General features: G+C 41.1%; 1 protein-coding gene across 2 annotated transcripts; it reads left to right on the forward strand.

Annotated features, from left to right (window-relative positions):
• The first annotated feature begins 9297 nt into the window (after positions 1–9297).
• GYPA (glycophorin A (MNS blood group)) lies at positions 9298–38965 on the forward strand. 2 transcript variants are annotated; one of them, XM_047799661.1, is made up of 7 exons: positions 9298–9456; positions 13150–13233; positions 27541–27633; positions 29140–29187; positions 30985–31070; positions 32802–32925; positions 37582–38965. In XM_047799661.1, exons 1-7 carry the CDS (start codon positions 9420–9422, stop codon positions 37587–37589), a joined length of 480 nt encoding a protein of 159 aa, XP_047655617.1. In that variant the 5' UTR covers positions 9298–9419; the 3' UTR covers positions 37590–38965. The 2 variants fall into 2 exon arrangements, with proteins under 2 accessions (XP_047655617.1, XP_047655618.1); XM_047799662.1 differs by lacking the exon at positions 13150–13233.
• The last annotated feature ends 33124 nt before the right edge of the window (positions 38966–72089 follow it).

Here is a 72089-nt window from a genome sequence, read left to right on the forward strand (position 1 = left end):
GAAAATGTGACTTTTATTTACGGCTTAATAAATAACTCAATGATGTGAAGTCTTTTAAGTACAGCAACACGCTATTTTAAACAAAGTAGTGAAAATATATAACTGACTGTGTCTCGTTGTTTTCACTTCTTTTAAGCTTTAGATTTCCTTTGCCCGCCTGTCTGATTTAACTTAAAAAAAAAAAAAAACTTTTGGAAAGTGGGAACCTTGGATACTTCAAAGTTAACCAAGATCAAAGTCCAATGAGGTCCACTACATAAGGAACCAGCTTGCCTGCAAAATGTGTCACGTTGATATTGGCTTGAAGTCTCTTAGTTTATGGCTTGTACCAAAGCCTTGACCTTGGATTTGTCAGGTATCTAAGCAATAGACGTTCTAACGGAAAAAAAAAAAAAAAAATGATTTGCTTAGTTTTTCCAGGGGGATGGATTTCAACACAGACTCATCTGCATGATCAGGTAACTAATTTTCTCTCTTGGTAATTGCAACATTAGAAATGAGAGACTTATTGCATCTTTGTCTACGGTATACAACTCCTAACAAACACACACCTTCCACACACTACATCTTGTTTAATTACGGAAACCTCATCTTTTAGTATGAATTATGCCTTTCTGAAATGGGAACATGCTAAGACCATTGACATTCTTATCATATCTTCCTTTCTCTGCTTGATGAACCCCTTGGCATGAGACAGGTTCCTTGAGAGTTGGTAGGATTCCCGTGTAGTTTCCGAATCTTCCCTGCCCCTCCGTCATTTTAGGGGCTGGGGATTGGAGCTTCTCTTGAACTCAAAAAAAATGCAGAATTGTTAACATGCGAAAAGGTGGTCAGATCTGTTATTCAAAAGATGCCATGGGTGTTCTTGAGTGTTCCGCTTCATCGAAGCCCACCGACACCACACATGTTACCAGTAAAGGCACAACGTTTTTTCCTTGAAATGGTCCATGGTGTTTCATTTGAAACGATGTGTGCTGCCTCTGGGTGTTCTGTGGTCCTGTCTCAACAACATGGCTCAGAACTCACATTCAGCAGGTATCAGCCAATAAGCCCTTTGGTATCAGAGAAGAAAATAAATCACATTCTCCAGAAACACCCATCTGTTTTGAATAGTCCCGTAGATAGATGGCTGTCTGTTGCAGGGAATATTTAATGTTAGGGAAAAAAACCTAGTCCAAACAGTTTACTCTCCTTAAGTCTAAGCAGCAAGAGGTCTTCCAGTAAATGCTTCAGAACTGCTAAACAGGAGAGGCCAGAAACTTCCCTCTGTGACAGAATGAAAATGGAAAGAAAAAAATGACTAATAATCTTTATGACTTTGGTGCCCTCTAGTGATCAAAACAGAGAACAAACGAACCAGTCTTGTTTTCCTTTTAGAAAAAAGGGATCTTCCAAAGTCAAGAATTGCCTATTTGTTTTACAATTTTTCTACTCATTCTTTAGGTGAAATAACTAACTCTTTATTAGTACAGGGAAATGTTTTTTCTCATGGCAGCAAAAGGAGAAGAAAATCTCAGTACGTGAAGTGTATTCTTTTCAGTCTTATTTCTATTCACAGATATACAGATTCCTAGCAACACACAAAAGTAGGTAATTCTTCACAAAAATATCATACAGGACAACTATTTTATAATTTGTATTTTTTACAGTACACTAAACTGTTAATATACTCTTTCACAAGACATATTTTTTTAACAGTACATTATGAACATCTTTCCATGGCATTAAATATCCCTCCACACATTATTTTTGGTGATCACAGTATTTCATCATATTTTCTTTAGGCATTTGTCTATTACTGGCTATTTAGGTTGTTTTTTTTTTTTTCTATTATCCCTGGAGCTAAGTCTTTGAACTCTTGCAGCGTTAGGATAAAGTTTTAGAGAAGTTGCCATGTGGCACCGTGGGTTAAGGATCTAGCATTGCTGCAGCTGTGGTGCAGGTTGCACCTACAGCATGGGTTCAATCCCTGGCCCGGAAAATTCCTTGTGTCCTGCCAAATAGGAAAAAAAAAAAAAAGAGTTCCCATGTGGTTCACTGGGTTAAGGACCTGACATTGTCTCTGTGAGGATGTGGGTTCAATTCCTGGCCTTGCTAAATGGGTTAAGGATCAAGCATTGCTGTGAGTTGTGGTGTAGGTCACAGACGCAGCTTGGATCTGCCTTTGCTGTGGCTGTGGCCTCAGCTGCAGCTCCGATTCAAACCGTAGCCTGGGAACTTCCCTCTGTCACAGATGTGGCCCTGAAAATAAAAATTAAAAAAAAGTCTCAAGATGAAATTTCTTGTCTTTTTTTTTTTTTTTTTTGTCTTTATGCCATTTCTTGGGCCGCTTTCACGGCATATGGAGGTTCCCAGGCTAGGGGTCTAATCGGAGTTGTAGCCGCCAGCCTACACCACAGCCACAGCAACACAGGATCCGAGCCGCGTTTGCAACCTACACCACAGCTCATAGCAACGCCGGATCCTTACCCCACTGAGTGAGGCCAGAGATCGAATCCTCAACCCCATGGTTCCTAGTCGGATTCATTTCCACTGTGCCATGACGGGAATTCAGAGAATGGTTTTCAATACCTAGTATCCAACGGCCAGATGATTCTAAGAAGGAAACGGTCACCCAGACACAGCAGCCGTGCCATCCAAGAGGAGTATGTGGTGAACTTGGCAGGAGGTCTGTGTGGAGAGACGCCTGCTCAGCACTCCCCCAAGGGCCGCCTGTGGCTGACGACAGGACCAAGAATTACCCAAACCGCCCTCTGTGAGCTGTATGGTCGCCCTGGTCCATCCGGACAAGGTTATGCCCCTTGGAGAAGAGAAAGAAGCAGAGTGTTATCAGATTCTGAGGAACCATGTTTTGTAAACACCTAGAAACGGATGGTTCCCACATCATCAAAACCCTCAAATGTTACACAAGGAATCCATTCGCCATCTATCTGCTGAAGGCTATGCCTGGAAAATGTTTCCTGAGGCTTCATTTGTCTTAACGGCTTTTGCAATCACAGGGTAAAATACAAGTTCTCTTTTTTGTCTCTGTATCAAATACTATTCGGTGAATTTTGCAATCGAGGGACAAGCAGAAAGAAGAGACTTTCCAGGCATCTTTGTCACAATTATTGGAGGAAAGGTAGCACCTTGGGAAATACTTTCTAAACGTATGAATTAAGTTTCCTGCTTTGAGTTTAGCCCGGCAGAGACAGGTCCTTCCTGTTGGCAGCGAGCCCTTCACACATCCAGTCGGTCCCAGGACCATGTGGTAGGCGGTCATGGGGCTGGGTCGTTCTTAAGACATATATTCATGTTCTTTTTCTTTCTTTCCTTCTCCCTTCCTCCCTTCCTTCCTTCCTTGCTTTCTTTTCGTTCTTTTTTGCCTTGCCATGGCATGCAGAATTTCTACAGCCAGGGACTGAACCTGACGACACTGAGTCCTTAACTGCCAGGCCACCAGGGAACTCCCTCTTTGTGTCTTAATACCAATTAGCGGAAAGTAAAAGTCACGTAGGTGTTCTGGGTTGACTAAAACTGAGGAAAGCTGGACGGGATGAGTAGCATGAGCTAGAAAGACTGAAAGGCACTTCCCCAGAGCAATGGCTGTGTACCAAGTCCTTGTGGGAGAAGCTGAAGGATGTGTTACAGCCAACTTGCCCTTGCTCTCAAGCCACGCTCTCAAGGCACTGCTGGCCTCCCACTAGCGGCATATAGCCCCTCAGGCTTTTCCTCAAGATGAAATGACAAGAGCAGAAGCCCAGCTTCTACAGAGAAGAGTGGTGTCTCAGGCTGGATCCTCAGCCTTCTCCCAACACGAAGGTACAGATGCCACAAAGATACTGATGCTGTGCTTGGAAGATCCAGGCTGGGGAGTTCCCATCGTGGCTCAGCGGTAACGAACCTGATTAGTGTCCATGAGGACTCGGGTTCGATCCCTGGCCTCCATCAGTGAGTTCAGGATCCGGCATTGCTGTGAGCTGTGGTGTAGGTCACAGACAAGGCTCAGATCTGGTATTGCTATGGCTGTGGTATAGGCCGGCAGCTATAGCTCTGATTTAACCCCTAGCTTGGGAACTTCCGCATGCCTCACTCACGGAACTAAAAATAAAAAATAAAAAAGAGAGAGAGAGAGAGAGAGAGCGCTCTGGGCTGACTCTGTGGATCCTAGGTTCCAGACATGGCATCTCCTTTAATTCTGAATGTCAGGCTATTTTCCTCTCTGATAATGTGTGCCTTCTTCCATTCCAATAGCGTTATATGATCTCAAGCAAAATGAATCCATGGTTGCTAACGGAAGTCAAAAATATAAGTAAATAAATAAGCGGCTCAGGGGATCCAGAAAAAAAGGCACCAAAAGTAGACTCTTCGGGGCCTGGATGGAAAGAACCAGCTCAAACCAGGTTCTGTATTTGAGGGGTGGGGCGGGGGGGGGGGAAGAATCTGGCATTGCCCCTGCTTGGCTCAGGTCGCTGCTGTTCCACAGGGTCTACCAGCCATGGTCAAAATAAAATATCATCTACTGTGAGTCCAGCTCTGCAGGGGAGGAAGGTACTCCAGGAAAAGGGGTGAATTCTGGGCAGATGGTATCTTTTCTACGGCTCCAGCTGGATGCTACACAAACCGGGAACATAGCTGAGATGCCAGGGCCTAGGTCTCGACCAAGTTTCCAGTTCCCAAGGCCAGGCTCAGAGACATTCTGGGAACTGTCCATCCAGCCCGAAGACATTACACACTTGTCCTCGTCCTCTGTATCGAGACCACCATTCTCTCCGTGCACAGGCTGCTGACGACATTAGGTTGTAAACAGAGGGAGAAAAGACCGTCAGAGCTTTGGAGGGTTCGTCAGAGCTGGCATAACAGATTCGGACCTAGAGGAGCCCAACCACAAAGCCCCTTTTCTCCCACAAGGCATTTTCTGAGTGCTAGAATGGCACACGGGTCTATGGAGCTAAATTAGAAAAACAGAACAAAATCCTCCTGGAGGGAAGGGGCCTGCAATTAACCAAGATGCCTCTCCTCCTCATGGAGTTCCCATTGTGGAGAAGCAGAAACGAATCCGACCAGGAACCGTGAGGTTGCGGGTTCGATCCCTGACCTTGCTCAGTGAGTTAAGGATCTGGCATTGCCGTGAGCTCTGGCGTATGTTGCAGATGCAGCTCAGATCTGGCGTTGCTGTGGCTGTGGCGGAGGCCAGTGACAACAGCTCCAATTCGACCCCTAGCCTGGGACCCTCCACATGCCTCAGGTGCAGCCCTAAGAAGAAAAAGACAAAAAAAACCCACCTCCATCAAAGCTGTGTGGCTGGGAAGCTTCAACGTTAAGGCCAGGGAGTTCCCTGAAGGCCTCATAGTTAGGATTCAGAGCTTTCATCGCTGCAGCCTGAGTTCAATCCCTCGTCTGGGAACTGAGCTCCCCCATCAAGCCACTACCTCCATGGTCAAAAAAAAAAAAAAAAAAAAGAAGGCCAACATCCTGCACAAAAGGAAAAAAGTTATTAGGCATGCAAAGAGGCAGGAAAATGTGGCGAATATCATGATTTTAGAAAATAAGAGCTAATGGCTGTATAACAATGCTAATGCACCTAATTATGCCATTCAAATGTTAGACTTAAAAATTATCAAAATGGTACTTTTTATGCTTTGCATATTTTGTCATCGTAAAAATAAATAAATAAAATAAAGGCTGAACTAGAGATGGCCAGATACTGCAGTCAGCAGGTAAGGACATTGGAATTACTACGACTAGAAGGTCTGAGAAATCAGAGTAAAAGGTACACAGGACAAATGAAAATAAGTAGGATTACAACTGTGAATCAGCACCTATAAAAACGAATTAAATGTGCATTCTGAATTAAAAATGCAAAATCAGCATCAAAGAGTCATGAGGACTATATACAATATGAAATTTAATTTAACAGCAGAATAGACATAGTACATGAAGGATTGCGAAAGGTCAGTGGAATTGAAAATGAAGCACAGAAGGAAAGACGAAGGGGGGAAAAGCCCAGATGTGTGAGTAATAGTTTAAAAGTCCAATGCATACATAATCAAAATCCCATAGGAGAGAGAAAGAGACAACATTCGAAAGACAATGGTCAAGGTTTTCCAAAACGGATGCAAAGATCAACTCACGAATTTAAGAAGCTTGGATCCTTGAACAGGTCTCCCAACTCTTTGCAAACCCACATGCAGAAAGGAGCTCAGCAAAGAGGATAAATGAATGCGGGTGATTGCACCACGGTTCTCAGTCATTCACTGCCCTGCCTGGAAGTGCTTTTATATCCTCGCCATTGCCTCACGACTTACAGATTTTTCCTTTGGAGGAAGTGTACATCCCTGCCCCACTGATGTCAGCTTGGCCCGGGATTTGGTTTGGCCAATAGAATGTGAGCAAAAATGGCATATGCCCTGTCAGAGCTGAAACATGAAAAGCCATTGCCCCATTTGGTCATTTTTCCTTTCCATTAGCAACAAGAATTCCCGTGGGGGCTGCTCCTTCACCGTGGGTCTCAGAATCTGCTCCTTCACCGTGGGTCCTGCAACCACCACAGACAAAAAGGACTGCGAGCAGGAAATGAGCCAATGTAAGACACTGAGCTTTTGAGGGTTTTATCAGAGGACAGAGTAGCCTAAGCTGACTGTGGCAAGCAACAGGCAGAGGGCTTGGCTAACTCAAGAAAACCGACCTGTCCCAAGGAACAGCCAATTCCCAGCTCCTATAGGTCATTGCCATGTGGGAAGGCAAACCCACTCTTGACAGATCTTCTTATGCTTTCAGAGGGGCCAGATTTTTAATTAACCCCCCTCACGATGTTTAATTAAAATATACCCTCCTTTGTTCCCATCGTGGCTGAGTGGGTTAAGGATCCGACTAGTATCCATGAGGCTGCAGGTTTAATTCCTGCCCTCACTCCGTGGGATAAAGATCCAGAATTACGAAAAGCTGCAGTGAAGCTCGCAGAAGCAGCTTGGATCCAGTGTTTCTGTGGCTATGGTGCAGGCCGGCAGCTGTAGCTCTGATTCTACCCTTAGCCTCGAACTTCCACATGCTGCGAGGGCGGCTGTAACAAAGAAAATAAATAAATCAAATAAAACATACCTCCTTTTAAATATTGGCAACCTAAAGCAATATTAAAAAAAAAAAAAACTCTTAGGGTCAAATCAAATCAAGGAATACATGGGCAATTTCCTATTCACCGCTAAGCTTTCTCATATATGAGAATGATAATATCTGCTCTGCCTCTCTAACAGGGTTCTCTGCAGTGTCAGATTTGCCTAGAGTGGGCTTTCCTTTATTTCAATTTTGAAAGAGTGAGGTAACAAAAGAAGGCCAAGGAAAGAAATGAAACCATCCTGGCAAAGCAGGCTGGAGATGCCCAAGGTGACAAGACCCCAAGGGGGCCAAGACCACAAGCACTGTGTCTCAACACTCCTACGCCTCCAGACAAGACATAAAAAGCCTATTTCTCCACAGGCAGATCCGACTCTCCTGCAACCATCTTCAGGGGTGAAGACGGCTCCGAAAGAGTTGAGACATAAGTCATTGACACAAAGTAATGATTCCTTCCCCAGAAAGAAGGTGGACCTGGGATGAGAGATCCAAGTTGACTGTCCTAGTTTGCAACATGGTAATTCACTCTTCTCCTTGACGAATGACAATAAGGAAAAAATAGTCCCAGGACATGTAGTACCAAGAAGTGGGATGAGGTTTCCACATTTGAAGGTGTAAACTCAAAATTCTCAAAAGATACCTAGATTTATCTGACACATTTGCATGATGATATGTCTCCCTGGTAGGATGTTATGGTGTTCCTGAACATGCGTTTCAATCAGAATGCAAGCATGACTGGGGAAGTGCCTGAAAGGGAAAAGTATAACTCCATGTCCTGCGCTGTTTGTTTCTCCCCCAGGTTTCACATTTTTCCTTCCGTTGTGCGGACCCACCACTAGAGGGCACCATACAGTTCTGCCTTCACACAGCCGGTGCCTAATGCTGGGTCTGACCTGTTTCTACACTGAGAGCCTTACAGGTTTTGTCTGTCTTGAATGAGGTAACGGAGTGGCAACATATCTGCAAACGCGTCCTGGATCTGCCATTGCTGGGGCTGTGGCTGTGGCTGTGGTGTAGGCCAGCAGCTGCAGCTCTGATTCGACCCCTAGCCTGGGAACTTCCATATAGCGCAGGTGTGACCCTAACAAGAAGACAGGAAGAACGAGGATAGTAAAGCGCAGCTTCTTTTCTCCAAGAGAGAAGTTGCTTTCCTCTGCAATATTCATTTGTGATTTATTAATTTAACAAATATTTACTGTCAACTCTACCCCAAACACTCGGTGGTAAGTGAGATAGCCCTAGGCAGGGCCTGCCTGCATAAGCTTAGAGTCTGCTGGGGACACAAAAATCATTGCAATGCACTACGATGTCCTAGACACAGGGAGGAACTGGTATGAGCACAGAGCAGGGACCCCTGATGCAGATGTAGGAAAGCAGGGCCAACTTCCTGGAGGAGGCGGTATTAAATTGAGCTCCTAAGCAGAACAGAAGTAGGGCCTGTAAGGGGAGAATGAGCATGTCCCAGGCAGACGGGACATAACAGAGGAAAAAAGAATCGAACGGGATTTTGATGTTTGTCCACACAGTTTTTGAGCCTGCTTTTTCCCACTTACCTATTTTATCCCCAGTCTCCATACCAACTACTTTTGAAAACATGATTTTAATAGCTAACTAATAGTCCCTTGTGAGGAGAATACCTAATTTATTCACCTGTTTTCAAAGGGAAGTAGCATTTTTAAAGCTAATGCTAACTGGTCTCCCCTTAAAAACAGGAAGTCATGGGGTGGGGGAAATAAAGTAAAAAAATTAACCGACTTCTTGCGTCGCCTGTATTCTTACATGGCTGTATGACCTGCCTTGAGTTGGAGTTGTTTGAAACCTCAGCGCACGCCAGTGGGAATCCCCGGTCTCAAAGACACTCAATTCTCGCTTAAGAAGTCACTTCCACCCTGGCCCACAGGGTCTCCGCCTTACAAAGGAGGAGGCGCCCAGCTCCCCAAAGCGAAAGCGACCAGTGCCTGGCTCAGGCCCTTGCAGTCTGTCTCTTGTCTCTGGCTTGTCCAATCAGGCAGCTCCTGCTGCTCCTACCTTGCCACGCCCACTGAGTTCATGCTGGGATATTTCCCACGCAGCCCCCAGTTCCCTGGAGTGAGGGAAGAGCTGACTAAATACATTCATAATCCTGGCTCAGGAGATAGCCCCATATCTATATGGACACGCTGTTCACAACTTTGCGCAGTTTAAAAATGCCACCCGGCCTATCCTCTGGTGCCAGAGAGGGTGAGTCTGAAAGATAAGAGCAGGGAGGCTGAGGCCACAGACGACACTTCAGGTGTCTCTGGCAATTTTCTTGCACTGACCTTGGCCAGCCAGCTCATGATCTCAGGATGCACGGGAAAATGATCTTTGTATTACTATTGGCAGGTGAGTGGAATTTTTTTCAGTCCGATGCTGATATAGGGGATATAGGATTATAGATCAAAAGATTAACTCTCCCCTTCGTCCTAGTGTACTTAGGGGCACAAATGAAGGAGTGGTATCACGGATCCCAGTCTGGTGGGGGGACTGGGATTGGGATTCGTCTGGTAAGGCAGATGAAATGGCCCCAGGGGCCCAGGAACTGTGGCTAGATTATGATTTCCCATCTGAGCAATTCTCAGCCCAGTAGCAAGAAAAGAACTTTATTAACTACTATGAGCTACTATGAGAAACATTTCTGTGTGAAGGCCTGGGTTGCTTTATTGCTGTTTTCATGAGATTAACGTCTAAATTGAGGAATCCTTCGTGAAGGTGATGGTGGATGTATGGCCCTCAGTTTTCAAAGAGTTTTCCGAAAAATTGTAGTTCCCTCTTTCTCTTGCCAAAAGTCAGTGCAAGCTGCAAGCATGAGCTCTGAATCCATGAGGGAGTTGTTTCTCACTTTGTGGTCTATTTCTGAGGGATGAGGCAGGAAAACAAACAAACAAACAAACACACAAAACCAATTCTTATTGGCTTAGGTGTTATGTGGTTTGGAAGAACTCAAAATCAATTCATTAAAATAAAGATATAACACATGCGTATTATGAAGTGGTATCCAGTTAACATTATTTCTGGCCTTTTCCTGAGGGTGTTATGGTTCACATCTTCTCAGAGGCAGTGTTTTCTGTGTCAGAATTCTAGGGCCCAGCACAGAGATAAGGAGCAGTCAATTACTCGAAATGTGTTGAGCCCCTCAGATGTGACTCTAACGCAAGCTAGAGCACGTTTCAAGGATTTCCTGGCCGTTCTGTACGAGACGGGGAAGGGAATGGAGCATTTTCTAAGATACACAAAGGGGTGAAAGAGGGTGAGGGTTCAAGCACAGACATCAAAGACAGACAGAACGAGGTTCAAACCTGGCTCCACATCAGAAAGCCTGGGGACCGTGAAAGCAAGTGCCTTACTGGCTCTTTGCCTCAGTGTCTCCATCTGTGGAAGGCAGTGTTGCTACCTGCCTGCCAGGAATCGCGGAAGGATGAAACAAAGCAATGGCTGTAATGTCCTCACTCTGGGGCCTGGCACACAGGCAAATCATAAATAAGTATTCAGCTGTGATAATAATGATAAACGAGGAAACAAACCTGGGTGTGGGATGGCGATTTCTGAGAAGGGAGGGAAAATGGGAAAGTTACAGGAAAACAGACGACGAAGAAGACACTAGAAGACTAAGGGGCTCTCTCTCATCTTTTGTAAGCGGCCAAGGATGAAAACATTCAGTTGGGAGAAGGGAAAACACCTGGAAGGAATGTGGCGTAATATTTAAACATATCTAAGTATGTGTAGAGCTCTGACACTGAAGGGACAAGGGGTGTTCTTGTGTGGCTCCAGAGGGCAAGGTGTGGCGAGTCAATGGAATGAGACCCATTAGCCACTGGGAGCAGGGAGGGGCACAGGATTTGGAAAGAATTCCTGGAGAGGAAATCAGCTCCTGCTACAAGTGTTCAAGCAGCTAGTGGCCCACGACCTTAAAGGAGACTTCATGAGGTCAGCAAGGCCAGGTGACCAACACCAAAAGCAGTCAGCACATTTTTGCGTCTCCTGGATGCCACGAAAGGAACGCTCTGGATGGGACTCCTCTGTAGACAAAGGAAGACAAGATGTGGGAAAGAAAAGAAAAAAGACCAGAAAGAGAAGAAAGATGTGGGAAAAGATTTTCCCCCCTTACTCACCAGTTGAAGTGGAGAACCTGAAAAGTGTGAGTGAGGCAAGTTCAACATCCTTGGTTCTGGAAAAGAAAAGAAAGACAGAGAGAGCATTTGCTTTCTCCCGTAAGCCTAAAGCGAAAGCCAATATTTCTAAAATTGTTTCGGGTGTCATCCTCCAAATAGAGAGGGCGTTTTTTCGAAATGATCTGGGTCCCGATCCCTGAGCTCAGTCCCTCAGTTGTGCACTTGGTGTCAGGTGCCCAACAGCGAGGCCACACAGTGAGACAGAGCAGCTGCCCAGGGGACTGATGGTTCAGGGCGGGCAGGGCAGCCACTGGGAGGGAACCCAGGCACTGGACAGAACAGTAAATGACTAAGGTAAGAAGAGACAGTGGGCAGTTCCCATCGTGGTGCAGTGGAAACGAATCCAACTAGGAACCATGGGGTTGTGGGGTCGATGCCTGGCCTCACTGAGTGGGTTAAGGATCTGGCATTGCCCTGAGCTGTGATGTAGGTCGCAGATGTGGCTCGGATCCCGAGTTGCTGTGGCTGTGGTGTAGGCCCGCAGCCATAGCTCCGATTGCTCCCCTAGCCTGGGAACCTCCATATGCCGTGAGTGCAGCCCTAAAAAGAAAAAAAAAAAATAGAAGAAGAAGAAGAAGAGAGAGTGAACAATAGCACAAAGCGAATTAAACCAGGGAAGATGATGAACATACTGCAGAAGGCTGACACAAAGAAGGGAGGCAGGAAATTTTTCACCTTTTTGATGAGAGTTGAATAATGAGATGAGGGCAACCTTTGCAAAATTTGGCAAGAGGGAGAGGGCAGAGGAAGGGAGAAAGTTCTGAGCCAGAAGAGGTCGTGCGGTTAAGGAACAGCCGAAGCTTTGACTTGAAGACGGGATTCTGATGCGAAGACGCCCTTAGAGCGAGCTCTGGGAATACAGACCACAATGACCCTCTTTGCTGTGTGCCTGCAGGCACACCAGTTTGAACAGCACCTGCTCAGAATAAGCAAAGAAACTAGGCGTCTCCTTTCCCCTTCAGTGATCAAGAAGAGAACCTTCCTATCCATGTCCGTGTTACAGGAATGAGTTGAGCTTGGTTTCAGGGACCACAGCACCCTAAACTTCTTAACAGTCAAATCTGCATCGCCACGGGTGCATGCCTCACACTGCTAGACAGCTAGAAGGCACCTAGTAGCTGCAGAAATGGAAATGACCAGAATTTTGCTGCAATGACTTTAACTATGGAGCATCAGGTTTCTCCAGCCTATCAAATGAAACACAGACCAGCTGGCGTCTAAAATCCCTTTCATCTCTCGGCTGCATGGAATTGCTGCCTCATGTACGAGCTCTAGTTCAGTGATGCCGCAAAGGTCAGCCTGAGATGCTCTGTAGGCTAGTTTCCAATCCTATCAGTCTTTAGCTTGATGTGAAATTAGGTCTTTAGAAAGAAATGAACACGCCCCTAGGACATCCTAGAGAAGGATTTCTAAGACAGCAAGGAGGGACAGTATCTCAAAATTGACTTACACAGATTTCATTTTTTTTCTTCATCTTTTTGGCTTTTATAGGGCCACTCCTGTGGCACATGGAGGTTCCCAGGCTAGGGGTCTAATTGAAGCTGCAGCCACCAGCCTACCCCACAGCCACAGCAACACGAGATTCGAGCCGCATCTGCGACCTACACCACAGCTCAGGGCAATGCCAGATCCTAACCCACTGAGCGAAGCCAGGGATCAAACCCGCAACCTCATGGTTCCTAGTCGGATTTGTTTCCACTGTGCCATGACGGGAACTCCAACTTACACAGATTTCTAATCGGGAAGTTGAATTTAGCATTCTTGGGGTCAATTTCCGTTTACTTCAGCCTCTAGAGGATGACTAAAAATAATCTATAAATCTATTGGGGGCGCATTTTTGAAATAATTTCCCCAAATGTCTTTATAGTTTATATTTCTACACAAGCTGTCACCACCACTGAAACACCAGTCACTGGAGAACAAGGCTCTGCAACACCAGGGACTGTATCAAGTAAGTTACCAACAAAAAGAGATGGGTAATAGCTTTTCAGCCATTATTAAAATATGCATATATCTAGTAAGGACCCAAATGTGTGATTTTTCTGTGAACTAAATTGAAACTAAAGCAAAAAGGAGTTCCCTTTGTGGCTCAGCAGTTAATGAACCCAGCTAGCATCCATGAGGACTCAGGTGCGATCCCTGGCCTCGCTCAGTGGGTTAAGGATCAGGCGTTGTGGTGAGCTGTGGGGTAGGTCACAGACATGGCTCGGATCCTGCGTTGCTGTGGCTGTGGCACAGGCCGGCGGCTATAGCTCCCATTGGACCCCCAGCCTGGGAACCGCCATATGCTGTGGGTGCAGCCCTAAAAAGACCAAAAGTCTAAAAACCAAAACAAAAGCTAAAGCAAAAATACTGAAAGGAAACATCCCAGGATTATCCCTGAAGTTGGACTTGGGGATGATTTTTTTTTTTTTTTGCTTGCTAATACTTTCTCAATTCTCTGTAAAAAGAATCATAAACTATAATTAGGACAAGTTTTAAAATTTTTTTAAAGTAAAGTGAGCACCTGCTATCTCTGCTTTCTAAGATGTCTCTATCGTTAAGCAATAGCTGTTAGGTCGGTCCATGTTGCTGCCAATGGCATTATTTCCTTCCTCTTTATGGCTGAGAAATACTCGTGTGTGTGTGTGTGTGTGTGTGTGTGTGTGTGTGTGTGTGTGTGCCATGTCTTCTTTATCTATTCATCTGTTAATGGACACTTAGGTTGCTCCCATATCTTGGCAAGTGTAAATAATGCTGCTCTGAACACTGGGGTTCTTGTCGCTTTGGAATTAGCATTTTTATTTTCTTTGCATATGCACCCAGGAGTGGAATTGCTGGCTCATGTACGAGCTCTAGCTTTAGTTTTGGAGGAACCCCCATACCACTTTCCATAGCAGCCGCACCGGTTTACATTCCCACCAACGGTGTCGGATGGTTCCCTTTTCTCCACATCCTCGCCAACACTGTTATTTGCAGACTTTTGGAGGATAACTGTGCTGACCGATTTGAGGTGCTGTCTTGTTTTGCGGTTTCGATTTGCATTTCTCTGATGATCAGCGATACTGAGCATCTCCATACGAGCCTATTGGTCGTGTGCTTATCTTCTTTGGAAGAGGCCCATTTTCTGTTTTTTATAGGGCTTGATTCTGTTATGATGCCATAACATCCCCATGCCCCCAGCCACCACCCTCTAGTAGCTGAGAGAACTGCAACAGTGGAAGCAGATAGACCTTTAGGACGCTTTACTCACTGAGACACTTCTACCACATCTCGGGAGTCAGGCAGTGTTCTGGCCCAGGACTGTCACAGAAGAGTCCATGACTCCAAAATGTCCCAAGTCCCAAATCACGCATTCCTCTCTCAGTCCCCAGGCAGCATACCACCCCCCAGTGCAAAGTGTAGGAGGAGCATTCCGGCCTCATCTTGTCCAGAACCCCGTCTTGCTAGTGTGTTTTCGATCAGGCTCTTCTTTCCTCACGCCATGGTCTTGGCACCCTTGCTGAAAATCAATTCCTGTAGATACACACGGGCTTTTTTCTAGCCTCACCGTTCGAGTCCACTGATCCTTAGAGCAGCATCGCCCTACTTGGACTTCCAGGGCTGCCTGTGTAGTCCGTTTTGAAATTGTGAAATCGAAGTCATTCATCTTTGTGTCCTTTTTCAAGATGACTTGGCTCTTTGAGGTCCCGAGCAAGTCCATGTGAATTTTGACCTAAGATTCTCTGTTTGTGTGAACACTTTCACAAATGTGTATGTATGCATACATACAGATTGAAGTCATTTAACAGTCACTAACTCTATACAATAGGCAATCACTCTCCCCACTTTATCAATAAGGAAACAAAGCTACGGAGAGCTGAAGGCAGCACCCAAGGTCTCAGCTCTAGTTCGTGAACAAATTGACAGGCAGTCTGGCTCTAGAGTCTTTGCGTTTAGTTGATGCCTGATGTCGCCTCCTTTGTCATACACACCGATGTTCTGAGCTTGGCCCTCCCTTACTCTTGCAACACTGTCCCTCAGCACCCTCTTGGTTTTGCCGATGCAAAAGCCTGTAGTGAAGGCTGGCGGTCCGTCTTCCCCTTTTGGTGCAGTTAATGAACCCTCCTTTTGTGGCTATGATGCTACCCTTTTTATCTGGGCTAAATAACCTTTTTCTCTTGGTCGGGCTCTCCTTTTTTATTTCATTTTTTTTTAACAGCCACAGCTGCCGCATGTGGAGGTTCCCAGGCCAGGGGTCGAATCAGAGCTGCCGCTGGGGGCTATGCCACAGCCACGGCAATGTGGGATCCAAGCCACATCTGCGACCTGAGCCCCAGCCTGGGGCACTACTGGATCCTTAACCTACTGAGCAAGGCCAGAGAGCTCACCACATCCTCACAGAGACAGTGTCAGGTCCTTAACCCACCAAGCTGCAGGGGCAACTCCCCAGGACTCTCCTTTTGATACCGCCACTTATTGCTCAGTCATGATGCTACTGACAAATTAAAATCAAAGAAAATAAGCCCAAAGCACAGAATGCGAGCATCGTGCTTCTCCTGAAGACAATTGGGAAGATGGATCCAGGCAATGGCACCGTGTCTTGTCAGGACAAACACCACAAATTTGCCCCCTGGTGTCCTCCCTGTTCTGTCAGGTACAGATCTCAAAACACCCTGTCAAGAAATTCAACAATGTCACTTGAAAATGAGTGTATGGGGACGTGGGCACACGTGGTAAGGCTGGTCCCCTTAGATTTATTACCAAACGAAGCATACATCAATCCCTTGTGATTGCAAGGCAGATAATCTTCAGATTCCCTCAATGGTTGTTTTTCTTCTTTGATTTATCACAGTTGGAGAAAAGGGTGAAACTTTCTCATGGCTATTGTGATTCTGCCAATTTCTTTTGCTTTTTTTTTTTTTTTTTTTTTTTCTTTTTTCTAGGGCTGCACTCGGGGCATATGGAGGTTCCCAGGCTAGGGGTCTAATCGGCTCTGCAGCTGCTGGCCTACACCACAGCCACAGCAACGCGGGATCCGAGCCACACCTGTGACCTACACCACAACTCAGGGCAATGCTGGATCCTTAACCCACTGAGCGAGACCAGGGATCAAATTGCAACCTCATGGTTCCTAGTCAGATCTGTTAACCACCGCCCCACGACAGGAACTCCTTCTTTTGCTTTATAGTTCACGTTGCTCTGTTACTGGATATAATAGTTTGATCAGTTCCTGTTTATCTAAGAGTCATTGTGTAATGTATCCTTTAGCAACACGAATTCATTCTCCGGATTTTTTTTATTGTCTTTGCCTGTAATTCTACTTTGTTTAATATTAAATTGGTGATTTCTGCTTTTATTTATTTTTATTTTTCTAATATATTTTTGTACTTTTAAAACAAATATGTAATATGTATGTGTGTGTGTGTGTGTGTGTGTGTATGTATAGATACACATACATACATGTATATATAGTCTTTTTAGGGCTTAATCCATGGCATATGGAGTTTCCCAGGCTAGGAGGCAACTCAGTGTTGTAGCTGCCAGCCAGCACCCAGCCACCGCAACACAGGATGTAAGCTTCATCTGTGATCTACACCACAGCTCACGGCAATACCAGATCCTTACCGCACTGAGCAAGGCCAGGGGTCCAACCCTAGTCCTCATGGATACTAGTCATGATGGGAACTCCTATTTTGTTTTATTTTTATTCCTTGTGATATATCTGTTGGGTTTTTCCCCCCTGTTTTGACTCAATATAAATTTGTCTTTTAATACAGAAATTTAATCCATACGCATTTATAGAGTCACAACTAACATTATCTTTTTTGTTGTTTTTATTCCATACTTTATTTTTTATTTCCCTTTTATTTTTTAAAAATTTTACTACTCTATAGTTGACTTAAAAAGTTGTGCTCATTTCAGGAGTACAGAAAGTCAGTCAGTTATACATCCATCCATCCCTTTGCAGACTCTTTTCCCATATAGGTTATTACAAGGTATTGAGTATATTTCCCTGTGTTATACAGTAGGTCCTTATAGCCATCTATTTTATATATAGGAGTGTGTATTTATCAACTCCAACCCTCTAATTTATCCCTCCGCCCCCCATTTAAACATAAGTTTGGTAAACCTCATTGTGGTTTCAATATCTTTTGAGTTTGTTCCTGTTTTGTAAGTTCTATTGTATCATTTTTATTAGATTTCACATACTAGTGATCTCATAGGGTATTGGTCTTTCTGTCTGACTTACTTCACTTAGTCCATACTTTATTAAATGATATCCTTATTTCTGATCTTTTATATACGCAGTGGTTTATTTGTCCGTATCCTCTCAGAGATCTACCTGTAATTATCCCATTGGCCAACTTTATGCTTTTGAAAGCATTTGCTCCCAGAATCCCAAACTGTTTTAACAACACCGCATGCATAAAAACTCCGGCTGCTTTTATAGACGCTATACAAGCTGGGTAAGGATGTTAGAGTGTGAAGCTAACTGGCCATCTAGGTTCCTTGAATGGATGTCAGTTGCGTCATGGGCTCTTGATTCCCTCAGCCCCCCTGGAGGACAGGAATTCAGATAGGGTAGGTAGAGCCAGGTATATCAACCATCAGGACCTATTCAAGGATGGATAAGACATAGCGAATATACAATGCAACTCATCGGACATAGAGACACACACACACACGCACATAAAGCAAAATTACACAAAATAATTACCGTTCTTACTATGTGTGAGGACACTTGGATGTACTCTCTTCTATTTTATACAATTTAATTTTTTAGGGCCAGGGACAACTGAGTGAACTCATTTTATGGCCCATTAATGCAGGAATTCATTGTCTTGACTACATGTTGGAATCCTTTGAGGGACTCTAAAAAGTACTGATGACTGAGTTTCATCGTTTAATATGGAAAATTGTAAGTGTTATTCTTTCTCAAGCAAATCGGGCTAATACCCAGTTGTTCTACGAATCTGTTCCAACTCAAAGTATGGATGATGTAAGAACCTTTGAAAATGTAAGGAAAACCTTTAAAACTAGAAAAATGAAGTGTATACATGTTTATCTAGTCTTGAGCAATGATTGTTGCTGCTGGCAGCCCATTAGACTCCAATGCCTGAGTACAGCAGATGATTCTAATACACAGTCAACAGTGAGGATGCAGATCTAGTTCCCATTGCTCTTCTCCATCCCTGTCCAGCCAGCAATGGGGAATTTCAGTGGTCTGAGGACTTTGGGATAAAGTTTTCATTTTTAATTAGAATTTTTCTCATCCAGTCTAGCTTCCTTTAACCCTAAACTTAATATGTATAGGGAGTTTAGCTACAGAAATGCCAATATCTTAAAATAAAGCTGGCACACCTAAAAAATGCAAAATCTCCTTTTGCTCTGAGGATTTTTGATAAGAAGAAGTAACAGGACTGGAAGATGCTTGGCTAGAAAGGTGAGACTTTGGAGTCGCCATTGTGGCTGAGTGGGTTAAGAATCCTACTAGTATCCATGAGGAGGTGGGTTCCATCCCTGGCCTTGCTCAGTGGGCTAAAGGATCCGACAGTGCCCCAAGCTACAGTGTAGGTCATAGATGAGGCTCAGATCCTGCGTTGCTGTGGCTGTGGCGTAGGCTAGCAGCTGCAGTTCCCATTCAACTGCTAGCCTGGAAACTGCCATATGCCACAAGTGTGGCCCTAAAAAAAAAAAGAAAAAAAGAAAAGAAAAAGGAGATTTCTGTTAACAAATTGTTACTAACCAGGATTATCTGTCCTTCCCCATCTGGAGTTCACAATGCAGGTCACTCAGCCACTGCATACTAGAGGAATAACCCTCTTACCCCCAGGCTATACCCAAGGTGAAGTATTTGTGCATCTTTTCAGTTAGCCCTGATTTGCTGTAAGTGAAGTCTTGCTTAAGAGTTAGTTGCATAATTTGGTGAAAATTTCAACTTCTCTTAATGAAACACATTTGGTGCTCTCATTCTTTTTTATTTTGCAGATTAGGGTAGACCTTGGCAGGCAGTTTTGCAGTTAAATAGATGGGAATTCAAACTCCAGCTCTGCTGTTTATCAGCTGCATGATTGTAGGCAAGTTGGGCAATGTTTCCTATCCTTGTTTGTCTCCTAATATAACATATAATAATATGTAAAAATATGCTCTTAGATAATTATTTTGAAGAATGTCTAGAATATTAAGTAATACACAATATGTTAACTATGAATCTTATTATCTCAGACATAAGAATCTCTAGGATTTTAGAATAATAAAGTAGCTTGAAGCACATCTGTTCCTTTACTGTCATATTAGAAGTGAGAAACCAGAGTTCCCATTGTGGCAAAGTGTAAACAAATCCAACGAGTAACCATGAGGTTGCAGGTTCGATCCCCAGCCTTGCTCAGCGGCTTAGGGATCCAGCGTTACCATGAGCTGTGGTGTAGGTCACAGATGCGGCTTGGATCCTGCGTTGCTGTGGCTGTGGCATAGGCCGGCAGCTGTAGTGCCAATTCAGCCCCTAGCCTGGGAACCTCCATATGCCAGAAGTTCAGCCCTAAAAAGCAAAAAAAAAAAAAAAAAAAAAAGAAGAAGAAGAAGAAGTGAGAATGAGAAACCGAGGCCCCAGAAAAGTTCAATGACTCACTCAGATCCCTACCAATTAGTGGCCAAGCCAGGACTCAGATTCCAATCTCCTTTCTCACTGGAACAATGGACAGAAATATCCCTTGCTTTCTATCAGTCTATACTGAGGAAAGCACATGGCTGAGATTATGGGCTGGTTTTTCTCTCTCGTACTCATGGGGAGCAATGAGGCTGACTAGAAGCTGGGCGGAACAGAGCCGGGTGGTAAAGTTCAGGGTTCCGTGAGGAAAGCCACTGTCCTTCTAGGCCATGGCAGCTTCAGGTCGGACTCAGTAAGAAGCAGTTCTCTACCAGGTTAAGGAAGGCAGAGGTAGGTGTGACCAGTTGGCTGCTGGGAATTGTCAAAGCACTGGCATTGGTGGATGAGCAGAAACTGGGTCATTGCATTTGACATCTGGCCCACTAATTGCTCCAGGTCACATGCTGTGTCCTTCTTTAACCCCTCCCGAGTGGAGTTCACACAAAGTGTTGAGACCCGTTCGAAACATTCAGCTCCAATGTTAATCCCATTGACCACTTTATCCTTTAGAAAGTTCAATTCTTCTAAAGTGTAAACTGGCTATTTTGGCTTACTAAAACCTTTTCACTAAAGAAGAATGAATGACAACACACGACGTGGATGTCTGACTTTATGATTACAACTTGACCCAGATTGAGTTTGTCAAGCCTTTGGTTCAAGAGCAAATCGGAGTATTTCTTTTACAATATGGTTTCATGGCAATAGCCTTCTCCAAACATCTTACAGAATAGGCAAGAGCCCTGTTTGTACAAAACAATAAGGTCTGGCAGAAAAGACATTGAGTTGGAGGTCAGTAGATGTGAGTTTTGGGGTTTTTTTTCCCCCGTTTTACCACAAATTAGTGGTGCAAAACTTCCACAAATACATTTATCCACCAGTCATCATGGTCGTCACAAGGCCAAAAAAACTAGAACACTGAGAAAATTTAGTGTTCTGACTTGGAAACTATTGAAGGCATTTCATACATGGGGTGTATCCTTGTAAGGGTTTGCTTTTGCGAGATAAGACTTATCAGCTGCACGGAGGGAGGGAACCAAGCTAAAACCAACAGCTATGTGAGTTGACTTTATCACATCCTGACAGCAGCTCAGCTACTGGAATTTGTGGCGCAGAGCAAAACTGCAGGGTATTTGCCCAACGCTGCATTTTAATCCATTCTAGGGACACCCTATGTTAGAAATGTCAACCTTTGGGAGAGTTGTGTGGTTTAGAGGTTAGAACATAGAGCAGAGCACTGGGACACTGAACCTCCATCCCCAATCGTGTCCCTAGCGTGTCGTCACCCACAGGTCAGCGCACCTTCTCCATACACAGTGTCAGTCAGGCTCCCTCCCACAACACCCACCCAGACATCTCAGGCTGGTAGAGTTTTTGTGAGCAACTGTGCAGTCAGAATAGTCAGGATAAAAGACAAAAGAGGTGAATGTTCTTGAACAATTCCTATGTTACGCAACTCTGTGATGTGACCACTAATATAATATTCTGGGTGGTATACTCATTCATTCATTCATTCCCACCTTCCCAAATCTAAAATTAAGTGATTTGGAGTTCCCACAATGGCACAGCAGAAATGAATCTGACTAGTATCCATGAGGACGTGGGTTCCATCCCTGGCCTCTCTCAGTGGGTTAAGGGTCTGGTGTAGGTCTCAGACGTGGCTTGGATCCCAAGTTGCCATGGCTGTGGTGTGGGCCAGCACCTGCAGCTCCGATTCGACCCCTCGCCTGAGAACTTACATGTGCCACAGGTTGGCCCTAAAAAGCAAAAAATAAAATAAAGTAATTCAGCTTAAGTTTGTGTAAAATGAGTGATTCAGTTAAGTGTATGTGTATAATGTGCCCCAATGTTCACCAAATAATATGCTAAAACATCAAAGAAATCTTGCTGACAAGACCTCAACCAGGCAGAGATCTGGGAGGTGGGATATTTTGGGGACGCAGCAGAATTAGGTCTCCGTTCTGTTCCTAACCAGCTGCATTCAATTGAGTTAATAATTTAATGTTCATGATATCAACTTTCCCCTCTGTAAAGTAAAGAAGTTGGGTTAGATGTTCCAAGAAGCTTGGTAAGGTAAAATGTAAACAGTGCATTCTGAATTAATTGGGACGGTATTTCCATTGATCTTTACCCAGCTCACGAGGCAGACAGGCTGGTCGAGAGCTGAGTTAGCAACAGAAAGGGAAGGGCTTAGAGCCCAAGACAAGAGAAAACAGGAGAGAGACCCTGCCTCTAATCCTGTCCCCAAGAGGTTCAGGCAAACCACCTCTGGTGCTTAATGGTTACAGATTTGCTTGGATTCTGCCCACCTTGTCGGCCCAACCTCTGATCTCTTCTTGTAAAAAGCCCCGTTTGAAATGGGTTTATTCACAGTAAGTTTGCAACTGTGTGTAACTAAATATATCCCCAGACATCCATTAGGACCCCAGGAACCTGGGAGAGTCAGATAGACCTGCCAACTAACACTAGAGCCTTCCTGGTAGTTGCTGGACATACATTCTGTGGGCTTTGGGCTTCCTTACCTCGAACTTTGAAAGCAGCTGAAGCATCTGAGGTTGTATAAAGCGATTCTGCTTTGTTTTCTTCTAAGCAACATTGTACAACCAGGGGCTGGTTTATCCATGTGAGGTAATGGATAAAATTCTTTAAGTTGTTCCCTGTGAATCTGTTTTAGAATAACCAACAAGTTCTACATTTTAAAATTTAATTAAGTGCTAGAAAGTATAAAGGCTTAGCTGTAGGATCAGAGCCCATGTTCTTTCGAGCTGACGCTAATGGCGAACCCTGGACTTTGAGGTATCTCAACCCTTCTCGAACCACTAATCAAGCGTATAGATTAATACCTATTGGAATACTTATAAAGTTACCCAACTATGATGAAGGTCATTTCACAGATCAGCTATGGAAAAATGGTTTTGAAATATTTTTCTTATCAAGTTGTTCTTAGAGCATTGATTTACTTACTCTAGGTAAGTATTTATTTACTTACCATGCTGGTGGCTTTAGGTGACTGCAGTAAGAGATTGTCTCAGAGAGAATAAGCCTGGAGAATTAAAGCAGGTATTTCTAAGAACATAAGTGGAAGATTTCAACCTCAAATAAATTTGGCCCCCAATCAGTTTTTATAGAACATGGTGTCTACCAGGTGGACTTGAGAAAGTATGTGCAATTTTTGGAAATTGCCTCAATGACTTTCTTCCTCTAACCAACATGTGGCCTTCAATGTTTGATAGTCTTGAGTTCTGACTACAATGTAGGGCCACGGAATTTCAGGCTCTGCTTCTTCAGAACAAAATTTCCACTACATGCTCCTTTCTCCTGAAGAATAACTGCTGGAAAAGAAAGAAGTCTATCTCTTTGCTAGAGGTTAAAATAGTTTTGCTTGGAGTTCCCGTTGTGGCGCAGTGGAAACGAATCCGACTAGGAACCATGAGGTTGCGGGTTCGGTCCCTGCCCTTGCTCAGTGGGTTAACGATCCAGCGTTGCCGTGAGCTGTGGTGTAGGTTGCAGACGCAGCTCGGATCCCGCGTTGCTGTGGCTCTGGCGTAGGCCTGTGGCTACAGCTCCAATTCAACCCTTAGCCTGGGAACCTCCATATGCCGCGGGAGCGGCCCAAGAAATAGCAACAACAACAACAACAAAAAAGACCAAAAAAAAAAATAGTTTTGCTAAAGTTCAAAACTCATGTTAATGAGCTCTCTTTCCCTAAAGTTACGCAGACTTTGCTTATCCTTTGCAAATATTGCTTTCCCCTTCTCTGACTTTGTTGAAAATCAAGAGCATTAAAATGCCAGTTTTAAGAAATGTGAGAGCCTACCCTCCGATTGAGTCTTTACCATATTCTTTATACAGCTTGGTGTCACTTTCTGTTCCTTTATGCTCTTAACCTTAAGGCCTTCTCTACCAAAGGCAATGCAGACAAGTGATAAGGTCCATCTCTAAGGAGGAGTGTCTGGTTTGCAAAAGGACTGCTTATCTTGGCCACTACTGAACACAAGATGCGCTCCTCTTATGAAGAGTTCTGGGCGTGTGTTTCCCCCTCACCCCCACATCATCCTTCATCACTTCATTTGACAGTGACCGTCTCAAAATGAAAATCTGATTCAAACCCTTTACAGTCTTTCCACTGCCTTAGCGTCCAAATCCCAAGCCATGGCCCACAACACATGGCGTGTCACTGCTTCCTCTGCTTCTCACACCATAGGCTGCAGCCACAGCAATACAGTTTCCCCAACTTGCCAAGATGTCTCAAGTTCCAGGGCACTGCTGACACTGCTCTTTCAGTACGTAAATGTCCACATAGTCAGACAGGTGAAATCCTCTTCCTTCAAGATGAGTTCAGAGAACCCCTCCATGAGGTCTTTCCACCTCCTCCCTTTTCAGATAGAATTGACCACTGTCTCCTGTGCCCCCAGTTTCACCATCCCCCCAAATCACTTTATTACACTTAGATTAAATATTTGTCTCTCTTTACTAAGCTGGAATTTCCTTGATGGAAAGACCATAAATTATTAATTCACTGTATTCCTAGTACAAAGTAGACATGCCAAAACACTCTTGTAAATGAATGATCAAGACATTGTTGACAAACAAACAAACAAAAAAACCCACAGCCTAAAAGTTGAGAATTATTCAGCGGAATCTCAAGGAATTAAGCCAAGAAGACAGCCTCTCAGATCACTCTGAGGGACTGTTCCAAAGAAGTGAGGGAGGAGCCAGGATACACAGGAGTTTTACAACAAAAGCTAGGTTGTTAGAACATCAAAAGATTACTGTTGATTAAAGGAAACCGGCTATCTCAAGTTTACGAATTTAGCACTTATTCATATATGGGACGATGCAAGAGTCTGCGATCACTAAAACCATTCCTTTGATCTGTACCTCAATTATCCAGGGCCAGTAGCCTGCTTTTCTCCATCCTGAATCCCCTCAGGTTGCACCGTCTGGAGCAGCTGCAGTGGCTGATGGCTTGGTGGCTGCAATATCCTTTGTTTACTGACATGGCAGGCAACATTTTTCATTGACACCATCAAGGCCTACGGAACATATCTGGATTCTAAACAGTCGATCGTAAGATTTCATCATGTCTTTACTACACCATGCCAAGCCCTGGGAACTTCATGGAGTTTTCATTCTAAATCTAAGTAGGGAAGGTCAGAGGCCTTGAGGAGTTCCCATTGTGGCTCAGTGGTTAACGAACCCAACTAGCATCCACGAGGATATGGGTTTGACCCCTGGCCTTGCTCAGTGGGTTAAGGATCTGGCGTTGCCATGAGCTGTGGTGTAGGTCACAGATGCGGCTCAGATACCGCGTTGCTGTGGCTCTGGTGTAGGCTGCCAGCTACAGCTCCAACTGGACCCCTAGCCTGGGAACCTCCATATGCTGTGAGTCCTAAAAGGACAAAAGACAAAACAAAATAAAAAAAATAAAAACACCAATATACACTGCTATGTATAAAATAAACAACCGGACCTACTGGATAGGAAGCTATATTCAGTATCTTAAAATAGCCCATAATGGAAAACACCTGAAAAAGTATATCTATGTATGCATAAGTGCATTACTGTGCTATACACCTGAAACAATGTACATCAACTACACTTTGATCAAAAAAAAAAGACACTTGTTCTTATCTTTTATACCATTACACCTGAGTACTGAAGAACAACTTAAGTGATTCAAGTACAGGTTGTTTGTCACACTGTTTGCCTAATTTGTGTGGCAAGTGTTTACATACTTGTAATGAACTAGGCGGTAAGACAAGTCAAGGAACAAAGGGAAACAGGATTTATAAAAGGGGAGAAAATATTCCAGACAGTTTAGAGACTGAAAAAATTGAGGGTCAACTGAAAAACTTGAGGGTCAACTGAGTAGCTGACAGCCAGTAGAAAGACACAAGTCTTGGTACTCTTGTGTAGACTACTCCAAAGTGTCAAAGACATTTTCAGGTCTTTGTGTATTCTCCAGGAAACCTTGAACATTTAGCTGAGGAGCCAAGGTGATACTGTCTCTGAGAAGTGTCTGCAGGTGCCCTTCCATCCCCATGCCATCATTTTTGGGTATACCAATTCCTTCACTGTAATGTCTCAAAGAAATGAGCAAAGATACATCTACAGAGTTTGGTGCATTGATGTTTATCCCAGGAGATTTATAATTCTAAGAGTAAAAATAACACAAATGCTCAGAGATTGACAAATAAACTGGTATTTATACAATGGAATTTTTGCAGCCATTAAAATTCCTATAATACAAGAGTATTCAAAATATAGGGTACATGTTCATGGCATATATTTTTAAAACATTGTTTACATGTTTATACATATTTAAACACAGTGATTCCACATTTAGATGCAATAGCTAAAAGTTCAAAATGCTATGTACCAAAAACAAAATGTTTAAGGTATCTGTTGCTGGGTGGTAAAATGACAGATGATTTTTGTATTTTTCTTTGCCCTTTCTTGTATTTCCCAACTTTAATTTATTGACTCTGTATTGCTTTTGCAATAAAAAACTTAATTTATGAAACTCCATAAATTATCAATTTTAAATTTATAAAAATTATTTTAAAATAAATGTATGATGATTGTTCAATTATAAAAATCAATTTATTATGTATTTACTGATGTTTTAAAAGATATGTGAGAAGACACATCCTGTATTCATATTTGTGTGCATATGTGTTTGAGGTAAAGTTACCATGATCAAGAATTGTTTTTAGGAGTTCCCGTCGTGGCGCAGTGGTTAACGAATCTGAATAGGAACCATGAGGTTGCGGATTCGAGCCCTGCCCTTGCTCAGCGGGTTAATGATCGGTGTTGCCGTGAGCTGTGGTGTAGGTTGCAGACGCAGCTCGGATCCCGCGTTGCTGTGGCTCTGGCGTAGGCCGGCAGCTATGGCTCCGATTCGACCCCTAGCCAGGGAACCTCCATATGCCTTGGTAGCGGCCCAAGAAATGGCAAAAAGACAAAAAAAAAAATTTGTTTTTATCCCGTTTATCTGGATCCTCAGCCAGTAATTTTAAACCAGAGCCAGCATTTCCTAACGTTCTCTTACAACTCTGAAATTCTACTTTCGAAAGAGAGAAAAGAAATATGGGTGGGGAAGCTTGGAATTGACCCATCCTTTCTCAAGCTAGAAGAAAATGGAATTTAATAGTGTCATTGTTTTAATTTTTACTGGGGAAGCAGGGTGGTACTAGGAGGTGGAGCCAGGGAGGCACAGGGCGGTACTTCAGTCTTTGCATAATTGCCTTAAGTCTCCATCTCTCTAACAGGGACGATTTTCCAAAGTTATGTAAGGTGCTATGCAAACGTAGCTTCAAGTCTCCCCCTTTGTAAGAACAACAGTCATAGCCAACGTGAATGTTAACACTCATTACGTGCCAAGTACTGTACCAAATGATGTGAGTGTGTAGGATACAGACCCAAGTGTATATATTAAACCAAGGCCTCACCGTGACATTTTGAGGCAGGTATTATCATTTTCCAGATGAAGAAATCAAGACTCACCTTCCTCATCTGCAAGGCCCTGCAAGATAGAAATTCTGTTACTGTCCCTGGGAGAGATGTGGGTAACTGTGTCCTTTGTGATGTGCTCTATTGTCCACTCATCGCCTCATTCTCGATCTCTTTCTCATCTTCTCTTTTCTACAGATGCCACTGTCACTGCTGGCACACCCTCAGCCACTTCTTCCCCTGGCGTGATGACCGTCAAAACTACTACTGCTGTCACCCAAAAGAAAACTGGTTTGTTCCTATTTTAAGACAGTTGCTCCAGGGTCATCGTTATGATGCAACTCTTTTTTATGGGTCCTGCCACTGTGAGGAGAATGTGACAAGGACTGAGAAATGGAAGCAAAATAGACACAGTCCTTCCTCTAGGGGAATTCTCATTTTTTGGAATGTCTCATATAAATAATATTGTAGGTTAAAGAAATTAAAACAATCCAGCAAAGCACATAAACAATAAATGTGATTGAAATGGGGGTCAAGTTCAAAGGGATCTAGTAGTTGAGGGGTGAGGAGGCCCTGTGGTCCAGCCCAGTTGGATTCAGCCCAGAGCGTGGTCCTGTCCAGATGCTGACCCTGAGTGAGTTGAACCCTGTATTCCTCAAAGGGCCTGTGTCTTCTGAATTTTAAAACAAGGCTCATTATGGAGTTCTCATTGTGTCTTAAAGGTAATGAACCCGACGAGTATCCATGAGGATGCAGGTTTGATCCCTGGCCTCGCTCAGTGAGTTAAGGATCCAGCATTGTCTTTCGACACCAGCTGCAGCTCCGATTTGACCCCTAGCCTGAGAACTTCCATATGCCATGGGTTAAGCACCACTCCCCCCCACCAAAAAAAAAAATAAGTTTTCCAAAACCACACACCCTCTAAGAGGCATAGAGGTGGCTGAAACCCTATCCGTTTTATTCCAGAGGTCATACACTCCAGCAACTATCAACTGCCACAAAGACAGAGAAGACAAGCCTCAATTAGCCTTTATGCATAACTGCTAAAGAATAACCAATATAACCAAGCCCTTGTCTGTGTCATACAATATAAGTGTAATACGTTATTTGTAATTATTAAATTCCAGAAAATTGTATGGCTATAGTTAAGGGACTTCCTGACATAAGGTGGTACTTAGAGACAGCAGCAGAAGAAATGGTGGCTGTAGACCAATAAGGGGGAGGTTAATTCTAGCAAAGCATTAAGACAACCATACTAGAAACTTCTGCAGAAGAGGACTCCAGGGGGACTGCTGGCAAAAACTCAGCTGAGATGCAGCAAGGGTTTGGATTGTGAGAGTGGCTGTGGCATAAACCTGGAAAATTGACAGCAACATGGCTTCTTTGGGGGTTGGACTGATATCCATAGGGGGTGACGGCTCAATGTATCTCCTCTCTGCTCTCACCATTTTTACATTTATGTTTTTTTTTAAGAATGCTCTGCATCTTGTGGAAGCCAATAGGTGGTTCTTCCAGCATTTTCTCACACCTTTCCCTTCAGCTCATGAGGTGGTTTGCTAATTTCTGATCCATGAAAACTTGCTGGATCTTGAAAGTCAATACTGGAAAGTAGATACTCACGTTAAGACTGACCCATTACCTCATACGTTTTACTAGCTCTCCGTTGAAAGTTGAACAACAGCTCTCCCAAGTTAAGAAACAGAAACCTACTTGACAGCCTAATTCCAAAATGGTATTTTTTAACATGCTTTATGTTTTCTGACTTTATTTTGAAATATTGCCTTTATGTTGAAATAGTCTTTTTAGGAGTACCAGAAAGCTATCACCAGGATTTCTCACATGCAGGTATGTTAATATGCAACATGGAATGGTCATTTCATTTTAAACTATGTTTGCTAGTTTCAAATGCCTATAGAAATAGTCATCAATTTTATTTTTACGTTTATTTTTTTGCTGTTTTTGTATTATTTTTATTGAATTATATTTTCTGTACAATATTATATAAGTTACAGGTGTACCCCACAGTGATTCACAATTTTTAAGTTACGCTCCATTTATAATTATTGTAAAATATTGGTCATATCCTTCATGTTGTGCAGTAGATCCTCATAGCTTATCCTATGTGATAGTTTGTGCCTCTTACTCCCCTTCCCCTCAACACTCCCCACTGATAATCAATCGTTTATTTTAGAACCAGAAGAGTATAGGTTATTGACTTTAATCTCACAGAATTGTACAGGTAAACAAAATATGTTCTTTTACAAATTAAAATAGGCACTTCTAGTTTCCTTCAACGTTTGGGAAACATAACTTGATCCTCACTTTTCTTAAGTTAGATATGTTTCAGCTTTTTAACCCACCAAGGGTACTTGAAAAAAGTATAAGAGTTTATAAAACCATTGAACTTCTCCCTTTCCTACTGTAAAGAAAAATGAAGAACTTAAAAGCACCTAATTAATTGGCACCATGTCAAGAATAAGTATGAGCCATTTGTGTCTCAACCCTGATTCTTTTTTGGTCCTATGCTACCACTTGGGGCTATTTTTCCAACCCTCTCCATCTGGGAACTGTTGCTTCCCTGCTTTGGTGCTGCTGTAACTCTCACTCTGGTTCATGTATGTGTTTCTTTACTCTTCTGTGTTTCTAAGCCTCCCTTCACACTGTGTCTGTCCTTCACAACAGAAAGGACATTTATTTTTTTTTATCAATAATATAAATAAGGCTTTTAAATACAAATTAGCCCAATAAATATACTCTTTTCCCTGTAGGTCTTGCCTTCAGCTCTGTTTACTTCATTTGGAAGCAAAGATGCTATGAATAAGTGAGAGTGCCTTGAATTTAAATTGTTTCACTCTTAACATGTAAAAGTTCGAAAAAGAGTTTTAATGATCTTATTATAGACTACGCATAAGGATAATGGAGAGGGAACAGAGCCTTCAAATATAGGTGATCTGGATAGGTCACAGTCTACTTCTAACTAGTTATCTTACCTGGTATAAGTAACTCAAACTCATTTGTCTTCTTTTCCTCATTTATAAACTGCTTATACCAGTTTCCTTGCAAATTTCAGATTCTATGATCGGTCCAATATTCTTTTAACATATCAAGGCACTGTGTTCATATGGGATAAAGAACCATAAGGAGCCTATGGTTTTTTTCCCGTTTGGGGGTAGAAGGTCCACATATAGCTCTTGTCCACAGTTACACCTGTGAGACCATGTAAAGAACACTGGACTTAGGAGTTCCCTTGTGGTGCTGTGGGTTAAGGATTTGGCATTGTCATTTCAGCAGTTGAGTCATTGCTGTGGCGTGGGTTCAGTCCCTGGCCAGGGAACTTCCATATGCCACCGATACGACCAAAAAACAAAAACACTGGACTTGGAGTTGAAACCTATGGGTCTTGGTTCTGTCATTAGTTGTGTGACCTTGGACAAAAGATTTTACCAAAGTCCCAGTTCCCACAAGGTTACTGTGAAGAATCTAATTTTTGAAAGGATAACAATATCTGTAAAAGTTTATTAGTGTACTTTCTGTAAAAAAGCAAAGGGACATTACCCTGATTTTCCCTGCTTTATTTTTCAATTGCTACGTGGTCATTTACTTCACACTTTTGTAATTTGATGCTTTCTTTTTCTCCCATAGAAATAACAGGCATTATTTTTGCGGTGATGGCTGGCATCCTTCTAATTATCTTCTTAATTGCTTATCTTATTGGCCGAATGATAAAGGTGAGGATTCAGTGTTTAATTTTGCTGTAAGTGCTGGTGTGAATAGCTCTAGGAGAGTTTATTCCCCTGGGTTCAACTAGACTCATAAAATGCCATCTTTATCTATGCACACACAGAAGTCACTGAGTTACTCTAGTAGATTTTTTTTTTTTGCATTTGCCATATAAAGAAATTCCAAATATAAATCTATCCCCATTTTCCAATGAAAGAGCCTCCAAAGTTTTGTCTCACTTGATCTAAGATATTTTGAAAGATATGGATGAATTAGTTGAATTTCTAATTATAGTATCTAGTTTAATATGTGTATGAAAAACATTTAAAGTAACATGACATATTTATACATTTAAAATGTTTTGCTTTTTTTCATTCTCATATTTCCTGAGGCAGATGTTTTTAAACCCCACCTGTGAATTTTCCTGGATGAGTGATTTTTTTTCATCACGAAAGCTAATTTTAAGTCTGTATGACACAACATTCCAAAGCACATAGCCTTTACTATAACCTTTTATGTAAGACAGTTCAGACACATTTGTGCATGTGTTTATTTATTTATTTACTTATTTAGTCTTTTTGCCTTTTCCTGAGCCGCTCCCACGGCATATGGAGGTTCCCAGCCTAGGGGTCTAATCGAAGCTGTAGCCACCAGCCTACCCCAGAGCCACAGCAACGTGGGATCCGAGCCATGTCTGCGACCCACACCACAGCTCACGGCAAGGCTGGATCCCCAACCCACTGAGCAAGGGCAGGGATCGAACCCACAACCTCATGGTTCCCAGTCGGATTCGTTAACCACTGCAGCACGACGGGAACTCCATGTGCGTGTGTTTAAGATGTTAGCAACTGGAACTGTAATCACAGATCCTTAAGTGCCTAGTCACAAAAGAATGGTGCAGTTATGTTCTCATTTGCCCTCTGTTCTTGATCTGTCTTTATGACCTTCCTACCATAGCCACTGTATATATTCTCTTTAAAAAGCTTGTTTAGAGGGAGAGCAATACTGCAATGGCAGGGCGGTAACAAGATTGATAGTAAATCTACATAAATTTCCTTTGTCCTTTCCTTTTTTAACTATTTCTATGAAGTGACTTTTATAATCATCCGAACCTGTGGTTGACTAACATTACTCCATGTACATGGATCTTCTAGAAATAATACTTCCGTAGGAAAAGTAAAGTAATTAAGAATATCTGCTTTATTAGGAGAGATTTTTGTAAGGACTCAAACGGAAGATGATGGGTCTGCAGGTTAAATGCTGGGTAGAAAGTCATCTCCATGTGCTTGGGCATATATGCCAGACTTAGTTGTCTTCTCTTTTGGTCGATCTGAAAAAAAAATCTCAAAATGCCGATGATATCCTTAGTTGGCAAAATTCAGAGAAAATCTTCAATATGGAAGAAGAGTTGTGTCCAATATGGCTAAGAGAACTTGTCTCTTTTTTAAAAATTAAAAAAAAATTTTCCATTTCAGCTTTTCATTACAGTGGGGAAATATGATTTCCAGATTTGGGGTAATCATTCCCCTCGGAAATCGCAAATACTCATTTAAATCAAAGTTTGTAAATATCTATGAAATAGGCGACTTATCCCACCAAAGAACTCCACAAAGTGAATTTTCATCAGAAGAAAACAGACTTTAGCCAAAAAAAAATTTTTTAATCTGAAGGGTTTTTCTTTATTGTGTCAAAGTTTAGAAAACTGTGGCATTAACATTTTTTCTGGTTTTTATTCGTAGAAACCTTTGCCCGTGGCAAAACCTCAAGACTCACCTGACATTAGCCCACAAGACACAGCAGATCCTTCTGAACCACAAGACACAGAGGATCCTCCTTTAACTTCTGTAGAAATAGAAAAGCCAGGTTGGTGATAATATTTTTATTGCCATCTGCCTTTTTAGATGGGAGATAAAGTAATGACTGACTTCTGCTTTGGGAAGTGAGCTCAGTTAGGATTCATTTATAATCTACTGCATCGATGTCTTCTTTGTAAGATTTTTTTTAAATGTGAATGTTTATCTGCAGCATAATGAAATTCTAGGCATAAACTATCTTTTAAAAAAAAAAGTAAAACAAATACTATTATGTAAAACAAAGACAAGTTCTTGTGTGTACTTCTTATTTTCCAAACTGCAAAGTGGTGTGTAAGAGAGCCTGCAGTGGCTTTAGTTGAATAGCCCCAGATCTGGAGCCAGACCCGGATTTGAATCCATACTCCAACACACACACACACACACACACACACACACACACACACACACACACACACACATATTTTACTACTCAAATGAGTTTATCACATCTGTAGTTGTATAATAGTCATAACAATCCAATTTCACAGGATTTCCATCCCATAACCCAAGCACATCCCCTCACCCCACAATCCATACTCCAACTTATCAGCTGTGTAACACTGAGCCAGCTCTTCATATGGAGATAATGACAGCCAATGTGGAGACAGTTTAATATGGCCATAATTATGGCGTTCACTTTGTAGAATTTCACGAGGATTAAATGAACTACCACAAGTAAACCATCTAGAATTCTTGCCCGTAGTAAGTGCCTGTGCCTGATAGCTATTATAAATATTGCAGGCTGCATTCCCAAATGACCTCTGCAAAAATGGCTGGTCACTTGGTTCCATTTTCATTTCCACCCCCAGGTGCTAAGTGTCAGGTGTATTTTGTTCATCCAGATTAGTACTGACTCATAATGTTTTTCAAAAAGAGCACTCTTTGCCAACCTTAAAGAGTGAGAGATTTTTTTACATCTAAAAACATCCAGATAGAGAGCCTACTCTCTAGCACAGGGATTTATACTCAATATTCTTTAATAACTTATAAGGGAAAAGAATCTGAAAAAGAATAGAAATATATGTATAACTGAATCACTATACTGTACACCTGAAGCCAACACAGCATTATAAATCAACTATATGTCAAAAAAATTTGCAAATCAAAAACCAAACCAAAACAAACAAAAAACCCAATCAGATATTAGTACCCTCCTGCAAAAAAAAAAAAAAAAAGGTAAACTCTAGAGTTTTGTGGCACAGCAGGTTAAGCTCTATTAAAATTTGCCTGAGGCCTATGCCCAGGTGATGTCTAGTCTAGGAGATTTCCACTAAAAACAAGACTCTGTGGAATGGGCTTTAAATGTTCAAGCAAAAGGGAATTCCTTCTGCCTTCTACAAAATTGATGGAAGTAAAAATTAGTAAAAAATCATGACAGATAAATTTCCAGATTCCAGTTTTAAACCTACACCTATCTTCAAAGGGCCTGCTAGGGTTTTCCAGGCTTTGGGATCATAAAAATAGAGTTTGAAAGATCCATCCCAGTTAACATAACCTATGTGCAGAGCTAAGCACATCATATTTTCTTGTAGGTTCTTAAAGCTTACAATGATTGTTACGTAGTTGTTTAGTCCTAGGAAGTTCATGCTCTATAGAGTAAATGGTATATCTGTAATTCTTAGGTCAAAGGATTAAAAAAAAAACAATCTGCAGATACTTAAAACAACAAAAGTTTTGAGTTATGTATAAGATTCACCTCATTTACTAAGGTTACTTTGTTATAGGACTTGCAGCTTGAACAAATATCCTTATTTATTTTACCTACATTCTGCACTGTTTCAAAAAAAAGTGTTTTGAAGGTTTTTTTATCGATTGATTTTTGCTTTTTAGGGCTGCACCCGTGGCATATGGAGGTTCCCAGGCTAGGGGTCAAATCAGAGCTGTAGCCACTGCCCTGCACCACAGCCACAGGAATGCCGGATCCAAGCCACATCTTCAACCTACACCACAGCTCACGGCAATACCGGATCCTTAACCCACTGAGTGAGGCCAGGGATAGAACCTGCATCCTCATGGATACTAGTCGGATTCATTTCCACTGCGCCACAACAGGAACTCCCTGAAGTTGTTTTTAAGATGGAGCAATTACCAGCCAAAGCCTTTTTTTTTTTTTTTTTTAATTTTATGGCTGTACCCACAGCATATGGAAGTTCCTGGGCCAGAGACCGAATCTGAGCCACAGCTGCATCCTGCGCTACAGCTGTGGCAATGCCAGCTCCTTTAACCCACTGTGCCAGGCCAGGGATTGAACCCTCACTTTCACAGTAACCCAAGACGCTGCAGTCAGATTCTTAACCCACTGTGCCACAGCAGGAACTCCCTAAAGCCTCATTATTTTAAACTTAAATTTCTATATGTTTATAACTATTGATTTATTTTGGTGACATATTTAGTGTTTTAGTGTTTTGTCTGCTTCTTTTTTTTATTCTTCATACAATCTTGAGCCTCTCTGTGGAAAAGCCCACAAAAGTTGAAAACAATATCCATCAAAGTGCATTAAAATATCCTCATTAATTTAAGTGCGACCAACATTTACCAAATGCTTACCGTGGGCTGGGCACTGCAGTGACATTAAATGTAGTAATAGGAATCTCTGTACTTTAGAAGCTGAGAGTCTTGTTGAGGCAACAGACAGACTGTAGCCATTGCAGGGACAGGTTTTAAGTTAGCAGAGGCATTAGCATCTAGAGAGGACTGGGGTCAGTAGCAAAGGCTTCCAGAGATAAAATCACCTAAGGTCAGTCTTAAAGGACAGACGGACATTTCTGGGGGAAAGTCAGTTCCAAGCAAAAGGGCAGGCTTTTATGCAAAATCGTAAAAGACAGGGAGTTCCCATCGTGGCTCAGTGGTTAACGAATCTGACTAAGAACCATGAGGTTGCAGGTTCGGTCCCTGGCCTTGCTCAATGGGTTAAGGATCCGGCATTGCCGTGAGCTGTGGTGTAGGTTGCAGACGCGGCTCGGATCCCGCGTTGCTGTGGCTCCGGTGTAGGCCGGCGGCTAAAGCGCCGATTGGACCCCTAGCCTGGGAACCTCCATATGCCGCAGGAGCGGCCCAAGAAATGGCAAAATGACCAAAAAAAAAAAAAAAGTATAAAAGACAGAGTATGGTGTACTCAAGGAGTTGGGTGCATTTCCATGTTAGCAAGATTAATGCTTCCATTCTCAAATTCATTTCTCATTCACTTCTAATACACATAAAGGCAGTGGAAAGGCAGATGAACCCGATTTGAGGCTCTTTTTAGTCCCCATATTTGTGCATATGAAGTTATTAAATATGGCTTAGTAAGTTAGCGATATTGTAACTGGAGAGAAGGTTCTTGTCTTGTCGCAGAAAGAATCTAGAGAGGAGACACAGAGGTCAAGAAATTAAGGCAAGGATTTTTTAAGCAATAGGTACGCGCTCAAGGGGTGAGGGGGTAGACTCAGGTGAGTAGCTGCCCTGAGTTTCTTTGTGACATTCAGAAACCACAGTGTCCCACCTTTCGTTGTCTGCCTCTAAGACCCTGTCACCCCCAAAATATGTGGTTTCTTGTTAGTCCAGAGCTTCCTGCTTTTCTTTGCCTGCCCAAGGACCTCCATTGTTTCCAAAATGTATGGTTTTCCTGCCCTTTGGCCCATGCCCCCTCTCTCTGTTCACATCTAGCACTCTGCCTGCTCTAACAAAATGAATTATAAAATCTGACTTCACTTCACAGGAAAATTTGAGAAACACGTCAGCGTCCTAAAAAACGCTTGAGACCTATTTTTGTAGAATACTGCTCTAAAGTAATTTACAAGTCAAAAGGCAGTGATAAATTTGAGTGATCCTGCCATCTCAACGAGAACTAAAGATGTTAGGCGATAAAGAACTAATTGCTTTAGCATCCTGGAACTCGCACATGGTTGATTATTGGTGGGAAATGAGAGTAAGTGAATCTGAGTTAGCTGCCCACAGTGGCAGCCACATGTGAGCCCCGCCAGCGCACTTCTTCTGGGGGAATTTTAGAATGCACAGTTCCTATGATTCCCCAGCAGAAGAAAATTGTGGAAAACATCTGCTTCTATAACAGAAACGTTCTTCCCATCCCTTTCCCATACTCTCCGAAAATAACATAAATCCAAACTACCAGCAAAGAAAGGTGGAACATCGGATTTGGTGTTGGTGGTGCTGGTGGGGGTGGTGGGGTGGGGGGAACCAACCTTTTCTACCACATGCTAGAATCAGAGAGGAATTTAGCAGAGTTTCTATATGGACTTGCCTTTGCTCATGTCTAAGGAAAAAAAGTTACTTCTAAAACAGACTACAGATGACGAAGCTTGTCTTAAATTCAAACACACATATATAATTCAGCTCACTTATCATTCACTGACTTCCTGCTATATTCCACCCCTACATAATTTCTCTCTTAGTTTCTCATCTCTGCAGAAACTAGGAACAGAGAAATTATGTTTATTCCTTACCAAAGTCTTTTAGGATAGATTGTCTAAGAAATTCTGTTTCACTTACACATACCTCTAATAGAGCTAATTTGAAAATAAATGTTTTTCATTTCCTAACAATTGTATTCAAGAACAACTCCATAAGAATGTAGAATGCTGAATTTATTTTATGCATTAGTATTCTGTTGTATTTAAATATAACTATGCTTTACACTACTTTTTTTCCCTTTACAATCCTTCTGCAGCATCCTGATTGATGAGAATCTGCTCACCAAACAAAGTTATGGAAGAATTCAAAGACACAAGACTTCAGTTAAGTGAAAAATAAACATCTAAATTTCAGTCAAGTGAAAAAGGAACATGTAAAAAATCCAGTATGCTTATGATGGAACATGAGGGAAGATATTATGAGGAAAAGAATGTATATATATATATATAGGTATAACTGGGTCACTTTACTGTACAGCAGAAATCGACAGGACATTGTAAATCAACTATAGTAAACAATGAAAAAATTAAATAACCAATAGATTGTGTATCTTCCAAAGTTGTCTAATATCAGGATGAAAATTTCATCATAATAAGTCCAGTGGCAAATCGTTTCTTTCATGCTTTTATTTGTGAGCCTGATTTTTGTAATCAAATGACTTGGAATTCTTATTCAAAGCCTTAGTTGGCGAGTTCTCTAAGACTGACTTACTCTCTTCTTTTGTGTTTTAATGATTGTGCTCTCAAATGAAAAGCTTGTAACAGCTAGATAAAAATCTAAATTCTCTTCTCATTCTTAACTTCTGAGTCTATTTTCACTGTTTTGAATAAATTAAGGGGAGAGCAAAATGCTAATATTTCCTTCATGGCTGAAAAGGCAAGGTATGGTCATATTAATGATGATGTTTCAGTCACACTAATCGAGCTTGTGCTTGGCAATGCCTTGCATACATACATACAAATACATATGTACATATATGCAGATAAAGCTTTGGACATAGATATAGATGTATAAAATGACACCCACATTCAACCTTTAACTCATAAATCAACACAAAGGGTTTTTTCCATTTAAAAAGTGAGATGTTACATATGTATAACTGGCTCATTTAAAATAACTCATCTGATAGTCTAGAGCATCAACTTGTTCAGGGCACAGATAGATGAATTGTGCTCCACCAGAAGAGTTATTTATGTCAGTGGGCAAAGTATCCTGAGAAAGAATCAATGACTTTTCCTTGCAAAAGAAACTTCTTAACTCTGTAAGTGCAAAAGCTGTGCAAATTTGACATGCAGGTGAATCTATTAAAAGGTTACTTTATATTCCCAATTAAATTACTTAACCTGTCCAGTCCTAGTTTCTCTTATTAATAAAATTTTGGAAATTGGTTTAAATGATCTAAAAGAAATTTCTGGACACAGGAGACTAAGGTTTTGTGACTATACAGTCATCATTCACTGGTAATAAAAGTTGAAAAGCAGTATAAAAGCAAAGTACCTTCTTGTGCTATTTCCAAGTGAATAAAAATCCATATGGCTTTTCATTGTTGTGTGATAATTAAGTTAAAAATATTACATACATATTTGAGCTTGAAAACTTCGATTTATTTTTTAATAACTTTTTGAAAATTTAAATCTTAACCTACTTGTATGTTCAGAGAGTATTCTTGTATTAAATTGATTATATAAAAATAAAGACTAAAAACATATTTCTCTTGGTATGTATTTTTTAAAAAGCGTTTTAATAGTATTATTGGGTTAAATTAATCAAATGGAGTGGAGTTCCCTCATGGCTGAGTGGGTTGAGGATCCAGTGTTGTCACTGCTGTGGCTCTGGTTACAGCTGTGGCATGGGTTCAGTCCCTGGCCCGGGAACTTCCACAGGCAGCTGGCACGGCCGAAAAGAGAAGATAATTAGTCAAAGGATGACCTAAACATCAAGGTAATTTTAAATACACCATCTTCAATAAAAACAAAACATGGAACCAAGAGAGAACATGAAACTAGTCATATCCCTAAGGTAATCACAAGTCAAAGACAGTAAGAGATCAGAGTTGACTTTCCCATCTCTACCAGAGCAAAAAAGTCCACGAAATAATTAAAACAGGAATTGCTTTAACCTCCTTGAACTTTTCCTTCACTTCTCTGTCCTTCTATTGATGAACGTTTCACATGTAAACTTAATGTTTGTGGGAAGACACGGCCTTTATTCTTCAAATGTTATAATTAAATCATCATAGGATGATAATAAAGAAGTCTCACCTATGAGGCCAACATGACCCCATGGTTCACTTGGAATTTCTCCAACTTTAGGACTGGAATGGGGGTTGGGAATGAAACATTAGAAAATGTTATTCTTCAGGCCTGGGGGGTTGCTTGTATAGGTGTGAGCAAAGGATCTACACACACGAGGGGGAAAATGAACGGAGAAGGGGAAGAGATGCTTGATGGTAGAACGTGGGGAGGAGAGGACTGACATGGTGAAAGGGGTATTGCAGTGATATCTGGAATAGTAACTGAGGAAGAGCCTTCCGATTTATTCTAAGCATTTGTCCTATTGAATGTTGCAAATTTCACAGAAGCAACTCCTAAGAGCCAGTGTCATTTAAACAAAAATCAGTACATCATTCCACCTGATATCATGCAGAAGCCTCTTATTATGCCCATCCAGTTCTAATGCGTTTGTGCCCTCGGCTGTGTTCAGCTGGAATATGTCCCCTGGCAACTGATAAACAACTTTCAGGCTCTAGCTTTAAACAATCCTGTTGCTTGTAACTATGATCTGAGTTCCATTTCCTGCTTCACTGTGATTCATTAAGAGCAGGGAATTTCATTCATTTTTGTAATTCCTGTGAGGCTTCACAAAACTTGCTTCTTATTTCATGAAGCTTTTCTTAATATGTAAAATGCCATCACACATAGTTGATATAAAGGTTTCACACAGCGTGATGTGGAAAGAATCAGTCTTGGAGCTCGAGTCTGAACCCTTGCTTATTTATCCACATAATTTCTATTTCCCTCTCTGTAACGTGAGGATGAGAATAACTACCTTTCAAAAGTATCTTGATTTGTTTTCAAAATGACGTATACAAATGGCCAATATCAAGGGGGTGTTTGCATCCTCTGAAACTTACTGAGGTCTGACTCTCACTTGGGAAACCTAAACGACAGATGTCGCAGTCCAGCCAGGAGATGTGGTAACAAACATGCCTAAGGTTGGGAGGGTCGGTGGGAAAAAGCCTTTCCTGTGGGCTTTATATGGGCTATGAGGGTTTGATGTTGGGCATATCAGAGATGACTTCCTAGAGAAGGAAATAGCTTTTAATAGAAAGTAAAAATGCTGGAGTTCTCATTGTGGCTCAGCAGGTTAAGAACTGGACTAGTATCCATGAGGACATAGGTTCGATCCCTGGCTTCAGTGGGTTAAGGAGCTGGTGTTGCCACAAGCTGCAGTATAGGTCACAGCTTTGGCTCAGATCTGGCATTGCTGTGGTTGTGGTGTAGGGCAGTAACTGCAGCTCTGATTGGACCCCTAGCCTGGGAACTTCCATGAGCCATAGATGCGGCTGTAAAAGTTAAAAAAAAAAAAAAAATTAAAGGAAAAAAAAAGTAAAAGTGCTTCCAGACACCTAAGGACTGAAGAAAATCCAGGCAACCGAGACAGGATTTCCAGAAGCCGAGAGGATAGTAGGTGAGAGGTCCCCAGTGATGGAAAGATTTTTTTTTTCCTTGTCTTTTTAGAGCTGCACCCAAGGCATATGGAGGTTCCCAGGGTAGGGGTTGAAGCGGAGTTGTAGCCACCGGCCTACCACAGAGCCACAGCAATGCCAGATCCAAGCTGCGTCTTCGACCTACACCACAGCTCATGGCAACACTGGATCCTTAACCCACTGAGCGAGGCCAGGGATCAAACCTGCGTTCTCATGGATCCTAATCAGATTCGTTTCTGCTGAGCCAAGACAGGAACTCCAGTGATGGGAAGATTTTGCAGAACCCACAGAAGCACCCAAGAGAGAAAGATTCCAGTGGAAATCTCTGCCGGGAGTGGGGTTCCGGGCCACTGTGCAGATATTGGTCTAGTCAGGACTTGCCTACTCCCTTACGTCATTTTTCCCTTCCTGTTGTTCCAGAGCGAGAGGGGGCAGATGCTTTGGGGAGCAAGATGGAGAAAAAGGAGTGAAAGATTTAGGTGGGGTGGGGGAAGGCATAAAAACAACAATTTAAAATCAGAATGGAAATTTTGATTATGGCATTGGTAAAGATAATTTTTAAATTTTTGTAATTTGTTGTACAAGTTTTACAGTTATTTACAGTTATTACAAAGTATTGGCTGTATTCCTCATGTACAATCCATTCTTGCAGTCTGTCTCACACCCAATTGTTAGTATCTCCCCTTTCCTACCTTTATATTGCCTCTCCCCCTTCCCTCTCCCCACTGGGAGCCACTAGTTCCTTCTCTATATCTGTGAGTCTGCTTCTTTTTGTTATATTAACTAACTTGTATTTTTTAGATTCCACATGTTATATGATATCATACAGTATATATATGTATGATAATACATATATGCCTTCAAAGTCCATCCATGTTGCTGGAAATGGCAAAATTTCATTCTTTTTTATGGCTGAGTAGTATTCCATCATATGTCCATATGTATATGTGTACATATATATATATGTACACACATATCACATCTTTTTTTAATCCCGTCATCTGGATTGATGGACACTTAGGTTGCTTCCTTATCTTAGCTATTGTAAGCAATGCTGCTATGAATGCTGAGGTGCATGTATCTTCTCAAGTTAGTGGTTTGCTTGTTTGTTTGTTTGTTTGATATATACCAAGGAGTGGAATTAAGGGGTTGTACGTGGCAGATATTTTAATTACTAACTGGAGGACTATTTGTAGTACTTAAAAGTGAGCAGAAGAGTAATGGAGTCTATCCAGGTTTTGACAGAGGAACAAAGGAAGAACCAGTCCATAGAACACATTTTGCAGGACACAGGAGACATAACTAAATTTGTTTTTAATTGTATCCTGTGAGTCTTATTCATTCAATATAATCATTATACTGCCAGAATTATTAGTATAGCAAAACCATTTGTCAGTGGAAAAAAAAAACAGATTAGGGATAATGAAAAGAAAGCTTATACATTGTCAGTGTATCTCTGTAAATTAACTTAGAAACAGCAGAAAAATGTATGGCCAAATTTACAAATTTGCCCCTATATTTTGGCTCAGTATTTCCATTTTGAAGAATTTACTCCAATAAAAAACAAGAGTAGTTTGTAATTTATCTTCTAATTCATCTTGTACATTCATAGCAGTAGCTAATAACAAAATGAAAAAAGAAAATAGCTCGTGTCCATCTGTCTCTACATTAGTCATAAATTACTTGTTAGTATATTAACAAAATAGACTGTTATATAGTCATGAAAAATTACAAGTATGGTGACCCTGTTTCCAAGTGGAAATGTGTGTATAAATTACTTTTAAATGAAAAGATGGGAAACATAGCATGTTTACTCTGAACTAAACAGAAGTACAGGTGCATAAGTTAATAAGTTCAGGAAAAAAAATGGGCAGCAATATTCAATAGTTTCTTTCTACCTGTTACTGTTTATGAACCAGTACCACCAATTCAAAGTGAAATGGGGAGTTCCCATTGTGGCACAATGGAAATGAATCTGACTAGGAATCATGAGGTTGTGGGTTCGATCCCCGGCCTTGCTCAGTGGGTTAAGGATCCAGCCTTGTGGTTAGCTGTGGTGTAGTTTGCAGATGCAGCTCGGATCTGGCATTGCTGTGGCTGTGGCGTAGCTCTGATTATTCAACCTCTAGCCTGGGAACCTCCACATGCCACAGGTGCGACCCTAAAAAGAAAATAAAAGTGAAATGGTAGCATTGCAGGTTTCTGCTAAACACCTCTAAGCTAGAGCTCTACTTCAAACTGAACACCAGCGATATTTTGGTATATCATTATCCATATCCCCTAAAACATGTTTTTTGGGTGTGATCGAAATGTGCTATGACTCTGCAAAAAGAGTCCTGGAAAGTTGACAAAGAAATGTCTCAGAGAAAGGGTGGAACAGAAAGATTCCTGTTTTCTAACTCAGCAATAGAATAACTTAGTCTGTACACCTTAGGAGGAATGTGGTCTTATTTTTTTTTAATGCAATGTAGCACTAATTTTTTTTCATATTAAGACATGTATCAGTTTGTTGTAATGTTAGGAGCAGGTATGTATATGATCGTCCACCAGCTCAAAAAATTTTACATCATGCAAATCCTGGTTGAAAAGAATCAGGCTCCGTTTCCCTCTTAACCCAAGGAAATAACAGCAGTTTCATCCCAGCAACAGAAGGCCGAACATTGTGATCCGTCTCCCCTGTGGGAACATGTCTGCTCCAGAACAGTGTTTACTTCTAGATACTTCATGGCCACTGCACTTGGTACTGACCATGGTTTCCACAGAGGCTTGTAAAGAAAACCCAAAAGGAAAGCAAATGAAGCCCTTGTCTCTCTCACTGGGACCCTTTGAGCAAAAGGTGTAGCAGTTTGTGTCCCCCATGTCTCCTGACATGTAATACTTGTTGTTCATGTCTTAAGCTAAACACAATCCCTAAGAAATGATAACCGTGCTACATTTAAAAAAAGAAACAAACTTTTAATAAATTGCTGTGATCTGCTTACCTTGAGATTGTCACAAAACTCCCAATATATTGAATTTACAAGTTCCCAGGGTTTTTCCTTTATTCTTGTTTAACTTTATTTCTTCTTCTTCTTCTTTTTTTTTTTTTTTTTTTTTTAGGAATGTACCTGCAGCATATGGAAATTCCCAGGCTAGGGGTCGAATCAGAGCTACTGCTGCAGGCCTACACCACAGCCACAGCAATGCAGGATCTGATCCACGTCTTCAACCTACATACACCACAGCTCTTGGCCAGATCCTTAGCTCACTGAGCGAGGCCAGGGATTGAACCCTCATCCTAAAGGATACCAGTCGGATTCGTTTCCACTGCGCCACAATGGGAACTCCATTCTTGTTTAGTATAGCTTAGAGCAGGAGCCTCTGGCATCCCGTGATTTGTCTACACTTCTCTTCCTTCCAGGGGACATAAGAGTCTCAAGGCAATGACAGAGCATCTTCATATCCTAGCTCCCTCACTGTGTCTGGGCTAGAGCCCCCCAAAAGGGTACAGTATTACCCAGACGACTGGTAACTCTTCTTGAAATCACAGCTAGGACAGATCAGGGGTCTAGGAGTTCATGCATTTCTTTCTCAAATATTCTATATGTGGATAAGGAATTTAAAATAGCATTATGTTTCCCTGTAGTTTAAAAACTTTTCTTAAAGCAAAATGATCAATATTTTTTCATATTCTTTTCCATTACAGTCTTTTACAAGATATTGAATAGAGTTCCCTGCACTATACAGTAGGACTTTGTTGTTTATTTTATATATAGTGGTTTGTATTTGCTAATCACAACCTCCTAATTTATCCCTCCCCCATTTCCCTTTTGATAACCATAAGCTTGTTTCTATGTCTGTGGGTCTGTTTCTATTTTGTGAATAATTTCATTTGTATCATATTTTAAATTCCACATATACGTAATAGCATATATTTGTGTTTGTCTGCCTCACTTCAAAAAGTGATCAATATTGATTAATAAAAATGGCTTTTCCCACCATTCCTCAAGGTAAATGAACTTGAATCCTAACTCTTCTGTCTGGTTTCTGACCACGTGGATAGCCCTCTTCCTGTGTGACTGGTACTTCTCTGTATCCTTAGATCCTGATATCTTGGCAATTCCTAAGCTACCTAGCCTGTGTGCTGCCACCCATTGGGGTTTTTGAGTATTATTGTATTGTCACTGCTTGAGATTACTGCTACTTTATCTCATCCCCTTGATTGTATGTGTTATTAATTCGGGCAGCTTAAGATCCAACCTACAATGATGCTAACAGGTTTTCTGGACCAGACTGGCAGATGCAACAAGAGGTATCTTCCCTCACATGCCATTAGCCATACTTAGCTCCATGATCACAACTAAATGTTATGGAGGCAAAGGCATGCTGTTTTAGCCACTATGTCCAGTAATGCATTATCTAATAGCAGTGATAACTGGCATCCTTCTTGCTCCTTTTCTTAAAGTAAATAAGTCAGAACTAAAGTTTCTTCACTAAGAATACTGTTCTCTGTAAGTTTTTAGTCTATAATCATTATTGTTTTAGAAATCTCTTCTCTAGTTGTTCAGGGATTTTTTTTTTTCACATATAACACTATCAAGTGATTTTTTTTTTCCGCAGCTCTTGAAAATTTAAGTTTAAATCTTCCTTTGTCTTGTAACTATAATTTGAACCCAAATGTACCTGACTTCAAGCCCAGGTTTCTTCCACTACAAGCATCTGCCAACTACTAATGAGACGCTTCTGTGCAACATAGAAACAAGATGATGAATAGGCATGATTATAATAAAAGAGGAAATGTGATGCTCATCTCTAGTGAAGTACCACAGGTGTTCTGGGAACCGAGATGGGGGAGGGAGATCATGGTCACTTGTGGACTTTCAAGAAAGACTGAAAGGGTCAGAGATGAGAGGTAGACATCAGCGCAGGAAACTATGAGTCATATACAAGAAACGACTAAGTTAAAACATATGGGGCATGAAGAGTAGGAGTCTTACAATATACAGAGGATGACAGGAGAAGGGGTGAGAGCACAGACTTCTCAGTGACCTCCAGGAAGCACAGTGGATCCTGCTCAGAACACTAGGTCAGAATTCTCCCAGGGACCCCAGGAGACCCACGTGCCCCTGAAAGAAAGTTACAACCACAGGATCTCGGTTTACCATGTGTGGTACTCCCTGCACCCTCCCACACACCAGACACACCGTGACCACCGTACTGGGGAGTAGGGGCGAGGAATGTCTGAGGCTTCTTCTCTCTTGTCCTAAAAGACGGGGGATGGCAGACCCTAGCCACAAGCCCATGTCTTCCCTTGACAAACAGAGGACTGTCACAAATCTGTGTTGCTCAGGATAGGCTTTTGAATGAATACAGACTATGACCTCCCAAAGTTGCCACCTCAAATATATAAAATATAGAATAATTTAGAAATATCAGGACATTACCTAACAATCACACTATGCTATAGTCTTAGGTTTTGTGACAAGGAATTGTATTTGTTGTATGTTTGAAAGACCACAGCAGAGTTACCTGGTGGCCCAGCAGTTAAGGATCCAGTATTGTCACTGCTATGGAGCAGGTTTGATCCTTGGCCCAGCAACTTCCGTATGCCATAGCCAAAGAGAAAAAGGCCGAAAAGACTACTGAAGAATTCATTGGTGTGTGTTGGTCTGTCCAACTAGGTAAGGTATCATAACTAATTTTACTTTTCTCCTTTTCACATTTTTCTAGCTTCTAAATTTTCTATAGTAAGCCTTGTTACATTTTTATGGAGTTCCTCTCGTGCCTCAGCGGAAACGAACCTGACTAGTATTCATGAGGATGCGATTCAATCCCTGGCCTCACTCAGTGGGTTAAGGATCTGGCGCTGCCAGGAGCTGTGGTGTAGGTTGCAGATGCAGCTTGGATCTGGCATTGCTGTGGCTGCGGTGTAGGCCAGCAGCTGCAGCTCCGATTTGACCCCTAGCCTGGGAACTTCCATATGCCGCAGGTGCAGCCCTAAAAAAAAAAATTTGTTTTAATTAAAAAAAAAAGGGAGTTCCCGTCGCGGCGCAGTGGTGAACGAATCCGACTAGGAACCATAAGGTTGCGGGTTCAGTCCCTGCCCTTGCTCAATGGGTTAAGGATCCGGTGTTGCTGTGAGCTGTGGTGTAGGTCGCAGACACAGCTCAGATCCCGCGTTGCTGTGGCTCTGGTGTAGGCCGGCAGCTACAGCTCCGATTCGACCCCTAGCCTGGGAACCTCCATATGCCCCAGGAGTGGCCCAAGAAATGACAAAAAAAAAAAGACCAAAAAAAAAAAAGCCTTATTGTATTTTTAAAGAAAAAAGTACAATAAAAGCCATTAACTTTATCAAAGTTAAAAAAAAAAAAAACAACCATTTCTCTAAAGGAGAGACTGCATTAATCTACATGGGAGTTTTACTTGTAATAAAAGTAATGATAAAAACAGTCATCCCAAGTAGATGAGTTCTTTGACTCTATTGCATTTCTAACATATTTCAGAGACTGTTCAGTTGTGCTTACTAAGAACCGTGCATGTCAGTTCAAATTAGAGATAAGAACTTCATTGCCGCTTTGGGAATCCAAAAATGTTCTTCAGTACAGATGGGTCTGGAAGATGATGAACCTGTGTTGAGTGGTTCCTATTTTTTTGAGCTTGGCCTTGAACTTATCTACCCCATAGAGGCATGCTTAGCATTGATCTCACACTCAGGTCGATCATTTTGCAATAAAGAATATACAATTTCTCAAACTCCCCCTTTTCCAAGTTTTATAACTAGAGTTCAACCTGAGTTCACATTATCAGTTGTTGAACATCATTCGATGGAGCTTATTAACTGGGATTGTTGCCTCAGTATGGGACTCTTCCAAATGGTTTTGCCAAATGTTAGCAGTGGATCATATATTAGAATATGTTATTTCAGCCTCTACTGAAGTTACTCATAGGATGTCCTTGACCCATCTCATGGCTCTTCTCTCTCATGGGTGGTATTATTTGTAAAAAGATGTACTCTGAGGAAAATTAATAAAATAATTTTTAGACCTTTATTTCAACTGGGGTTGAGTAATTATTTCAAATATTGCCAACCATATGAAAGTTATTTCCATCCTCAGCTGGAAGATATTATATTTTAATCAAAAGCAATCAGTTTAATGTAAGTCTTACTTAACCTGAATCAATTAAGTTCTTTCTAGGCCCATTAAAGCATAAAAGTGCTGAATATTTTAATTTCCTCAGGTCAAAGAACCCCCATCCTTGGGTATTTTTTAGAAATTAAGAGGGGCACTGAAGAGTGTCCAACATCCCTTATTCTTACTAAAAAGAAAAAGTAAAGTTATCTGTATCAGCCCCACGTTTTGTCTTCCAGCTTCTATTTGTATTTCTTACACTCTCTCCATCACAAAGCAGTGAGAGTAATTTTTCTAAAACATAAGTTATATCATGTACTTCCCCTATGTAAGATCTCCAGTGGCTTTCCCATTGCCCAGAGTAATCCCCTCATCCTTAGCATGCTCTTCAAGGATCTGACCTGTCTACATACCCAGACTTCTGTCCCCTATTCACCACCCTCTCCTTGTTCACAGGGCTCCAGCCAAACCCTTTTCCTGAAACTGCAACATATTTCACTTACTCCTTTGTCAGGAACTTTATTCCATTTTTTTCTTCCCTTTTTGTCTAGTCCTTTGCTGGGCTACCTCCTTCACATCATTCCTAACACCTTCAAAGGAGAGTGTTGATTTTATTTTTTGTCCGCGTTGTTTGCTACTGTATCCCCAAACCTGGGGACATCGAGTGGGAGACAGAAAAACTCAATACAATGTTGTTGAATAAAATAGGTCTCCCCAGCTTAGCCAAGGCAAAACTGAGTCTTATTAACTGTATATAAGGTACCCCAAGGAAAGGACCAACCTGGAAAAGACCAACTTAGAAAAACAATCATGCACAGGTTATGAGGAGAATTTTGAGGGAATACAAACAGGACAGAAATTGCTAAGAGGGAAACTAAAACTGTTTTCATATCCTTACTCCCTCAAGCTAGAAAAAGATTCTCAAATTAAAGACATGGCTTCAAGGTGAAGATGAAATTAAGGCTGTGGCCCTGAGACTGACTTTTTATTAACCCCTTTTAAAGAATTGAGTCAGTGCTGAGTAGATGCTCTCAGCGGTACAAAATAACTTTCAAAACATTTGAAGGCATTGTCCCTCAATACACACAAAGCAGCAGAGGTTAAGTGGTAAGAGGCATGACAGCCATCTGACTACAGGAGATCAGGGATAAGTGTGAGTCGGGACTCTCTCTCTGTCTTTATCTCTCTAAATTTGCCTCCCCCGAGGGTTTGCAAATATCCCAAATCATGGCCTAGAATCAGACTTGGTAGAAATCAGGCGTTTCATCCCTTTTATGAAACCACTGTTGCAACCTCTTAGAACCAAAACCAAGGATCTGTTGGCAGATGGCCATTGTCATAGTTAGTTGGAGGCGTCATTTCTGAATCTTTATGTTCTTTCAAATGAACATAAATTAATGTCTAACAGTCAACAAACCAACAATAGCAAGGGCAAGCTGCAGGATATATCTAAGAGGAGCTCCCGATGTGGCTCAGGAGTTAAGAACCTGACATAATATCTACGATGATGCAGGTTCAACCGCTGGCCTCGTTCAGTCGGTTGAGGATCTGGTGTTGCCCTGAGCTGTGGTGTAGGTTGCAGATGTGGCTCGGATCTGGTGTTGCTGTGGCTGTGGCACAGGCTGACAGCTGCAGCTCCGATTTGACCGCTAGCCTGGGAACCTCCATAGGCTGCAGGTGCAGCCCTAAAATAAATAAATAAATATATATATATACACACACACACATATATATATATAAAATCTAACAATGAAGATTAAAATAGTCAAGACATTCCAAATTCAAAAGTGGACAGTTGTTGAAGGAGAGCCTGGGACAAGCCACTTTTCAGAAATATACCTTGGGAGACTGAAGGATGGAACCTGAATATTTTAATTTGCTAATGACTCCTAACCTGAGACGTTACCCCTCATGCATGCAAAGAGCTCCATGCTCTGCTGTTGGCCCTCCACACACCACGCACTATTTTTTTTTTTTTTTTTAGCAATCACACATCTTCACCTCCCGAGTGTAACCTCTGGTTCACAAGTGCTGGTAACACCACACATCAGAAAGACAGACTGCTCATCTGAGCTCAACTTGAAACACTCCTTTTTGATCTGTAGAGCTAGAGGCAATAGAATTAATAAGGTTCAAACTCTCCAAGCTCCAGAGACTCTAGTTTTTCTCTTTCTGATTGGGAAAAACAAGTATGAAATAAATATAAAAAGCCTACCATGGAATGGTTACTTTCCTGACTCAGACTATTTTAAAATAGTTCACATTAATAATAACTTAATGGAAAAGAATATAGAAGAGGAATATACATACACATATATATCTGAATCACTTGACACCTGAAAATTAACATACTATAAATCAACTATATTTCAATAAAAATGAAAAATAACAATAATAATAATACTTAAAACCAAAGAATCAGAGTAGCTGGCAAAACAAACCAGGTCTATGTCTTCTGATGTCTAATCCAGTGCTCTTTCCACTGCTGCCTCACTTGACTGAACGTTTTTAGATACTACAAAGATCATTACTATTCTAAATAATTTCTGCAAAAAAATTAATAAAAGAAACCTCAATTCAATAAAATCAAAGGACCGGAAGAGAGAGGTCTCACACTGTGATGATAGCAGAGCCCAGCAGGAAAAAAAGACTCTTCTTTCTCAGCAATAAGTCAGCCAATGAAAAAACTATGATCTCTTTATTTGTGCTAGCTCCACCAACTTCCTTTTCCCCTTGTATAGAGTTCCTCTTTCTTTGCTGCAGGGACTTGCACAGGACTCATCACATAATCACAATTCTCTGCTGATCTCCAATAAACCCATTTTTGCTGGAGAAATAATGGGCCATCTCTTTATTTTAGGTCAGTGTTTCAAAGTAATTTTCTTCAAAATTGACATCCTGTAAATTATTATTTAAAATAAAAATTCTGGGGGAAAAGAAGCATGTTCCAAACAGCTCATAATAGATGCTCATATTTGGAATTAATATTTTTTAAAAGTCTACAGAGTTGACAACTGAGCCAATTATATTCCTATTAAGTTGAAGAAACGTCACCAATTAATTGATTGGAAACATGATTAAATCCAAACAAAAGAGAAGCCAATATTCTATTATTATCTTTGAAGAATACAGATAAAGAGAATTAATTGGTTTTTTTACCAAGTATTTTAAATCAAGGTATGTCAGACTGGTCATTTTAAAAGTACTACTGAGTAAGAATCACCAAATAAATATTTTGAAATGAAACAAGTGAGATTATGGGCTGACAATTTATTATTTAAGTTAATACAACATTTATGTGTAAAGTAAGAAATGCTAGAAGGCTTGAAATAAAAAGGTTTTGAAAGAACTTTCAATGTTCAGGTAAAACCATACCTAAACCAAGCTAATGGTATGTTGTTTATTAATTTAGGGTGGGGATAATACTAAAAATATTTAATCACTTGGGCCACAGGGTACCAGTCAATCAGAATGAATACTGGCAGACATACTTAACAGTGTAGTCTGGCTTAATATCAGCTCCGGTTTTAGGTAAAATTAACAAAGTGAGTTACACAATGAGGGGTCATAGGCCAAACACACACACACACACACACACAAACACACACACGTGTGTATGTATATATATGGGTCACAGTGTGCAGCAGCTTGATGTGAGACCTCAGTTCCCAGACCAGGGCTTGAACCGGAGCTGCAATGGTGACAGCACCAAACCCTAACCACTAGACCACCATGGAACTCCTGGCTGTGTGCCATCTTTTTCCCCCTCAACTTTTAATATAAATGTTTGAAAAGATAAGAATGCATGTTCTTTAACTGGACCTACTGAGAAATGTTTAACATAGATGCTGCAAACCAGTGGGGGCCTTTCTGGTCTGAGGGCAAGCTCTGCTTGGATTGTACAGCATTTGTTTAATGTGAATGAATTGACATTTTGTAATAAGTAGACTTCACATGAGATATTTTGGTTTCTCTTGCAATATCAAGGATCTATGAATAATGACCCCGCAACCCCTCATGACAACAGTGACTAGCAGCAGCTCCCTCCAGAAAGGGCATGCTTCCATGTGGCTGCAGTTGCCACCAGCCTGGCTTGACACTTTTAAGGAAGCTGTTTTGTGCTTAAGGGTGGACACTTAAGCTTGGAAGCTATTTAGGTTTCAATGAGTCAAGAACAGAGAGCAGCCTCAAGCGTTCTGGGGGTTTAAGTTACCTAACCCACATTCTCTACCCTGCATTTCCTTCCACAAAGCAAACAAATGGTTGGCATCGGTAAGAACAGTTTCAAAGACAAATAAGTGGCTTGGAAATGATATAAATAGCATGAACAGCCTGTCCACAAAAAGGATAGAGAATATAGTATGATTTTACAAAAGAATAGCATTTCCTGTGTCATTTTCTTATAACTTATCATAATGCTTTTTCGCAAGGAGGTATTATTCCAAACACGGTGCCCTTAAATTGCAATGCGATTTGGATTTCAGATGAGCAATTTCATAACTCCTCAAATTTCAATAAAAATTAAGACCTCTTTTATCTTGCTAATAAAGACCTTGGTTTAGCTGTGGTTAACTAAACAGTTAGACACAAAGCAACTAGTGTGCTTTGAATCTTTTTGTGTCTCAGAAACACACATCTGTAAAATCTTCAAACATAATCCAAATGATTTCACTTGACTAGAAATATAAAACATTTACAACTGCAAACAGTTGATTGATATTGATCAAAGATGATACAGAAAAGGAATGCAAAGCCCAGTCAATATCCAGTCATGCAAAATAAAACTCATTCCCCTTTTCCAAAAGGATCGCTAGGTTGGTAGATCAGGGGAATGTGACTACATGGTCTATCTATACACAATAGCTCTTTGTTCCTTTATATTCTTATAGACAGATGGAAGAATATGGGCTCAATAAAATCACAGAAGGATTTTTATCTTTTTCTTAAAACTGACTCTTTCTGTAGGGATTTCTTTCTTATTTTGTGAAACCATCAACGCACCACCAAATATCCAAGCTAGAAATCTTGGCGTCATCCTAATTCCTGTTTCTCCTTCTTCACCCACATTCAATATTGTGTAATTTCTAAAATCCAACCTTTACTTCATCATCACTGTTTTCCTCTGATCCAAGTCCACCTGTAGCAGTACCTTCTGTCTTGCCCTCCAATCTCTTCCCTTTAAATCCATTCCTACAAGGCCGCCAGACTGATTATTTAAAATAAAGCTTACCCCAGGGCAGTAGTCCACATAGAACTCATCCATGATTCCCCATCTGAAGCCCTCACATCCTAGGTGGCATCAATGAAATTCAGCATCTAGGAAGTAGGCAGTACAAGTGCCATTCTGCTCTCCCTTCTAGGAAAGGTCACACCCAGATCTGGGGAAATGAGAAAGAAACCAGAATCACCAAGAACCACATAACCTGTTCATATGATTCTGGAGATGTTTTGTGTGGAAGTGAAAAATCTCTGAACGTGTTGATCAATCTGGAAACAGTTGTAAGACTGTAGATTTGTTCTGCAAGGCTGAAGAAATAGTTCAGAACTAAGATCTATATATACTAGAGAATCAAAATTTGGGTATTACAAGAAACAACTTTTGATGCTCCAAAGTAAACAACATTATGCAAAGTGATGCATTCCCCACCACTGAAAGTATTACAACAGAGACTGGGCAATTTACTTGCCTGATCACAGTATTATAAAAACTATCAAAGTCTCTAGTAATTCAAATATGGGAACTTTAAAATCCTTCAAAGCTCAATAAGCTGTGATCAATTTCCCAAAATTATAAGGTATAAAACTTTTATCTTATAAGATTTAATCAATCAAAATACTGGCAACCCCTGCCTTCCCTGTAATAACACATTTTCTCTCTGATTCCTTTTGGCCAATCACTCCCATCTCCCAATTACCACCTCAATACTTTTAACAATCTTCCTTTTTCTTTTTTTTTTTGTTGAAGTATAGTTGACATACAATATTATATTAGTAATCCATGTGTACAACATAGTGATTTGACATTTAGACACAGTCTAGTAACTATCAGTCACTATAAAAAGTTATTACAATATTATTGACTGCATTCCCTCCGATGGTATATTACATTCCCATGACTTCATTTCATGACTGGAAGTTTTTACCTCATCATCACCTTCACCTATTTTGCCTAACCCCTAATTATCCTCCCTCTGCCTACCACCAGCTTATGCTTTGTATCTTTAAGTCTATTTCTATTTTGCTTGTTCATTTGATTTGTTTTTTAGATTCCACATGTAAATGAAATCTTACAGTATCTCTGTCTTTGTCTGACTTATTTCTTATTTCACTTAGGTAACACCATCTAGGTCTATCCACATGATCGCAAATGCAAGATTTCATTGTTTTTAATGGCTGAATCACCTAGAATTGCATATTCCACATCTTCTTTATCCATTCATCTCTCAATGGACACTTAGGTTGTTTCTGTATCTTGACTGTTGTAAGTAATGTGCCGCAATGAGGATAGGTGTGCATGTTATCTTCTTGAACTACTGGTTTCATTTTCTTCAGATAAATTCCCAGAGTGACATGGACTTGGAGAACAGACTTGTGGTTGCCAAAGGGGAAGGGGAGGGAGTGGGATGGACTGGGAGTTTGGGGTTCGTAGATGCAAACTATAGCATTTGGAGTGGATAAGCAATGAGATCTGCTGTGTAGCACAAGGAACTATATCTAATCATTTGTGATGGAATATGATGGAGGATAATGTGAGAAAAAGAATGTATATATATGTAGGAGTTCCCATCATGATGCAATGGAAATGAATCTGACTAGGAACCATCAGGTTGCGGGTTCGGTCCCTGGCCTTACTCATTGGGTCGGGGATCAGGCATTGCCATGAGCTGTGGTGTGGGTTGCAGATGCAGCTTGGATCCTGTGTTGCTGTGGCATAGGCCGGCAGCTACAGCTCTGATTAGACTCCTAGCCTGGGAAGCTCCATATGCCATGGGTGTGACCCTAAAAAGACAAAAAGACAAAAAAAAAGGAAAAGAAAAAAGAATGTTATATATGTATAACTATATATGTAAAAGAATGTTATATATATACATATTTACTGTACAGCAGAAATTGACAGAACATTGTGAATCAACCATAATTTTAAAAATTTAAAAAATACCCAGAGTAAGATGATTGGATCATATATTAGTTCTAAGTTTAATTTTTTGAGAAATCTCCACATCATTTTCCATCATAGCTGCATCAACAGGGCTTGAGGGTTTACATTCCCATCAACAGTGTTTGAAGCTTCCCTTTTCTCCACATCCTCACCAACACTTATCTGTTTTTTTGATAATAGCCATTCAGACAGATATGAGATGGGATCTCATTGTAGTTTTGATTTGCATTTCCCTGATGATTAGTGATGTTGAACACCTTTTCATGTGCGTCTTGGCCATCTGTATGTCTTCCTTGGGAAAACATCTTATCAGTTCCTTTGCCTATATTATAATTGGATTGTTTTTTGATATTGAGTTGTATGAATTCTTTATATATTGGCTATTAACTTGTCAGATATGCCATTTGTAAATATCTGTTCTCATTCGGTAGGCTGACTTTTCATCTTGCTGATAGTTTACTTTACTGTGCAAAAGCTTTTCAGTTTGATGTAGTACAATTTGTTTATTTTTGCTTTTGTCACCCTTCCCTGAGGAGACAGATATTACCAAAAATATGGCAAAGGCTGATATGAGTGTAGTGGCTATATTTTCTTCTGTGAGTTCTATGGTCTCAAGTCTCACATTTAAGCCTTAATCTATTTTGAGTTTATTTTTGTATATGGTGCAAGAAAATGCCCGAGTTTTCAAAACACTATTTATTGAAAAGACTGTCTTTTCTCCATTGTATAGTCTTGGCTCTTTTGTTGTAAATTAATTAACTATATAAGCCTGACTTTATTTCTGCATTCTCTATTCTGTTCCATTGATCTGTGTGTCTGTTTTTTTGTGCTAGTACCATGCTGTTTTGATTTCCACAGTTCTGTCATTTAGTCTGAAATCAGGGAGTGTGATACTTCTACCTTTGGAGACATTCCTTTACTTTCTCATTTTGCCTAACTCTCTGTGTTTGTCTCTAGTATTGGGTAGATCAGTGATGTCTCCTGGTCATGAAAGAGTGACTTTGTGTAGGTCTCCTGTAGGGCCCAGGGGCACAGTGCCTCCCGCCCAGCAGGGCTAGGTCTCTGAGGGATTCTCTCTGTGTAAGTTGTATGCACCCTCCTGTTGTGGTTGGCCCACAATTTCTACGGGCTCACTGAAGGGCAGAGCTGGCCCCCAGCCCAGATAACTCATGCTTGGCTGTGACTGCAGGGGACATCCTGGAGGGCAAGGGGCCATCCTACTTTGGAGCAGAACCAGTGACAAGAGTTTGGCCCATCAGGTAAGGCAAGGCAAGTCCTTAAGGGAGAACTGGGGGAAGGTGCACAGTGTTAGCTAGATTGATGGAGAGTTACAGAAATAGCAGCTGCCAGTGCTGAGTCAGCTAGAAGAAAGGAATTTTTTTTTTTTTTTTTTTTTTTTTTGCTATTTCCTGGGCCACTCCCGTGGTACATGGAGGTTTCCAGGCTAGGGGTCGAATCGGAGTTGTAGCCACCGGCCTAAGCCAGAGCCACAGCAACGCTGGATCCGAGCCGCGTTTGCAACCTACACCACAGCTCACAGCAACGCCAGATCGTTAACCCACTGAGCAAGGGCAGGGACCAAACCCGCAACCTCATGGTTCCTGGTTGGATTCGTTAACCACTGCGCCATGATGGGAACTCCAGAATTTTTTTTTTTTAATGGCACATATCAGGGCTTCATCCCCCAGAGAAAGCTCTGCCAGATCACTGCCCCTCCAGCACACACTTCAAATTAGTCAATGACTCTCTTTCTCAGATGACCCAGGTACTTTTCAAGCCACTGCATCTGGGCTGGGGCTCTAACCAAGTGAGTTTGTGGGTGGGTCCTTTAATCATAGTCTGTTTTCCATAGCCCTTTGGGGGAGGAAGCCCCACTGATTTCCAAAGCCAACCATTATGTGGGCTCATCTTCCCAATGCAGGTCCCCTGGGTGGGGGGCCCAAAGTGGGACTCAGACTGCTCACTTCTCGGGGGATCTTCCACTATCAAGACATCCCTCCTGCATGTGGGCGGCCGTGCCAGGGGAAGCAGGTTCTCACTGGACCATGTCTCTCTGCCCTTCCTGCTCATCTCTGTTGGCCTTTCCTTTATATCCTTAGTTCTCAAAAATCTGTTCTTAAAAAGAAAAAAAATCCATTCTGCTGGTATTTAGGTTATTCTCAGAGATAGTTTTTTTCCAGGTCACTGTTGCTTTGGTGTGGCTGTGGGAGGAGGTGGGCTCAGGATCTTCCTACTCCTCCATCTTGATCCAGACTCCTCAGTTTTAGCATCCTTAGCTAGAATAAATAAGACCTCCTTGGTTTACGGAAAGAAAAAAAAAAAATTTCAATGATACAACCACAACCCACCTATTTCTCAAAGAATGGATAATATTGTTACCTAAGAAATGCTGATCTCAAAACATTTGCCACTTCAAATCCTTCAGAAGGATCCTTGAACACTCATACGTAATAACATTTTTAAAAGATTCTAATTTTAAATTCAGGTTTAAAGAAGACACAGAAGTAGCAAACCCAAGAGTTTGTCCAATGAGTGAAACAGTGGACAGCTATTGCAATTCTGGTCTCAACCGCCGAAATTCTGAAGGACTACACTGCATCCTCTTTCATCAACATGGCACATATCTGTCCTAGACAGATGGCCACAGCTCCAGAAGGCTGGCCAAAGCTTCTTAAATTCTGAGACCTCTGACACAACAGTAACCAGATAATATTTTTTAGCTTCAACCTGTGTTTCTTTTTCTCCCTTCCATTCAAGAAGATATGCAGTCATGTATTTCTTCCCTCAGAGGATTAAACCAAAAGAAGAAGAAAAAAAAAGAGCAGTATTTAACCTAAGTTTCTCTAGCCTTTGGATTCCAAACGTGCTAGTTCCAGGGAAGAAAGACAACATCATGTCAACCAGGAGTTTTAAGAAGCAGGAGACAGAGAGATAACAGTGTCACTAGAAAAGTCCTCCAGGGCTGCGGGAAGTGCAAAGATAGGGACCTGTTGCTTGTTTCCTGTGCAGACAAGGAAGTGGCAAGATCCTGGGGGCGGGAGGGGACATGGAGATTGTGCGTCTTGGAAACACACCAGTCATAGGGGTAGCAGAAGCCAGTGGACCTCGAGGGCTGTGTGGAAACACAGAAGGGGTGTCTCATTGCTCACCTGTGTGGGTAAGTGACTCAAGGAGTGGATGCCATGCCCTGAATTCTTAGCACTGGGTAAATGTTTACCACACAAATATTCTTGGGAGATTTTAAAAAACCCTTCAAAAGGCCAGAGTTAAAATTCCTGCCTTTCTGAAGGTATGGAGGTCCAAAATTAGACTTGGGATGAGTTACAGAAAAGTAAAGAAGTTCTTCCTCACCTGCAGTGTTCCCCCAACCAGGGCAGATAGGGATTCATGATTTCAAGTTTTCAGCACGTAGCCATGCCAGGCTGTAGGTTCTGAAGTTTTTAAGAACCTCTTTGCTCCCCATCTGCAAATCCGTTGTAGCCGCTCATAGTTCTCCCCATCTCCTCCAAGAACAGAGGCGGTTCTACATTTTTCAGCATGTTTAATCAAGAAGCACCTATCCCATTTGGGATTTGCAAACACTTCACCCATTTTAAGGAGCCCTTTGAGACTCCAATCCCCATCTCAGCTGTGGGGTCTTAATTCTTCCTTAGGATGTGGTCCCTGAAAAATGCACAGCAAGCTTCCTTACATTATCTTCTGTAATTCCCTCCACACTCCTACATGCTGCACAAATCCCTGCCTGAACCACCTCTGCAACCTTAAAAAGGTGAGGAAAAAGTCTTCTACGGTGCTTCCCCACAGACATTTTTGTACAACAACCAGAGATTAACTCCTGCACGTGACTCAGCCACACGAGTGATTGACAACAGCACAAAGAGAATTCATCTCAGTCTGTTTCTATTGTTTGAGAGCAAGACTGGTCGATACTGCAGACTGTCATGGGTTCAATCAATATCTCCATTTCTTCCTCCCCCTCTTACAATGGGACTTGGTGTTTTATTTTTTTCAATAAATGAGCAAATGCTGGTGACAAGGAATTTTATTCCCACTTGGAAAATTCATTTTTTCCCCACTTGGAGAATCAGAACAAGTACAGATCATTGTCTCTTGTGTACATTGTTGCCTTTTTGATGCATCTTCACAATGGAAAGTCATCATCTTGCCTCCATAAATGCTGATTAATAATAGTGTCCTATATGGGTATGATAGTAATGAAAAAGTCAAACCAGGGATAGAAGGGTTGAGTCCAGAGTCTGGGTCAGGAAATAAGATGGCCTCCAAGCAGCCAAAAGATGAGATAAGAAGGCACAGATTCTATAGAAGCAAACGGCAGGATGGAAAGAAAAAGCTGGAGAGAGAAAAGGCAGAGAGTCAGAAAACAAAGAAGAAAGAGGCAGATACACAAGGACAGTAAAGTAACATCTAGAAAAAAAAGCTGGAGAGGAATAAGGATCCCCTGCATATAGACAATATGTAGAAAGAGAGGAATCCAAAAAGAAGAAATGGGAGCTATGAAATTAAATGAGAAGCAGAGGAGAGAAGGGCTCAATAAGCTCAGAATTACTTTAGATGGTTTATGGATCTCAGAAGAAATTATCATCTATTATTTTTGTCCCTTGAAATGCTAATCTATTAACCCTCATTTAAGATTTTTATTTTTGTGAAGTCTTAAGTGGATCCACACTGAAGGAATAACAGCTTCCCATTGATGGAGAGAGGAAAAAAAATCATTAGTTCCTAACTGTCAAAAGTGGCCAAAGCAATACAATTTCCAAGACCAGCTGTTGTAGCTGAAAATTGCATCTGGTAGCCAAATAGTTCCTCACCCTCTGTGCTAATCTTTTGAACAAGTTCAACTTAAAGACTGAATTATGCTACCTCCAGGAGTGTTTAAAAGATTAATGACTTTAATATCTATAAAGTTCTTTGAAGGTTAAAAAATACAAGGACTAAGCATCTTAAAGACAGCATTTAATTTGTGTAACTAAAGTATATTGTAATGTTTCATTTAGACAAGTCTTTGAGGAAGAAAGAAACATGCACATATGACATTGATTTATGTCCCTGTGCTGCTCCTGATTGGGAAAGTGATTTGTTACATGACCTTGAAAAGATACAAGATGGCAGAAAGTGGATGGTGAGGAGAGAGAGTGAGCAAGTAATAAAGAGCACAGCCAGGGACTGGTTGTAAGACTGGGAAATGGACAGTTTGCTTTAGTGAGCACCTTCACCACTTCTTATGTCATCACATCCTCACTTATCCCATGCCCTGGCTCCCTAGAGACACTACATTTTCTGTACCCCAGACCCTGGGCCAACTATCTAGAACTGCTCCAGCTCCAACTTCTTAAATTCAAAAATCCCAATTTCTTAGCAATACTTCCTGTCTTTCCATTCTTCTATCTCTTCCTGCCATCATATCTGTTCTCCTACCACGGAGATATGTCTTTCCACTGTCAGCACATCTAAGTATGTGGTGACACCCCTTCCCTCCTGCCTGGTTGGTAAATAGCTTCAACCACCCCACAGGCTCCCTCCCCATTTCTTCTCTTGCTCTGCTCCCATGCAGTCAACCCGGTCCTAGACAAATCACTTCTTCCTTTGTGCCCACAAGACACTTAACTTTGCTTCTACCAGTTAAACCAAATGGGAGAAAGTAAAATAACATAAACAAGATGTCATAAGATAAAACACACTGGGATAGAGGAAAATATAATAATACTTTTCGTTAACCTCAGCTGCAAAATGATGGCTTCAATTGGACTCTTGGTCTCACTGGACTAAGAATTCTTTCCAGTCGGCTGATGCTTGTATTCTTTGGGTTAGCAGTTCCAATTCTATGCCTCTGCAGTTCTCTATTTTATTCCCACTTTTAATTTTCTACCAGTGATCTTGTCTCCCACCTCATACAGAAAAGAGTGGCCAGGAGAAAAGAGCTTCTCCGACTTCTTTTCCTTCTCCTCTAGATTTAATCTATATAGATGAAGGGCAAAGTGGGCTTCCCCACTTCCTAAACTATCTACATCATTTAACCCTACGGTTCCCTTTCTGACTTCACTCTACTACAAACTCTCTTTTCCCTGGATAACACTGACTCTCCACTCTTTTGAGAAAAAAATGGCATAGAAGAACCCCTGAATAAATCATATTACCAAGAAGGGAAATCATATCACCAAGAAGGGAAATAATATCAGGGAGAATATTTTTTTTAAATATGACCTCTGCTGTACTTTAACAGCCAGCATTTACTGAGCAGTTGCTATGTTTAATGCAGTCAAGTAAATGCTTTTTATTCATATCTCAATTGACACACCCCATAACCCTTTCCAGAAAATTTATTAATACTATTATTGAAAGCTGATTTAGTAATGAACAAACTACAGCCCACAGGGGACTGTTGCTGCAAAGGGCTGATGTCAAGTCGATATTGTTGACAGTACCTCCAAAACATGCATAATCATTCTTAATATTTTCATCTAGTCATTGGCGAAAGTTCAAGACTCAGAAGTAAAAGTTAACATAGTTAAAATGTTCACTTTCACTGTTTTTAAAGCATTAAATATATTACTAATCCTGATATTGTCTGTTCAGATCTATATTAGAACTCTGAAAATAGTTACAGGCATAAGGAGTTTTCTGAAAGCTACATGGTAAGTCCTTGGAGCTTGTAATAGAGAAGCTTCCTGTCTTTCTGGTTCCTATGGAGCAGGGTCTTGCATCTTGGTGTCCTTTTGATGGATAGAGCGCAAATCTAGAGGTTATTTGAAATATCTCTCTTATCCACACAGAAGTAATCCATTTTCGGTGACAGAATGAGGAGACTGGAAGATTTCGGCAAATCTCTGGCTCTAATAAGACTGAAATTTTCTAGGAGTTCTCTTGTGGTGCAATGGGTTAAGAATCTGGCATTGCCACTACAGCAGCTGGGATCACTGCTCTGGCGTGGGTTCAGTCACTGGCCCGGGAACTTCCACATGCCATGGGCATGGCCAAAAAAACAAAAAAACAGAAACACAAAACACTGAAAGGACTTCCCTGTGGCTCACACCAAAAAGACTGAAAAATGCTAAAAATAACCACCTCATATTTGGGTGTTGTTATGGATTGAAGTGCATCTCCCCAAATTCTTATGTTAAAAGACCTAACCCCTAGTATCTCAGAATGTGATCTTATTTGGGAATAAGGTTATTGCAGATATAATTAGTTAAAACATGGTCATCCTGGAGTAGGGTGGGCCCTGATCCAGCATGACTTGTGTCTTTATAAGATCTGGACACCCACACAGAGAACACCAGGTGCCCACACAGAGAATACCACGTGAAGATGAAAGGAGAGATGGGGGTGATTCAGCAGAAGCAGCCAAGGAATACCAAAGGTGGCCAGCAAAACACCAGAAGCTAAGAGAGAGGCCTGGAGAAGCTTCTCCCTCACAGGCCTCAGAGTAACCAACCTTCTTCACCTCAGACTTCTCACCTTCAGAACTGAGACAATAACTGTCTGTTGTCTGAGCCACTGTGGGAATAGAGGCCTTCGCAAACCAACACAAACCTGACATACAGGGACATGCACCGTCTGTGTTAGCCTTGCCTTCTTCTGACAGACAAGGCATCTAGAAAAGCCTGGAGAACCATTCAGTTCATTCCAGCCTTTCCCTAGCTCCCACTGCCCGAGCTAGTCTGTGGGTAACAAAAAAGCTGAGGAGCCTGGCATCAAAGCTACATGTCCCTTATCTAAGATGCGGAGGTAAGATACGTACAGGGGGAGATTTTTCTTGACGCAATTGCCTAACTCCAGCCCCCATCCCTCCCCGCTCCATTCATCACTGATGGCTCACCCCAACAGCCTTTCCTGTGGTTGCAGATTTCATCCAGGGCACCGACACAGCAGCCCTTCCACTAGTACTTTTGCAGTAAACCTCTATCAGCATCTTCCTTGAGAAGAAAAGCTGAAATTTCTTTTCTGTTTGCTTTGTTACTAGGAAGTGTTTGAAGTAAGATTAAAGGTGCTGAAGAGCTAGTAGGACTTAGTCAATGCTTTCAAGAAAATACCAGGGAAAATTTTTTTTTTTTTCTTGATGGGGTGACCTTTACCCAGAGAAGACTGTAGCCTCTGAAGCTGTCCCGGGAATATGTGACATCGATAGCTGGAACCAGGCCACGTGTCAACAATCTGGTAGAAGAAATGAACATTGTTTCCCATCACTGCAGGTAGTCTTGACTTGTTAGATTTGAAAGGAAGAGACTATAAAATAAACCTACCAAAAAAACTCATGATATTAAACCAAATATGCAAATTCTGTAATTAAAAACACGAGACTCTTAACCCTCATAAAATTGTGTAATTGTAAAGAGATAGCCACCAACTGGAACATCAAAAAATATTCTTGGAGCTCCTTGGTGGCAAGGTGGGTTAAGCATTCGGTGTTGTCACTGCAGAGACTTGGGTTGCTGCTGTGCCACAGGTTCGATCCCTGGCCCAGGAACTTCCACATGCAGCAGGCAGGGAAGGAAGGAAGGAAGGAAGGAAGGAAGAAAAGAAAAGAAAAGAGAAATATTCCTTACCGAGAAAGTTTTGAATTTTTAGTAAGAAAATATAAAGAAGGAATCATATACATATGGGTGACTACTCTATGACTCATATTTTATAATGCTGTTTAATATACTGGGGTTGGAGGAAAGCATTATTTTTCTTTTAGTATTCAGATTAAACATCATCTTACAGAATTAAAAAATCAGGTATAATAAAATCAACCAAAGGTGTCTTATATATGAAGTCTGTTGGTTTTTTACTTCAACTAGGGTTTGGAGGGCACTTTTTTTTTTTTTTTAAGGGGAACAAGCCCCCTAGAGCTCAGTTGTGGCTCAGCGGAAATGAATCTGACCAGTATCCATGAGGACTCAGATTCAATCTCTGGCCTCACTCAATGGGTTAAGGATCCAGCATTCCCATGAGCTGTGGTATAGGTTGCAGACAAAGCTCGGATCCCATGTTGCTGTGGCTGTGGTGCAGGCCGGCAGTGCTGCTCAGATTTGACCCCTAGCCTGAGAATTTTCATATGCTGCAGCTGCAGCCCTAAAAAGCAAAACATAAATAAATTATTTATAAAACAAAAACAAATTTACAGATTTCGAAATCAAACTTATCATTACCAAAGGAGAAATTGAGTGGGGGAGGAATAAATTAGGAGTTTGGAATTAACATATACACATTACTAAATATAGAATAGGTGACCAATAATGACCTACTGTATAGCACAGGGAACTCTATAGTCAATCTTCTATAATAACCTCTATGGGAAAGAATCTGAAAAAAAATGGACATATGCATACATATAGCTGATTTGCTTTGCTGTACACCTGAAAGTAACACAACATTCTAAGTCAACTACACTCCTACAAAATTTTTTAAAAGAATCTGACCATATGATAACAATTATAATTATTTGGCTGGCTTACACACCTACATACATGCATACACACACACACACACACACACACACACACACAGATAAAATAGAGCCTTTTTACCCAAGGTAAAATTTTTCTATAAGTTTCATATCTCCTGTCAATATCACTTATCTGATTAGAGCCCAGAGTTTTAAGTCATAATTTGATCATGCCTTATAAATACAGAGATATGTCTTGACGTGCTCAGGAGTTTTACATGTTTCATAAATGCTTATGCAACAATCTTATACACCATGTTAGAAGGCGTAAATCTCTCTCTCCCCTGTAGGGTACTAGTTTTTTCTTGCGCCCCCTCCCCATTAGTCTTTCTTTATCTTTTGTTGAATTCTGAAATAACATGTCTTCTAACTTATAGTGAGAGAATAAACCCAGATTTGATCTCTCATGACTCTGGGAAGAATCAGGTTTTGCTTTTTTGCTTAATGCCAAAGTAAAACTACCGTGTTGAGCTGCAGTCCTTTGTTTTTCTCATATCTCTTCTGGGAAAGTTGGAAATTAAGTGTATCCTAGTTGAGCAACCTGGTATTGATGAGCTAGCACTTTGTCCCATTAAAAGGTCGCTTGGGGCTCACTGGATATTTCTCGGGGACTGAAGGAGAAAATGTCCTGAGATGCAGAGTAAGGAGAACACCCTTGTCATGATGACTAATCAAGGTCCAGCCAACTGACCCTAACCACCCCCTCCCATGCGTCTGCTTCTGAAAGCTTGCTTCTGCATCAGCAATCCTGCCTGTACCCTCTCCAGTCCATTCCACCGAGCACAGACCCCAGAAAAGCCACCCGTAAAGGCCTTGTAAGGCCCCCTTCCTGGGGGCTCTGATTCCAGAGAGCAATCTCCTCTGGGCCTGCCGGCGTAATAACCTGAGTTCAGCTCTCCAAGGGCTCGCTTGGTTTCTCTCCGGGTGGTAGAGCTGCTGGAGCTGATACACTGCAGCCGCGGAGCTGCTGCGAAACGTCCGTAATAGGACCACAGAAGATGACAGAAGTAAATATGCTGGCACTTCTGCAGGCTACTGTTTGATTCAAATGACCCAGACACCCCACTGCTTCTCAGATGCCTAAAGGAGATGAACCACAGGCCTGCAATGCACTTCATCATTTATGCTGAGACTGTGTCAAGTCCTGCCTGCAGCTGACAGCCTGTTTTCTTGTTTTAAATCAAGCGCTCACCTTGGGGAAGACACTCAACCTTGAAATACCTGGCCTGAAGGATTTCCACTTCCATTTTAACAGCCAGATCACTTTTCGTAGTATTTATTTGGAAAGACCGAGTCTGTGTGTATTCTCTGCTTTCAGAAAAAAAAAAAAAGAGAAAATGGATCTATTTTTAAGGGAAAAACAAATATAGTTCAGTTGAGTCTGAATGTTGTTTTAGAAACAGCTGCCCTTGCCACACAATTCCACCAAACTGCCCAAAACACTGCATTTGCTCCCAGAAAGGAAGCATGTCCTGCTGATCTGTCACAGGTAAACAAGTAGATAAAGAAACTCCTCTCAGCTTCAGACTTGCACATAAAACCTGCCTGTGGACTCTCTGCCTGCCCTGATTCTACAATCAGCCTGAGAGCAGAAGGCGGCAACAGAACGCAGGAGCATTTTTAAGGGAAGCCTGCAATTTGGGCTTCACAATAGGAAAAGTGAAGCATAAGAACCAAGTCAGAGGAATCCGGAGCAAAGTTGCAACACTGACTATACTGGAGGTGAGTCCTCAGTCCCCTTCAAATTCCCGCCTCTTCCTGAAACAAATGCTTTCCACTATGATTTTAAAATATTTATTCAGTTGCTTTAAACTCCAATTTCACTGCCCATAGAACCTACCCTGTCAAACTGTAAACGTGGCTTAACTAGAGCAAGGCTTCTGAGCTCTGTCCAGCTCCCCATTTCTAATTCCTTCCCTACGTCTCTCCTTTCCACACCCCCATCCTTGTTGGTCAGGTGGGCTTAGAAAAATTCAGCATAGGCTCCCAGGGTCACAGAAGTCCCTACTGGAAGAGAGTGACTAGTATCACTCACTCATTATTTTCATTCATTCATTCTTTCTCCTATCCAATGTATTTTCTTTTTTATTTTTGTTTTTTGCTTTAATTTCATTGGAGTACAGTTGTGTTGGTTCCAAGTGTACAGCAAAGTGATTCAGATATACACATAAATATATCCATTCTTTTTCAGATTATTTTTTCATAGAAGTTATTACAGAATATTGAATAGAATTTCCTCTGCTATATAGTAGGTCATAGTTAGTTACCTATTTTATACATAGTACAATGTACTTTCTATTTTCTTGGTTATCACTGTGGCATAAACATCAAACAAACTTCACCTGGCCTGACTGTAGTATTCCAGATTCAGTCAATTATATACCTCACGAAACTCCAGGAATCTGGTTTCCAACACCTCACCCCCGAAGTATATTATATTTCACTGTGAGAAATGACACCAACATATGAATAGTGAAATGCAGTCTATGAGTCATTTTCTTGCATCTTTTCTGAGCCTACTTTCTATAAAGAGGGCAATAAATAGGGGATTTCTCATTGTGGGTCAGTGGTAACAAACCCAACTAGTATCCACAAGGATGTAGGTTCAATCCCTGGCCTCACTCACTGGGTTAAGGATCCAGCGTTGCCGCAAGCTGTGGTGTAGGTTGAAGATGCAGCTGAGATCCTGCATCTCTGTGGTGGTGGTGTAAGCCAGCAGCTGCAGCTCCAATTTGACCCCTAGTCTGGGAAGTTCCATATGCTGCAGATGCAGCCCTAAAAAGGTGTATGGGGGGGGGGGGGAATAAATAAAAACAAGATGACTCATCAAGCTGACTCATTATTTAATAAACTATTGTGGCATTTCAGCTTAAACGCCAAGTGTGAAAGGACTGAAACTGTCATTTTCTTCAAGCCAGAGCTTGTGACTCTAAGACAAACAAGTCATACTAGGAAATTTGTTAACAAAATACCCAGGCCTGATTCCTGTCCCCGTTGAAAGCAAGAATGTTTCGAAGAGACAAAAAACTGTAAAACAGGTACAAATTTCATCGTTAAGAGTCACAATACAGCATGAGAGAGAGAGAGCACACAGAAAAGCAGTTTTATTTATGTAAGTCAGAAACAAAGAGAAATACACCCCTAAAGTACGGGTGTGGGCGTCCTGAGTGAAGAGCATGCCAGAGAGGTGATTTAGTTACATAGGACAGTTCTTCTGGGTCTTTGTTTACCTTTAGCCAACTATCTTGTTTTAATTCTCACACCTAACTGGACATAGGACCCTCCCCAAATGCATGCACACCTTTTGACAAAGATGGATTCCAGAGCAAAGGATACCGGGATGGTGTCAGGACTGACTATGGCCTGGCGCCCCCTCCCTTTTTTGACCCCTAGGAGTCTTACTGCCCATATGTAACTGAGGAAATCTCCTTGACTCCAAGAGTGATTGAAGTGGTCATCTTATCTTTCTACTCCAGCTGAGTTCACCTCCTTGAACTAACTTTTCCTTGAGGTGTCAAAGAGAAATTATTTACGTGGCCTAACAAGCCCCCCACTTCTCTCAGCCCAGGGGCCCAGCTACCTCCTACCTCAGAGCCAGCTCCTGGGAAAGCCCATTGCTAAACAGTTGAGAATGGTAGACTTATTTAAGGCCACAGAAGTATTTCCACCAAAAAAAACTGTCAACACTGCAAACCAGGGCTTTATTTTCCAGGAAGACAGTTTACCAGCACCCCATGCACTGTGACTTAAGTGGTGCTAAAATGCCAAGTATAATTGGAGTCATTTTACATATAATTTCACATGAGTCCTCAAATCCATCCTAAGAGATGAGTTCTGTTATTCCCCTTAACTATGAGGAAACTGAATCCCCAAAAATATTGAGTGGCTTCCCAAAGTCATGCAGCTAATCAGTGTCAAAGCCAAGAGTTGAGCCCAGACAGTCTAATTTCAGAGACCTGAAACACAAGGGGAGAGCATGTCTTAGATGCCAAGAGAAGACAGTGCTTTCAGAAAAGGGTAATCATCAGTAGTGCCAAATGCCGTTGAAAGGTCAAATAATTAAATAAAAACTCACAGGGGTTTCACTGGATTTAGCAAAAAATGAGTCATGGGGGAACTTGGCAAGAGCACTTTCAATGGAATGAAAAGATATATATTTCTGTGAAACGAGAAAGGACAAAGGATTGAAAAACTGTGATGCCTCTTCAATGACTTCCTGCAGCAGTCTCGGGAGCTGTCAGTACTCACAACTGGCGTGAAGGCACAGTCAAGACAGGCGAGAAAAGCAGGAAACCCATAGTGACAACCAAGAAAGTCACCATTAATGGAAAAATCCTGAAATGAGTGGAAACAAAAGAGTCTACAAACTTAAGTCTCCATGAGCATCACACTTATAATGAGGAACCAGCAAGCATTAAAGACAAAGATAAACAATTTGAACCCACATTTAAAGCCATGAGCACCACATATTTAAAGTCAGACTGGGAGTTCCTATTGTGGCTCAGGGGGTTAAGCCTTCCGTCTCCAAACTTTCCTCACAGACTTATCCCCGCCTAATAACTCCTGGTATATAAAAAAGGCAAATTCTCTTTACAAGCCAGCAGAGAGACGTGCATTAGTGTTCTCATTTGGCATGTAAGAGTTAACTTGGCTGAATCAGAGTCAGAGATCGCAAGAGCTGACAAAATCTTAGCATGCGTTCTGCTTTCCATGTCCATAGAGATCCTTGATGGCTCTCTGTCCTCGGAAAAGAAAGTTCTGGGTGTCTTTGTTATTGTTGTCTGTTTCCTCAGTGTTAGAAACAGTGAGGGAAGAAGGAGGCTGTAAAATAAAACTGGAGCAATGAGATCTCAAGCAGGTTTATCCACCAACGGAGGAGTTGGGAGCACTGAGCAGAGAGAACTCAAGCTCAGGGCAGCTAAAAGAGCAGCTAGTTAGATAGAGAAAGGGGTAGTTTCTATTTGTAGCACAGGTTCCTGATGGAGTAAGAAACAGGGAAGATACCTGTTGTTACCTTTAACAGTTTCTCCAGTAGCTTTGTGTTTCATTTTGTACAATTACCACCTAACACACAGGGCACCTAAGTTTCTTTGCTGATAAATAGTGATAATAGTAACCATAACTACACCTCACTGTGTTGCAGAAAAAAATTTTTTAAATAGTCCCCAAAATATAGAAAATACTTAATAAATGTGAGTTACTATTATCTTTGACACAAAGTCATACTGAAAAGAAAAACCTATAACCTTAAATACCTATATTGATAAGCAAAAAAAAAAGTAAAATAAACAAATTAAAAATTAAACTCAAAGGTTAGAAAAGCTAAAAAATGAATTTGAGAAAAGGACAGGAATTAGAAAATTAAAGGGAGTAAATAGGAAAAGGTAGAGCTAATAAATATATCCAATAACTGATATGAGGAGGGAGCTAATAAAAAATACATAAATTATTAGATAATCTAATCAAGAAAAGGGAGCATATAAAAGCACAAAAGACAAAGATATCAAAGACAATATATGCAAAAAAAATTACAATATCACTCCAAAATAATTCAATTCTAAGAAAATAAATTTGAAAATCTGCATACATTACTATTTTCTGGGAAAATATAAATTATTAAAACTAATTCCTGGAGTTCCCATTGTGGCTCAGTCCTAACAAACCCAACTAGGATTCATGAGGATGTGGGTTCAATCTCTAGCTTTGTTCAGTGGGTTAAGGATCTGGTGTTGCCATTAGCTGTGGTGTAGGTCACAGACATGACTTGGATCCTGCATTGCTGTGGCTGCAGCATAGGCTAGTTCCAGAAAAATTAAAAAACCTAAATAGGGGAGTTCCCACTGTAGCACAATGGGTTAAGGATCCAGCATTGCCTCAGCTGTGGTGTAGGTCTCAGCTGTGGTTTAGATCACAGCTACGGCTCGTATTTAATCCCTGGCCCAGGAAATTTCCACATACCACAGGTGCAACTGAAAAAGAAAAAAAAAAAAAACAAAACCTGAAACAGGTGAATTACCATTAAAAAATAACAATAATTGTCAAAGAGCAAACTTGCCCCAAATAAGCAATGTAATTAAATAATTTCGTAGTAGCATTTTACCAAATATTTTAAAAATTAAAATCTCAATCTTCTTTTTTTTTTTTTGTCTTTTTGCCATTTCTTGGGCTGGTCCCGCAGCATATGGAGGTTCCCAGGCTAGGGGTCAAAGCGGAGCTGTAGCCACCAGCCTACGCCAGAGCCACAGCAACACAGGATCCAAGCCTCATCTGCCAGATCCTTAACCCACTGAGCAAGGCCAGGGATAGAACCCGCAACCTCGTGGTTCCTAGTCGGATTCGTTAACCACTGAGCCATGATGGGAACTCCCAAAATCTCAATCTTCTTGAACAGTTCTAGATCATAGAAAAAGGATAGCTTTAAGATTATTGTTATAAAACTATAATACGAAAAAGTATGATACTAAAAACCATCATGATCACATAAAGAATTATAAAGTACACACACTTATGACTATAGAGGCAAAACTCTAAATAAAATATTAGCAGATACATTCCATCAGGAATTCAATTCGATCCACTATAAAAAAATCTTATAACTCATAGTAGTTGACTGAAAGAGAAATATCTTGTTATTGTCTCCATAAATGCTGAAAAATAACTTAATAAATTCCACATCCAGTCTTAATAAAAAATGAAAGTTCAGATTTTAAAACAGGGATAAATGGATTCTTCCTAAACATGGTAACGTTGGTCAGGACACTGATCAAAGGGAAAACGTTTAAAAATATTTATTTAGGAATAAGACAAAGACCCTTCACTATCACTAATAGTACATGACAACAGAATGAACAAAAAAAATATGTAATCAGCATAAATACTGGGCAGGAAACAGAAAAAAATGATCACTTTTTAGATAATATATACATGTAGAAAATTCCAGAGATTCACCTAAGAAAACTATTCTAACTAATAAGACAAGTTGGTGTAGTCACAGGGGAAAAATTAATATACATAAATTAATTGCCTGCATGTACATAAACAACCACCAGTTACAAGATATAAAATAGAGTAAAATACCCCATATTTAATAATAGCATAACAATAATAATAACACCTGGGAGAATAATTAATGAAGAAAATACAAAATCTTTATGAGAGTACTTCATCATATAAAAGATAAAAATAAGGAAAACAAAACAAATGGAAAGAAGGATTCATGAAAAGTCAAATCAGGTACTTGTAAAACAAACAAATTAGTGAATGTAATATAAAAGAAACAGACTTGTAACAGAGAAAAACAAATGACTCCCTTTTGAATTTATTCTTTTAGCTCTAACCT

This window comes from Phacochoerus africanus, chromosome 10 (genome assembly GCF_016906955.1).
Source record: "Phacochoerus africanus isolate WHEZ1 chromosome 10, ROS_Pafr_v1, whole genome shotgun sequence".
Classification (NCBI taxonomy): Eukaryota; Metazoa; Chordata; class Mammalia; order Artiodactyla; family Suidae; genus Phacochoerus; species Phacochoerus africanus.

Coding starts and splice junctions, on each gene's coding strand:
- GYPA (XM_047799661.1), top strand. CDS start 9,420: ATGCACGGGAAAATGATCTTTGTATTACTATTGGCAG. Junction 13,234..27,540: donor AACACCAGGGACTGTATCAA/GTAAGTTACCAA, acceptor TCTTTTCTACAG/ATGCCACTGTCACTGCTGGC. Junction 29,188..30,984: donor CCAGGATTTCTCACATGCAG/GTATGTTAATAT, acceptor TTTCTCCCATAG/AAATAACAGGCATTATTTTT.